Source organism: Hordeum vulgare, chromosome 5H (assembly GCF_904849725.1).
Source record: "Hordeum vulgare subsp. vulgare chromosome 5H, MorexV3_pseudomolecules_assembly, whole genome shotgun sequence".
Lineage (NCBI taxonomy): Eukaryota > Viridiplantae > Streptophyta > Magnoliopsida > Poales > Poaceae > Hordeum > Hordeum vulgare.
The window spans coordinates 22,228,924-22,301,012 of NC_058522.1; the positions used below are offsets into that span (position 1 = coordinate 22,228,924).

The 72,089-nt window shown below is 43.7% G+C and overlaps 2 protein-coding genes, 1 long non-coding RNA gene and 1 pseudogene across 4 annotated transcripts; 2 read left to right on the forward strand and 2 right to left on the reverse strand.

Moving 5' to 3' along the window:
• Positions 1 to 18,826: 18,826 nt before the first annotated feature.
• LOC123398089 lies at positions 18,827 to 19,276 on the forward strand. Its single transcript, XR_006610070.1, has 3 exons — positions 18,827 to 18,905; positions 18,983 to 19,090; positions 19,219 to 19,276. It is a non-coding gene; the product is annotated as an uncharacterized LOC123398089 (long non-coding RNA).
• Positions 19,277 to 26,383: 7,107 nt separating this feature from the next.
• On the reverse strand, positions 26,384 to 29,325 carry LOC123397825. Of its 2 annotated transcripts, XM_045092356.1 has the most exons (3): positions 27,935 to 29,325; positions 27,007 to 27,099; positions 26,384 to 26,585 (listed from the first exon to the last, which is right to left on the reverse strand). In XM_045092356.1, the coding sequence occupies exons 1-2, from the start codon at positions 29,250 to 29,252 to the stop codon at positions 27,062 to 27,064; spliced, it is 1,356 nt and encodes a 451-aa protein (XP_044948291.1). In that variant the 5' UTR covers positions 29,253 to 29,325; the 3' UTR covers positions 26,384 to 26,585; positions 27,007 to 27,061. The 2 variants fall into 2 exon arrangements, with proteins under 2 accessions (XP_044948291.1, XP_044948292.1); XM_045092357.1 differs by lacking the exon at positions 27,007 to 27,099 and having other exon boundaries at positions 27,935 to 29,317.
• Positions 29,326 to 34,190: 4,865 nt separating this feature from the next.
• Positions 34,191 to 34,775, forward strand: LOC123396359 (annotated as a pseudogene).
• A 6,032-nt stretch (positions 34,776 to 40,807) lies between these two features.
• Positions 40,808 to 49,507, reverse strand: LOC123453088 (vacuolar fusion protein CCZ1 homolog). Its single transcript, XM_045129849.1, has 11 exons — positions 49,361 to 49,507; positions 49,188 to 49,270; positions 47,713 to 47,902; positions 46,948 to 47,041; positions 46,094 to 46,277; positions 45,823 to 45,932; positions 44,293 to 44,388; positions 43,720 to 44,181; positions 43,424 to 43,579; positions 41,851 to 42,080; positions 40,808 to 41,217 (listed from the first exon to the last, which is right to left on the reverse strand). Exons 3-11 carry the CDS (start codon positions 47,889 to 47,891, stop codon positions 41,187 to 41,189), a joined length of 1,542 nt encoding a protein of 513 aa, XP_044985784.1. The 5' UTR covers positions 47,892 to 47,902; positions 49,188 to 49,270; positions 49,361 to 49,507; the 3' UTR covers positions 40,808 to 41,186.
• Between the last annotated feature and the right edge of the window lie 22,582 nt (positions 49,508 to 72,089).

Consider the following 72,089-nt stretch of genomic DNA (forward strand, 5'->3'; position numbering starts at 1 on the left):
TTCAACAATATAGCTATCCCATAGGATATTCTTTTCATGATCCACATGCATGCAAAGTTGACGCTCTTCAGAAATAGTGGGATTATCATCAACTAAAGTCATGACTTCTCCAAACCCACTTTCAATATTATTGCAAATATCATATTCATCATGTGGTTTGAACAAATTTTCAAGATCATAAGAAAAATCATCACCCCATTCATGATCATTGCAACAAGTAAAGGACATAGCAAAACTAGCATCCCCAAGCTTAGGGTTTTGCATATTTTTAGCATGATTGTCACTAATAGAATTTATAGTGAAACCATTGCAATCATACTTTTCATTCAAGGAGCCCTCGTGAATCACTTCATAAATTTCTTCCTCACAATTTTCAGATTCACGCATCTCAAGAAAAACTCCATAAAGATAGTCAAGTGCACTCAACTCACTAGCAATTGGATCAACATAATTGGATCTCTTAAAGAGATTAGCAAGTGGATGAGGATCCATATCACTAGATTTTCAGCAAGCGAAGATGCAAGCATATTGAAGGCACATATCACCCAAGAGAACAGAAAGCAAGCGAAAGAAAAGGGCAAACAAAAAGGCGAACGAAAGAGGCAAACCAAAAAGGCAAATGTGAAGTGGGGGACAGGAAAACGAGAGGCAACTGGCAAAAAAGTAAATGCAAGAGATGAGTTTGTCACACCTACTTGGATAGGTCTTGATCTCTCCTTCTCCGGCAACGGCGCCAGAAATACTTTTGCTACTGCAAGAAAAGATCTTCCAACGGCGCCAGAAACAAGCGTATTGACGGGTGACTATTCTTGTCTTGATACTCCTCAACAACGGCATCAGGAATCCTTCTGCTACGGCTACGCCTTTAGGGACTTCCTTGGCAAATATGCAAAGGATTCCCCGTGGCCTTGGAGCCTTGCGTTGGTGTTCCCTCGAAGCGGAAAGGGTGATGTAGCACAGCGGCGGCAAGTATTTCCCTCAGTTTTGAGAACCAAGGTATCAAACCAGAGAAAGGATTGCGTCAAGTCACAAGTACATGCACAAACACAAAAAGCTTGCACCCAACGCTATGAAGGGGTTGTCAATCCCTTATAGATTGTTTGTAAAGTGAGAACTGAAAGCAACAAAGAAAACAAAGCAAAGTAAAAGTGAAAGTGGAAACGATAGTTGTGAATAGACCCGGGGGACGTAGTGTTCACTAGTGGCTTCTCTCATGAAAGAAAGTAGACGGTGGGTGAACGAATTACTGTCGAGCAATTGATAGAACCGCGCAAAGTCGTGACGTTATCTAAGGCAATGATTATATCTATAGGCATCACGTGCAAAACAAGTAGACTGATACTTTCTGCATCTACTACTATTACTCCACACGTCGACTGCTATCCAGCATGCATCTAGTGTATTAAGTCCAAAAGAACAGAGTAACGCCTTAAGCAAGATGAAATGATGTAGATGGACAATCTCATATCTACGATAAAAGCCCATCTTGTTACCCTTGATGGCAACAACATGATGTGTGCCTTTCTGCCCCTTCTGTCACTGGGAAAGGTCACCACACGGTATGAACCCAAAACCAAGCACTTCTCCCATTGCAAGAATCGTAGATCTAGTTGGCCAAACAAAACCCAAGACTCGGAGAGACTTACAAGGATATCAAATCATGCATATAAGAAATCAGCAAAGACTCAAATATAGTTCATAGATAATCTGATCACAAATCCACAATTTATCGGATCTCGACAAACACACCGCCAAAGAGAATTACATCGGATAGATCTCCATGAAGATCATGGAGAACTTTGTATTGAAGATCCAAGAGAGAGAAGAAGCCATCTAGCTACTAACTACGGACCCATATGTCTGAAGTGGACTACTCACGAGTCATTGGAGAGGTGATGATGCTGATGTAGAAGCCCTCCAACTCCAAAGTCCCCTCCGGCAGGGCACTGGGAAGGGTCTCCAGATGAGATCTCGCAGAAACGGAAGCTTGCGGCGGCGGAAAAGTGTTTTCGTGGATGCCCTGATTTTTTCTGGATTTTTAGGGAATTTATAGGCCAAAGAGCTAGGGCAGGGGAGCGCCAGGGAGGCCACAAGCCTGGTTGTCGCGCCCCCCTTGGCCGCGGCAACAGGGCTTGTGGGCTCCCTATGGGCCCACTGCCTTGGCCCTCAAGCCTCCCGATCTTCTTCCGTTCTGGAAAAATTTATTTTGGGCATTTTATTCCATTTGGACTCCGTTCCAAAATCAGATCTGAAAAGAGTCAAAAACACAGAAAAAACAGGAACTGGCACTTGGCACTGGAATAATAAGTTAGTCCCAAAAAAGATATAAAAGGTAAACAAAACATCCAAAGTTGACAAGATAACAGTGTGAAACCATCAAAAATTATAGATACGTTTGAGACGTATCACACACTCAATACAAATCCTTTCACGAAGCCACCAAAACTGAAAAAAAGGAAATGCAACGGTGGGCGTGAAAGAAAAGAGGATATCAATTAGATATTTAACTTCTCTCATGTGTAAAAGATTCTAAGTAGAAGACAATCATGATGATATATATCCACAAAGAAGGATGTACACACGAAATGGTTACAAGAAGGAACAAACAAGATATCCAAAAGGAAGTCATAAATATATCAATAAGATCTTTGCTTGGAAGCATAGCACATGGCCTAATATTTTCTTATTGTACAATATGAACTTCCAATATACAAACATCAAACACAACCAAACTAGCAATAATACATCATCGTTCGGATGCTTTGAGAAAGGAAACAAGTACTACAAGAACGAATCAAGAGATTCATGCCATGATGCAACCTGGAAAAGAAAAGACAAGTTTGGGCCTTTGCAAGAAATGAATGCATGAAGTAGATACTTGTTACCGAGACAACATTGGATTGATGTAGTAGATAGTTGTTCGTTGATCATCCTAACTCTGCTCCATTAAGCACACGGTGTCAACACCTTCCTTTTAGGTGAGCCAAGCATCCAATGCATCTCCAATTGTTCCACAAACAACAAACAAACAAAATGGTGCCCAAACTCATTGGGACCAAAGAGTTAGAAAACCAAATATACATAGGACAAACTCCACATAAATATGTGCATATAGATATGAAATTGAATTTCATGCACGGTTTAGCCAATTTATGACAAGGTGGAGATTCCCCTATATATCGGGTCAAGGAAGGAAAGCATGCAAAAGAAGCTATATATAGTAAATATGCATGATCAACGCTCTCAAGAATCAACTCAACACAAAGTTGATAAGTCACCAAAAGACAAGGTATCAAGTGATAATAAGATCCCAAACGAAAAACTATCACTTGAAGGATATCAATTAAAAGATACCTCAAGGAATGAGATATCCATTGACACATGCCAAATAAAAGGAAACAAGATACCAATTGAAGGAAAACAAACACGAGGTATCTAGTTTCCAAAAGAGAGCTAGGTTCCAAACAAACCAAACCCTCGACAAATTTTCATGATGGCACAAAGCATCATAAAGATCAAGACTTGCCTCCCATCAACACACTTTATGGGGATCAAAAGATTTTATGATGGACGAATAAAGAGAGTTTTCTAAACAAAATAGGATAGCTCCTCCAAGGGATGTGCATTATATAGAATTTGCATTTAAATAAAAAATGCACAAGATGGGATCATCACTTTCTCTATATCTATAAAAACACTAGACATGTTAAAATAGATCCACAAGAGGCAAGGAAGACAAAACGAAACACAAAATCCAATGTAAAGACGATTAGCAATTTCTACCACATGATGGGAATACCAATTGTCAAGGACAAGAAGTATTTTGGAAATAATACTCATTGGTAGATCACAAATATATCCAACATCATCTTTTACCCCTAAAATGCAAGCAAATGACACTTGTAGAGATAACATGCCACCTAGGAACAAGATAATTTACAATATCAACACTAAGTGGCAATACCTCAAATGCACACATTTTCTAGGCTTGTAATATGCACATAGCATATTACTCCCCCATAATGTGATAACCCAACAATATTAACAAGTGGAAAATTAAAATCAACAAGAGATAATTAATGGACCATAGAGAATTTGAATTTCTCATGAGTAAGACCTACCACATAGAAACTAGATAATCTTGAAATATCGATACTAAGTGGTATTCCCCATGTATACACATTTATAGGATTGTGAGGTGTGCAAAGCACATCACTCGCCCACAATGGGATAATCCATTAATCTCTCATAAGAGCCAACAAAGATACAAACAAGATGCGAAAAGGCTCAATACAAGACTCAGATGTACATGATGTGCAAACCAACATACACATACTCGATTACTCAAGATAAGCAAGTTGGAAGCACAACATATTCAAACACATGCAAGGTACAAAACCACAACATGCAAAGGGGCAAGTAACTAACAATGTAAACAGTTTAAGTACAAGTTACCGTAAGGAGGCACATTGGATATAAGATAGAAACTCGATAATCCAAATGACTTGGCTTGAGATAATATGAATGATGAAGACCCCTTAATTCTTCATTATGTATCAAAATATCCAATGTCCTTCACAATCACCTATTGATCAAGTTTGAGCTTGTTGGTCCCCAACCACGTTGGGTCCTAAAAGGTTAGTCACAATAGGCTTGGCAACCCAAATGGTACTTTTCTTGACACCACTTTGAGTACCAACAAACTTGGCAAACACATTGCCAACCTTATCCTTCCCAAGAGAATAGATATCATCAATAATGATTGGGTTGGATAAATTACCTCTCGTGCAAGAAGAAGCGAAGTGACCCTTCTCATGACATAAGTAGCAACATCTACCCTTTAATTTCTTCCCTATTGATTTCTCAACATGAGGAGTCTTGGCTTGGGTCTTCTTGGGAATAGGCCTTTCTTCAATTGTAGTTCAGTATGTGATTGAACTTGTGGCTGCTTACCTTGTTGCTTGTGACTTTGGAACTTCTTCTTTAGTGGGCAAGATCTAACATGGTGCCCTTCAATTTTGCACTTGAAGCAAATAATCTTGGCCGAATTCTTGACTTGTTCTTGGCCCTTCTTATTTAATTTTTGGACTTCTTCTTGTTGTTGGAGTTGAATCCAAGTCCATCTTTGTCATACGAGGATTTTTGGCCACACAAGACATTGTTGAGTGTGGACATCCCTTCATGACTCTTTTCCAAGTTTTTCTTCAAAGAAGTGACTTGGGCCTTGAGCTCTTCGATTTCCTCTACATGGTTAGTATCAATACAAGTACTAGAGGAAGTATAAGCTTCATTGTTAGAGCAACAAGGCAAGGAAACTAATTCATCACAAGAGGTAGCAACATTATGAGTAGAAGAATTACGAGGACTAGCACATGGCAATATAGCATTTTGACTAGAAGTAGTGCCACTGTCCACATGAGGCTCACTTGATGTTACCTTGGTAGTAATATCCCCCCGAGCTAATTTTAGCGCATTATGGGATGCTAGAAGATCATCATGAGAGCTTGTGAGAATTACATGACTTTCTTCCAATTTCCCATAATTATGAAATAGCAACTCAAGTTGAGCCCTTAGCTCAACATTCTCCTTTAAAATGGATGCTTCACAAGAAGTAGGGTTAGTAGCATAAGCATCGTCATTAGCAATAAGAGGAGAAGGCACCTTGACAAGCTCTTTAACATATGAAGCTTCATGTTGAGCATGAGAATTGGTGAGTTCGATGAGCGAACTCTTAATAGCCCTTGAGCCATTTTTGAGGTGCTCATAGTCCTCAAGGAGTTTAGCACGTGCAACTTCAAGCTTATCTTTTTAGTTCTAAAATCATTAGCCACCTCGAGAGCTCTATCATGGGATTCCTTTAATCTAGAGAATTCTAGAACAAAGGTTTCCTCAAGAGATTCCTTGGTGGTTTGTTCATTTTCAAGAGCTTAAGATAGCTCTGCGATCTCATTAGCGTAATCACGCTCATGATCTTCCATTGTCTCAATGGTGGCCTCATGCTCCTCAAGATGAGCTTCCAACTCCTCAATGTATTTCTTGCCTTGAGTGGCAATAGACATGATTTCCAAGAAGTTGGAGCAAGCAAGTTTATTCTTATAAAGAGATTTAAAAATCATTTCACCCTTAATTTTTAAGGATGCAATATTATCACTCTCTTCATCATTATCCCCATCCCCATTATAATCAACATCATCATCATGAGATATATTGGGATTCAAAGTAGGAGATACCTTTGAAGCCTTAGCCATAAGGCAAAAGTGAGTAACAATAGATTATGATATAGGATCCCTTGAAGCATCATTAAAGGCCACATCTTGTTCCATGGAGTGATGAATTTCCTCTACATTGTTAGCACAACAACTCGAGGAAATAGATACATTTTTATCATGGCAACAAGATATAGGAAGCATATCATCATGAGATTTAGTCAAGCAGTTTTTACATGACATGCAAGGACTATCAACACAAGCATGTAAAACATTTGGAGTGCTAGAAGTGTTAACGCCCAAAGATGAAGCATTGCAATAATATACCGATGAAGGATCATCAACAATAAGCCCACTATCAACACTCCAATGATCTCCATTACTCGCCATATCATTACCTTGTGGCAATCCACATGTAGGTGAAGTAGATGAAGTTGAGAAGACCACACGACCGGAGGTGGAGGGAGAACAATCATTCCCACAAATCTTGGACATACCATATTTATCTTGAAGCTTTGTCCACAACTCATGAGCATCCTGGAATAGCATGAGTTGAAATATAACTACATTGCTCAAAGCATCAAAAAGCACATTAGAAGCTTGAGCATTGAGATAAGAGTTTTTCTCATTCTCTAAAGATATATTTTTATAATTTTTTGGAGGAGAAAAACCCATATCTACAATTCGCTCCAAGTTTGGGTCCATGAACCTAAAGTGATTAAGCATGTGAATTACCCAAACATCAAGATTTGTGCCATCGAAACTAAGAGTGTTAGAGAATCCTAAATCCCTAGTCGACATCCTTACTCTCTAGGTGGTTAAACCTAATAAAGAGAGACCTAGCTCTCATACCAATTGAAAGGACGTGGATGTCTCCTAGAGGGGGGGGTGAATAGGCGCTTTAAAATAATTACTGTTTAGGCTTGAACAAATGCGGAATAAAACTAACGTTTAATTTGTCAAGCACAAAACCTACAACAACTAGGCTCACCTATGTGCACCAACAACTTATGCTAATCAAGATAAACAACTAAGAGATAGCAAGATATATGACAATAAACAATATGGCTATCACAAAGTAAAGTGCATAAGTAAAGGGTTCGGGTAAGAGATAACCGAGGCACGTGGAGACAATGATGTATCCCGAAGTTCACACCCTTGCAGATGCTAATCTCCGTTGGAGCGGTGTGAAGGCACAATGCTCCCCAAGATGCCACTAAGGCCACCGTAATCTCCCCACGCCCTCGCACAACGCAAGATGCCATGATTCCACTAAGGGACCCTTGAGGGCGGTCACCGAACCCATACAAATGGCAAACCTTGGGGGCGGTCACCGGTACCCGTACAACCTAATTGGAGACCCCGACGCTTGCCCGGAGCTTTACACCACAATGATTGAGCTTCGAGACATCACCAAGCTTCTGTTGGGGAACGTCGCATGGGAAACAAAAATTTTCCTACGCGCACGAAGACCTATCATGGTGATGTCCATCTACGAGAGGGGATTTCCGATCTACATACCCTTGTAGATCCCACAGCATAAGCGTTAAGAAATGCGGTTGATGTAGTGGAACATCCTCACGTCCCTCGATCCGCCCCGCGAACCGTCCCACGAACCTTCTCGCGATCCGTCCCACGATCCGCTCCGATCTAGTGCCGAACGGACGACGCCTCCGCGTTCAGCACACGTACAGCTCGACGATGATCTCGGCCTTCTTGATCCAGCAAGAGAGACGGAGAGGTAGATGAGTTCTCCGGCAGCGTGACGGCGCTCCGGAGGTTGGTGGTGATCTAATCTCAGCAGGGCTCCGCCCGAGCTCCGTAGAAATGCGATCTAGAGGAAAAAACCGTGGAGGTATGTGGTCGGGCTGCCGTGGCAAAAGTTGTCTCAAATCAGCCCTAATAGCTCCATATATATAGGAGGAGGGGAGGGGAGGCTTGCCTTGAGGCTCAAGGAGACCCAAGGGCTGCGCCACCAAGGGAGGAGGAGTCCTCCTCCAATCCTAGTCCAACTAGGATTGGAAGGTGGAGTCCTTCTCTCCTTTCCCACCTCCTTTTTTTCTCTTTTCTCTTTGATTTTCTATCTATGGCGCATAGGGCCTTCTTGGGCTGTCCCACCAGCCCACCAAGAGCTGGTGCGCCACCCCAAGGCCCATGGGCTTCCCCGGGGTGGGCTGCCCCCCCCCAGGTGAACACCCGGAACCCATTCGTCATTCCCGGTAACTCCAAAAACCTTCCAGTAATCAAATGAGGTCATCCTATATATCAATCTTCGTTTCCGGACCATTCCGGAAACCCTCGTGACGTCCGTGATCTCATACGGGACTCCGAACAACATTCGGTAACCAACCATATCACTCAAATACGCATAAAACAACGTCGAACCTTAAGTGTGCAAACCCTGCGGGTTCGAGAACTATGTAGACATGACCCGAGTGAATCCTCGGTCAATATCCAATAGCGGGACCTGGATGCCCATATTGGATCCCACATATTCTACGAAGATCTTATCGGTTGAACCTCAGTGCCAGGGATTAATATAATCCCGTATGTCATTCCCTTTGTCCTTCGGTATGTTACTTGCCCGAGATTCGATCGTCAGTATCCGCATACCTATTTCAATCTCGTTTACCGGCAAGTCTCTTTACTCGTTCCGTAATACAAGATCCCGCAACTTACACTAAGTCACATTGCTTGCAAGGCTTGTGTGTGATGTTGTATTACCGAGTGGGCCCCGAGATACCTCCCCGTCACATGGAGTGACAAATCCCAGTCTCGATCCATACTAACTCAACGAACACCTTCGAAGATACCTGTAGAGCATATTTATAGTCACCCAGTTACGTTGCGACGTTTGATACACACAAAGCATTCCTCCGGTGTCAGTGAGTTATATGATCTCATGGTCATAGGAACAAATACTTGACACGCAGAAAATAGTAGCAACAAAATGACACGATCAACATGTTACGTCTATTAGTTTGGGTCTAGTCCATCACATGATTCTCCTAATGATGTGATCCCGTTATCAAGTGACAACATTTGCCTATGGTCAGGAAACCTTGACCACCTTTGATCAACGAGCTAGTCAACTAGAGGCTTACTAGGGACAGTGTTTTGTCTATGTATCCACACATGCACTGTGTTTCCAATCAATACAATTATAGCATGGATAATAAACGATTATCATGAACAAAGAAATATAATAATAACTAATTTATTATTGCCTCTAGGGCATATTTCCAACAGTCTCCCACTTGCACTAGAGTCAATAATCTAGTTCACATCACCATGTGATTCCAACGAATCCAACACCCATATAGTTATGGGGTCTGATCACGTCTTGCTCGTGAGAGAGGTTTTAGTCAACAGTTCTGAAACTTTCAGATCCGTGTGTTCTTTACAAATCTTTATGTCATCTTATAGATGCTGCTACTATGTGCTATTCGGAAATACTCCAAATATCTACTCTACTATATGAATCCGTTTCACTACTCATAGTTATTCGGATTAGTGTCAAAGCTTGCATCGACGTAACCCTTTACGACGAACTCTTTAACCACCTCCATAATCGAGAAAAATTCCTTAGTCTATTTAGTTACTAAGGATAACTTTGACCGCTGATCAGTGATTCAATCCTGGATCACTCTGTGTACCTCTTAACAGACTTGCTGCAAGGCACACATCAGGTGCGGTACTCAGCATGGCATACTTTAGAGTCTACGGCTAAGGCATAGAATATGACCTTCGTCTATTCTCTTTATTCTGCCATGGTCGGGTTTTGAGTCTTACTCAAATTCACACCTTACAACGCAACCAAGAACTCCTTCTTTGCTGATCTATTTTGAACTCCTTCAAAAACTTGTCAAGGCATGCATCTTGTTGAAACTTCCATTAAGCGCTTTTGATCTATCTTCATAGATCTTTGATGCTCAACGTTCAAGTAGCGCAATCCAGGTATTCCTTTGAAAACACCTTTCAAACAACCTTGTATGCTTTACAGAAATTCTACATTACTTCTGATCCACAATATGTCAACCACATATACTTATCAGAAATTCTATAGTGCTCCCACTCACTTCTTTGGAAATACAAGTTTCTCATAAACCTTGTACAAACCCAAAATCTTTGAAAATCTCATCAAAGTGTATATTCCAACTCCGAGATGCTTGCACCAGTCCATTGAAGGATCGCTGGGGCTTGCATACTTGCTAGTATCCTTATGGTCGACAAAACCTCCTAGTTGTATCACATACAATGTTTGCTCAAGGAAACCGTCGAGGAAACAATGTTTTAACATCCTATGTGCAATATTTCATAAATAATGCAGCAACTACTAACCTAATTCTAACAGACTATTAGCATCGCTACGAGTGAGAAATTCTCATCATAGTCAACTGTTTGATCTTGTCGGAAACATCTTTGCGACAAGTCGAGCTTTTCTTAATAGTGACTTATCACCATCATCGTCTGTCTTCCTTTTAAAGATCCATCTTTACTCAATAGTCTTATGACCATCAAGTAGTTCTTCCAAAGTCTACACTTTGTTTTCATACATGGATCCTCTCTCGGATTTCATGGCTTCCAGCCATTTGTCGGAATCCGGGCCCACCATTGCTTTCTCCATAACTCGTAGGTTCACTGTTGCTCAACAACATGACCTCCAAGACAGGGTTACTGTACCACTCTGCAGTAGTACGCGACCTTGTCAACCTACGAGGCTTGTAGTAACTTGATCCGATGCTCGATGATCACCATCATCAGCTTTCACTTCAATTGGTGTAGGCGCCACAGGAATAACTTCCTGCGCCCTACTACACACTAGTTGAAGTGGTGGTTCAATAACCTCATTAAGTTCTACCACCCTCCCACTCAATTCTTTCGACAGAAACCTTTCCTCGAGAAGGGATCCGTCTAGAAACAAACACTTTGCTTTCGGATCTGAGATAGGAGATGTACCCAACTGTTTTGGATATCCTATGAAGATGCATTTATCCGCTTTGGGTTTGAGCTTATTCGACTGAAACCTTTTCACACAAGTGTCGAAGCCCCAAACTTTCAAGAAACGACAGTTTAGATTTCTCTAAACCTCAGTCTATACTGTGTCATCTCAACGGAAATACGCGGTGCCCTATTTAAAGTGAATGCGGTTGTCTCTAATGCATAACCCATAAACGATAGTGGTAATTCGATAAGAGACATCATAGCATGCACCATACCAAATAGTGCGTGGCTATGACGTTCAGACACATCATCACACTATGATGTTCCAGGTGGCATGAACTGCGAAACAATTTCCACATTGGCTTAACTACGTACCAAAAGTCGTAACTCAGATATTCATTTCTATGATCACATCGTAGACAGTTTATCCTCTTTTTACGACGAACTTCACTCCTGAAACAGAATTGAACTTTTCAATATTTCAGACTTGTGATTCATTAAGTAAATACTATTGTATCTACTCAAATCGTTATTGAAGTAAGAACATAATGATATCCACTGCGTGCCTCAGCACCCATTGGACTGCATACACCAAAATGTATCACTTCCAACAAGTTACTATCTTGTTTCATCTCAATGAAAACAAGGCCTTGCTCATGTGGTATGATTTGCATGTCACTAGTGATTCAAAATCAAGTGAGTATAAAGATCCATCAGCATGGAGCCTCTTCATGCAATTTATACCAACATGACTCAAGCGGCAGTGCCACAAGTAAGTGGTACTATCATCATTACCTCATATCTTTTGGCACCAATATCATGAACATGTGTAACACTACGACCGAGATTCAATAAACCATTGAAGGTGATTATTCAAGCAAATAGAGTAACCATTATTCTCTTTAAATGAATAATCGTATTGCAATAAACACGATCCAATCATGTTCATGCTTAACGCAAGCACCAAATAACAATTATTTAGGTTTAACACCAATCCCGATGGTAGAGGGAGCGTGCGACGTTTGATCATATCAACCTTGGAAACACTTCCAACACGTATCGTCACCTCGCCTTTAGCTAGTCTCCGTTTATGCCGTAGCTTTCATTTCGTGTTACTAGTCACTTAGCAACCGAACCGGTATCCAATACCCTCGTGCTACTAGGAGTACTAGTAAAGTACACATCAACATCATGTATATCAAATATACTTCTTTCGACTTTTGCCAGCCTTCTTATCTACCAAGTATCTAGAGTTGCTCCGCCTCAGTGACCGTTCCCCTCATAACAGAAGCACTTAGTCCCGGGCTTGGTTTAATCTGGGGTCTCTTCATTAGTGCAGCAACTGCTTTGCCGTTTCACGAAGTATCCCTTCTAGCCCTTGCCTTTCTCGAAACTTAGTGGTTTCACTAACCATCAACTATTGATGCTCCTTCTTGATTTCTACTTTCGCGGTGTCAAACATCGCGAATCGCTCAAGGATCATTGTATCTATCCTTGATATGTTATAGTTCATCATGAAGCTCTCACAGCTTGGAGGCAGTGACTTTTGGAGAACCATCACTATCTTATCTGGAAGATCAACTCCCACTTGATTCAAGCGATTGTCGTACTCAGATAATCTGAGCACACGCTCAACGATTGAGCTTTTCTCCTTTACTTCGTGGACAAAGAATCTTGTCGGAGGTCTCATACCTCTTAACAAGGGCACAAGCATGAAATCACAATTTCATCTCTTTAGAACATCTCTTATGTTCCGTGACGTTTCAAAACGTCTTCGGCGCCTTGATTCTAAGCCATTAAGTATTTTGTACTGAACTATCGTGTAGTCATCAGAAACGTGTCGGATGTTCACAACATCTATAGACGACGCTCGAGGTGTAGCACACCGAGTGGTGCATTAAGGACATAAGCCTTCTGCGCAGCAACGAGGACAATCCTCGGTTTTACAGACTCAGTCTGCAAAGTTTGCTACTATCAACTTTCAACTAAATTTTTCTCTAGGAACATATAAAAACAGTAGAGCTATAGCGCAAGCTACATTGTAATTCGCAAAGACCATTAGACTATGTTCATGACAATTAGTTCTATTAATCATATTACTTAAGAACTCCCACTCAAAAAGTACATCTCTCTAGTCATTTGAGTGGTACATGATCCAAATCCACTATCTCAAGTCCGATCATCACGTGAGTCGAGAATAGTTTCAGTGGTAAGCATCTCTATGCTAATCATATCAACTATACGATTCATGCTCAACCTTTTGGTCTCATGTGTTCCGAGGCCATGTCTGCACATGCTAGGCTCGTCAAGCTTAACCCGAGTGTTCCGCGTGTGCAACTGTTTTGCACCCGTTGTATGTGAACGTTGAGTCTATCACACACCATCATCACGTGGTGTCTCGAAACGAAGAACTGTCGCAACGGTGCACAGTCGGGGAGAACACAATTTCATCTTGAAATTTTAGTGAGAGATCACCTCATAATGCTACCGTCGTTCTAAGCAAGATAAGGTGCATAAAGGATTAACATCACATGCAATTCATCAGTGACATGATATGGTCATCATCATGTGCTTCTTGATCTCCATCACCAAAGCACCGGCACGATCTTCTTGTCACCGGCGTCACACCATGATCTCCATCATCATGATCTCCATCAACGTGTCGCCATCGGGGTTGTCGTGCTCCTCATGCTATTACTACTAAAGCTACATCCTAGCAATATAGTAAACGCATCTGCAAGCACAAACGTTAGTTTAAAGACAACCCTATGGCTCCTGCCGGTTGCCGTACCATCGACGTGCAAGTCAATATTAGCTATTACAACATGATCATCTCATACATCCAATATATCACATCACATCGTTGGCCATATCACATCACAAGCATACCCTGCAAAAACAAGTTAGACGTCCTCTAATTGTTGTTGCATGTTTTACGTGGTGACCGTGGGTATCTAGTAGGATCGCATCTTACTTACGCAAACACCACAACGGAGATATATGAATTGCTATTTAACCTCATCCAAGGACCTCCTCGGTCAAATCTGATTCAACTAAAGTTGGAGAAACCGACACTCGCCGGTCATCTTTGAGCAACGGAGTTACTCGTAGCGATGAAACCAGTCTCTCGTAAGCGTACGAGTAATGTCGGTCCGAGCCGCTTCGATCCAACAATACCGCGGAATCAAGAAAAGACTAAGGAGGGCAGAAAAACACACATCACCGCCCACAAAAACTTCTGTGTTCTACTCGAGATTACATCTACGCATGAACCTAGCTCATGATGCCACTGTTGGGGAACGTCGCATGGGAAACAAAAAATTTCCTACGCGCACGAAGACCTATCATGGTGATGTCCATCTACGAGAGGGGATTTCCGATCTAAATACCCTTGTAGATCGCACAGCAAAAGCGTTAAGAAACGCGGTTGATGTAGTGGAACGTCCTCACGTCCCTCGATCCGCCCCGCGAACCGTCCCACGAACCGTCTCGCGATCCGTCCCATGATCCGCTCCGATCTAGTGCCGAACGGACGGCACCTCCGCGTTCAGCACACGTACAGCTCGACGATGATCTCGGCCTTCTTGATGCAGCAAGAGAGACGGAGAGGTAGATGAGTTCTCCGGCAGCCTGACGGCGCTCCGGAGGCTGGTGGTGATCTAATCTCAGTAGGGCTCTGCCCGAGCTCCGCAGAAACGCGATCTAGAGAAAAAAACCGTGGAGGTATGTGGTCGGGCTGCCGTGGCAAAAGTTGTCTCAAATCAGCCCCAATAGCTCCATATATATAGGAGGAGGGGAGGGGAGGATTGCCTTGACGCTCAAGGAGCCCCAAGGGCTGCGCCACCAAGGGAGGAGGAGTCCTCCTCCAATCCTAGTCCAACTAGGATTGGAAGGTGGAGTCCTTCTCTCCTTTCCCACCTCCTTTTTTTCTCTTTTATCTTTGATTTTCTATCCATGGCGCATAGGGCCTTCTTGGGCTGTCCCACTAGCCACCACCCACAAGGCCTATGGGCTTCCCCGGGGTGGCTGCCCCCCCCCCTGGTGAACACCCGGAACCCATTCGTCATTCCCAGTACATTCCCGGTAACTCCAAAAACCTTCCGATAATCAAATGAGGTCATCCTATATTTTAATCTTCCTTTCCGGACCATTTCGGAAACCCTCGTGACATACGTGATCTCATCCGGGACTCCGAACAACATTCGGTAACCAACCATATCACTCAAATACGCATAAAACAACGTCGAACCTTAAGTGTGCAGACCCTGCGGGTTCGAGAACTATGTAGACATGACCCGAGTGAATCCTCGGTCAATATCCAATAGCGGGACCTGGATGCCCATATTGGATCCCACATATTCTACGAAGATCTTATCGATTGAACCTCAGTGCCAGGGATTAATATAATCCCGTATGTCATTCCCTTTGTCCTTCGGTATGTTACTTGCCCGAGATTCGATCGTCAGTATCCGCATACCTATTTCAATCTCATTTACCGACAAGTCTCTTTACTCGTTCCGTAATACAAGATCCCGCAACTTACACTAAGTCACATTGCTTGCAAGGCTTGTGTGTGATGTTGTATTACCGAGTGGGCCCCGAGATACCTCCCCGTCACACGGAGTGACAAATCCCAGTCTCAATCCATACTAACTCAACGAACACCTTCGGAGATACCTGTAGAGCATATTTATAGTCACCCAGTTACGTTGCGACGTTTGATACACACAAAGCATTCCTCCGGTGTCAGTGAGTTATATGATCTCATGGTCATAGGAACAAATACTTGACACGCAGAAAATAGTAGCAACAAAATGACACGATCAACATGTTACGTCTATTAGTTTGGGTCTAGTCCATCACATGATTCTCCTAATGATGTGATCCCGTTATCAAGTGACAACACTTGCCTATGGTCAGGAAACCTTGACCATCTTTGATCAACGAGCTAGTCAACTAGAGGCTTACTAGGGACAGTGTTTTGTCTATGTATCCACACATGCACTGTGTTTCCAATCAATACAATTATAGCATGGATAATAAACGATTATCATGAATAAAGAAATATAATAATAACTAATTTATTATTGCCTCTAGGGCATATTTCCAACAGCTTCTAGGACACCAAAGCATCCACGAAGAACAATATCTAGGGTACTAAGTACCAAAGGTAATAAGCTTCTCAAACTTCACTTCCACGTATCACCGTGGAGAACTCAAACCAATGCAACTAATGCAACGGCAAGGGCACATGGAGTGCCCAAGTCCTTCTCTCCCAAATCCCACCAAAGCAACTAATGCTCGGGAGGAAAATGAGAGGAAGAACGAAGAAGAACACGAAGAACTCCAAGATCTAGGTCCAAGGGGTTCCCCTCACTTAGAGGAGAAAGTGATTGGTGGAAATGTGGATCTAGATCTCCTCTCTCTTTTTCCTCAAGAACTAGCAAGAATCATTGGAGGGATTGAGAGTTAGCAAGCTCGAAGAAGGTCAACAATGGGGGAAGAACACGAGCTAAAGATATGAGGTTCAATGGGGAAGAAGATCCCCTTTTATAGATGGGGAAAAAATCCAACCGTTATGCTTTGCAGCCCCCACAGAGCGGCAGTACCGCTCATGGGAGCGGTACTACTGCTCGGTAGATTCACCAACCATGATGAGGCCGAAAAGGATGCGAAAAATAGTCCGACGGAGCGGTACTACCGCTAGGGAGCGGTAGTAAAAAATTACTACCGCTCCGGGGGCAGTACTACCGCTACAGGAGCGGTAGTAAAAAATTACTACCACTCCGGGGGTGGTACTACCGCTACACGGGCGGTACTACCGCTACAGGAGCGGTACTACTGCTGGCACCAGGAGCGGTACTACCGCTGGATACTGAAACTGCTCTAACTTTCGCATACGAACTCCGAATTTAACGGAACCAAGTTTGTTGGAAAACTAACGACATGGTCTAACACAATCTTGATTGAAATATCAATAAGAAGCAAGTGAGAAAAGTACCATAATAAAATGGTGAGAACCCTTCTTCGAATAAGACCGGTAAAAACTCTCAGCATCGAAAACATCATAGAAGATGCATATGGACTCCGTTTTTGATGAACTCGAGCTTGTCATGAAGATGACCATAAGCTATAAAACTCACAAAGAGAAACACCAAACAATAACCAATAAGTGATGCAAGGATGCAAATGGTTTGAGCTCTTAACGAACGATACGATCAAGCTACTCACTTGAGAGCCCCCCTTGACAGTACGACAATCTATCCTAAAACAGAAAACCTATCAAGGGCAAACCTATACCTTGCACCTCGTCCTCTTGAGCTAGATGACGATGATCTTGGCTTCCTCAAGATGGACCACCTTTCTTGATTGCGTTGGCTTGATGAAGACTAGTTGATTGCTCCCCCATACACACTATGGGTGAGCCGCTCTTCAACATATCTTCACAAGTCCATTGCCACCATCCTCCACCACTTGAAGTCATCCTCCATGGGTTGTATGAGATCTACCTCTAGACGCAAGCCCATGGAAACACACCTAACCCCACATAGAACTCTTACGAAGACCATGGGTTAGTACACAAACACGTAATGGACAATGCTTACCATACCATGGGATCACTTGATCCCTCTCGGTACATCTTGTACGCTTTGTGTGTTGATCATCTTGATTTACTCTTTGTCTGAGATCTTGATCAACCTTGAGTCTCTATGACCATTCTTTCGATAATACCTTGAATACCTCCTTGGTCATCATATAAACTCCTTGAACCCAACATATGGACTTCAAGAAGTGCCTATGAAAAAATCCTATATATATAAATTAAAGCAACCATTAGTCCATAGGAATTGTCATCAATTACCAAAACCACATATGGAGAAATATGCTCTAACAAGATGGCTTCACGAGAATGATTTCCTAAAGAACCATTTTATGGACCACTTTGGTTATGAATTGCATAAATGCTAACGGAAAATACGTTAGTGGTCAAGGGCGATACTACTTGGGGTTTCGACATGCTGCACTGGCCGAAAGGCCGTGAGATTGCCGGCTATGGGAACCATCATGCGCAGTTAAGTGGGAAGATTGTCATCATCGTCGGAAGACGAAACATTGTTGTTAGTAGTGTCCGTTTGGTCGCAAATGGAAAAACCAGAAAGTGGTCGGTTGGTAATGGTGGGTTGTAGCCTCGGTGTCCTCTCATATTCAACAACTTTCCAAGAATTAATGTAGGATAAGTTGTGAAAGAACATTGTATACCTTATGTGCACACATGTGATGGGCATAGACATACCTCTTTTTCCTTTATCATAAAGATTCCCTCTTTCGTGTGACATCTCTATCTCATATATGTTATTCACTAAAACTGCATTCATATGCCAAGATAGAAAATTATATTAGAGGGTGTGATGGGCTATATTTGAAGTATTCCCTTGCTACTGGAAACTGGGGATAGGAAAACCAAGCTGGTACACGAGCTGGTGTGTCTCAGGTGTGTACATTTTCATGATCGCATTCATGTGTATGCTTTACGTATGCGTCTACATTATCACATCTTCGGAGGTTAAACTCTCACATTGGGTGTGAAGGTTGATATTACTCAAATTGTTTTCGTACAGTACTTTCCCATCAAAATTTGATCTTTTCAAGGCTAGTGATCTTAATATCTTATTAACAGGGAAACTGGAAAAACCATGCCAATTGCATAACTCTCATTGGGGAATGATGTGCCCTGCTGAAACACCCGAAGGACATGTAAGTTATTCACATTCTAAAATTCTCTTTGCCAAATGAGTTGGTCAATGGTTTCTTTTTTCTACACCTTTATTCAGGCTTGTGGCTTGGTTAAAAATCTTGCCTTGATGGTTTATATCACTGTTGGCTCTGCCGCAAATCCTATTTTGGAATTTTTGGAAGAATGGGGCACAGAAAATTTTGAGGTTTGTTTTATCCCCTTCTCAATGTGTGCGAATGCATTATCATTTTCTTATCTTACCCAAGATTTAAGTTTTGTGTCATTTACCAATTACAACAGTCACTGACTTCGATCTGGATTCATTTTTAACAGGAGATATCACCGGCAGTCATTCCTCAAGCTGCTAAAATATTTTTCAATGGTTGTTGGGTTGGAATTCATAGGAATCCTGGCCCATTGGTGAAGACACTTCGTCGTTTAAGAAGACAGGTTTGTGCTCTGCTTCTCCTGTTTCATGCTAAAAGCTGCTGGCCATGTAGCAGAATGTACATGAGTATTGGGAAACATATTTTATCTGCATATTTTGTATATTTAACAGACTGGAAGCACTCCATTATTAAAACTGATGTGATTTGTTGGCCTTTCATATGCAATCCTGAATTAGTTTCATATCTGGTACTTACTATGCAACCATCTTTGTTTCTTCTTTCTATTTGCATTTCTTTATGCCGAGGCCTTTCCTTCATCCTAGATTAATGCTCTGCTAGTAATTCCAATAAATTAAACTTTCAGGACCTTGAAACTTCGAGGCATATTCCAGGGGAAGCCTATTCTGAGACTTACACGCAGTGTGAGATTCACCCTTCACTGATATTTGACATAGAAATGATTGTTTCCAATATGATTATAGAAGGGTACCCCTATGCATGTGTCAATTTTCATTCCGTTTGTTTAATTCGGTCGTGGAGAAAGAGTGCAAATGGGGGCTGACAGGGAGGGAATGAAACAAAGATGTACGTGCTTATAGCTATAATTGGTGAAAAACTGAACATATGTCATACTTGGATGCATTTGACAAATAGAATAAGTGATGCACACATAGTGAGGTTATTGGGTCGCCAGCCAGGGGCAAGATATAGGAAGCTTGGTAGTTGTTAAGATGTAGTTTGAAATTTAGTTAGCCCTCTTCCATGCACCGAGCCTAATGACAGAGGCTTGCGGCAAGCCCACACCTGACACGACCAAGCCTATTCCCAGCAACGCCGATCCACAGTAGCCTCTTACCCGGCAACGCCGAGATGCCCCCTTGTGGTGCACCCATGGATTGGTATTTCTGCTTGTTACTTTAATTAGTAAATCAAGTGTGCAATGTTATCGACTTGTTGACAAGTGAGTTTTAGGTGCTTGACATGAACTCATCATTCCTTGCATGACACTCTTGTTCGAATATATTCAGTTTTATCGCCATGGAAGAAACACAAAGATTGTATTATTTTTCTAACTATAAAATGTTTCAGCCCAACACTACAAATAATTGCATGGTGTTTCATCCATAATGTACAAACTGGGGATGGCAGACCTAGCCCATTGGGTCAGGATGGGCCAGCAGTGTTATTATACACATACATTATATTATATAGATTTTTTGCCTTTTTTCAATGTGATATAATAGCTATTTTTAAAACTGGCCACCCATTGCCTCTGCCACTTGGATCTAGTGAAATCATTTGGGCAAAGTAGAAAGTACTTTTACAAACTAAAAGCTGCACTTATATGGCCAATTGGGAGAATAAAGATTCTGACAATGAATTATGGAAAAACAATGATGTCAAAACAACATTTTTTTGCTAGATCCATAACCATAGAAAAAAATCCGATTGATTGTATCATTACTTCAATGAACTAACTAGGAAGTAGTATTAATTTAGAAGCAGTTTCGTCATCCGCTCCGCCGCCCACTGACCCTCCCTTCTCATTCCCCTTCCCGCATTGAGATCGGATGGCGCTGAGCAAACGATCTTGCTGCACGTGCTACCGCTGGCTGAAGAGGGATTGTTGCCGCTGAACCATATAATCCATAGTTTGTTGGTTTGTTTCTTATAATATGCATGATCTTTCCGTTGAAGTTCACTATTTACATTTTAGAGGTGCCAGTTAAAGAAAATATGACAAGCAACTGTGATATCCGAGTGTCCTTCTTATGATTTGCATTTATTTTTTTTATCACTGGGGTGTGCAGATTTCTAAGGGTCAAGATACTGTTGGCCAAATCTGTTTCCCCTGAATTGGTCGGATTATGTGTTCCATTGTGCACACCCGAATATTCAGAGTAATAGGCATGAAACAATGTCTACACATACTCAATCAATCAGTACTCTGTCCTAGAATCGATGAAAACAATTCTGTGAGCACACGTTAGTAACCTTATATTGGCATGCACATCACAAATAAGATCTATATTCTTATATGACCACATGTTGATGGCACTAAAGGTTCTTCTGATATTGTGGGTTCAACTTGACCCTTTAATTCTATAGGCTTCGAACTAATTGTCTCTTAATAGGTTTCTAGCTCTCTGCATTTCTCTTCATGTTGCCAGAGAAACGTATTATCTTATTTGGAAAATAAATTTAGAAACACGTGGTTTCTATGTCATAATGGGCATGTCCTAATATATGTTTGCAGACCGATCCTTCCATTTTTTTGATGGGCATGGAAAACTGAGTATTCTTATTTAAATTATGCTAACTTTGTATGTACCACTTTCCGAAACTTAGGTTTCAATCCTCGTACACCGTCATGAGGTCTAGCACCATCTCCCCCCAACAATGCATCCTAAAGCTTCACCTTGGGTGGAATTGACCAGCTACTCCACTCGACGACCTTATGACATTTCTCTGTTTAACATGTTCGCGTTTCGCTATTTAATTTGCTCAATAAACTATCAGTTTGAACTCCTTTACACCCCTCAAAAAATACGTATTGTGTATCTTTTTTGTGCTGGACTTGAAATACAAATTTGTTCTTTACGACCCGAGCAATCATGTATATTTTTTCTGCTGAATATGATGTGTATGTGCGTGCAGAACGAGGGCCTGAAGCAGACAAAAAGGCTGGTGTACCAGATGGCGCTGATGGAGAGAGGGTTGAACCTGTCTGAGCTGGAGAGCGGGCTGAACCTATCTGATGGAGATTGGGTTGATGCAGTTCCCCGTCGCGACCGTAGAGGAGGTAGAGCCTGGACCTGAGCCCCACCGCGGCCGTAGACGAGGAGCCCGACGCGGTCGTAGAGGATGAGCCCCGCCGCGGCCGTAGAGGATGAGCCCCGCCGCGGCCGTAGAGGAGGCAGAGGCCGGCGAGTGGCGGAAGTACGCGGCCGTAGAAGAGGCAGAGGCCAGCGAGCGGCGGAAGTGTGATCGGGCTGGGGATGATGTTTTCTACGTCGCAGGAAGACCAAGGAACTGCAAATCCATGACTGTCGCCAGAACAGATCGTGCTCCGGCTGGGCGATGTTTTCTGATTGTCGCTGGAATAGATCATGCTCCGGCAGGGCGACGTTGGTTGGCACCCAGTCGTGGGTTTGACTGGGCCGGGTTTTCGGTTTTTTGTACTGATACGTTCGCTTTGGTTTTTGGAGGGTTGTAAAAAATCTGTGTGGGTGGACCGCTTTGTTTTTCAGAGGGATGTAAAAAATCTGCGTGGGTGGACGTGGAAGGGGGATCACTGCTGGTCGAACCATCACGACGGCAGATCCCCTTTAATAGTAGAGATACCTTATGATCGTCTACCCTATATATGATAAACAAATCTTGAACACTAAACCACGTTGTCACGCTAGTATGTTGAGTGAAATAAACATCATCATGATCCTATGCAAACTACTCCATGCTCCCCGTGCTCCCACACAAACCATGCATGTCAGTCGGGGGAGTCTGCAGCGTAGACAGGGCTGCGCCGCTGCTCCGACGTCAGCTTCTCCAGCCGGCGCCTCACCTCCTCTGCATGCGACCGCGACACCGCTGGCACTGGGATCCTCTCTGAATCCAAGTGCCAGCCGTGCGGCAACGTGCTATCGGGGTAGGGGAGGGAGACGCGGTGCTCCCAATGTCACCTTGCGTGGTGCACTGGCACGCTGATCCGCTGACGAGGCGGACGAAAAAACGCCAACGCACCGACAGGGACGGCGGGGGATTTTTTCCCTTGTCTTTCGCGGAGACGAGCCCCATGGTGGTGGTGGCTAGGGTTTGCCCCCGGCAGGGGAGCAGGGGTGGCTAGATGGGGATGAGGCGACTTTTGAAAGAGGATGAGCCCCCCCCACCAAAAAAAATCGGATTAAAAAAGGATGCCTCCGGGTCGCACGCGCGTGGGTCCGTGATGGGCGGTCGTTGTTAATAAATACGACGTCAGATTTAACCAGGAGCCGCGTGTGGACGAGCGCGGACATGAGAGGCGCGCACCGCATCCGAGCCGACGCATTTCAGCGTAATTTTGGAACGAAAATGGGTCAGCGTGGACACGAAGCGAACACATTTTGGGTTTCGGTCGATGCGTTGGGCTTTCACTTTTGTCCACGTCGATCCAAACGAACGCGGGCGGACGATTTGGTTCGCTGCGTTGGAGTTGCTCTAAGCCTACAGTTGTTGTCACTAAGGTTTAATCTTCTTTCCAATCTTGTTAAATTTTTGCATTACTTTTATAAAACTGAGTAACATAGGAGCATCATTTATGAGTTTGATAATTTTACATTTATTTGACGTAATTATTTTTGTTATTTTTTCTATTTTTGTTGTTGTTGTTGTTGTGAGATTGATTTGGTTTCTCCTTCTCAAAATAGACCTACGAATTCTCTTGATGTCGAGATTATTTCTGAAGTTAAAATTTCTGACCGGCCCGATGATTTGTTAAATTCGTCTGAGAGAATTTACAATCAAAAGAGCAATATTCCTAGTGGGACTAATTCTGCAAGAGAGGTGAAGATATATGGGCCAAAAAGGATAATAAATCCCAGCAGATACAATGCGTCTCCTATCTGTCATTAGAATACTCATCATGCATGGACACAGTCATCAATCTATCATAGATGTCACAATCAAAGATAGCCAAGCCTACGGAAAATAAATCACGGAGGCATCCATGTTTTGCTGCAAAAAGATGACCATATTGTCTTGCAACTAAGCACAGCATGCATCCTGTCCTGTGGTTGCATGTTTTAATTTAGTTCTCCTGAAACAACTGCCATACTTTTCCCTTTTAAGAGCATCTCCAACAGGCGCGCTATACAAGCGCCGCGTCGCAAAAAAGACAGTTTTAGCGCGCGCGCAACGCGGCGGGCAGCTCCAGCGGACGCGCAAAAACGACGCGCGCGTCATTTCCAGTTCAGCGCGCTGGCCTAAACGCAATCCCGCGCCCCTTATTTGCTGCGCTGGCTCCCGCGCGCGCGACTCTCGCGCGCTCGCTCCTGCTCTCTCGCGCGCTTGCTCCCCCCATCCGGCGGCGCCGCCGCCGCCAATCGCGCCCCCGGCGGCCGTTCAGCGCTTCCCCGGCCTATCCCCGCGCCCGCCGGCGACCACTCAGGCGCTTCCCCGGCCTGTCTCAGCTGCGGGCGCCGCCCGCGCCCCCCGGCGACCGTTCAGGCGTTTCCCCAGCCTCCCCGCGCCGCCGCGCTTCCGCCCCACCCCCTCCTAGTCCGGCCGGCCCTCGCGCGCCTCCGACGTCCGAGGAACAGCGCCCGAGAGCTCGCTGCCGCGCCGCGCCCGCAAGGTGTTCGACAAAACGCCTACAAGGTATGTATTGCTCCAAACTTATGAATTTGGTGCATGTTTTGAATGGTAGTTTTTATAGTATAGTATTGAACATTGTAGATGAGTTCGTCGTATGATTCTTCCGAAGAAGAATTTGATATGGAAGAGGAGGAGGATCTTGCAATGATCATAGCTATGCATATCAATAAAAAACCGAAGCACGGTGGTTCGGTTATGGGTCGGGAGAAAATTTGGAGAGATATGATTGATGCCCATAACAAATTGATGAAGAACTATTTCATGGAGAATCCCACATACCCGGAGTCGTATTTTAGTCGCCGGTTTAGGATGAGCACAGACTTGTTCAAGCGCATTGCAGAGAAACTAGCGAGCAATGACCGGTTTTTCCAGCAAAGGAGGAATGCCGCCGGAGAGCTCGGGCATAGCACCTTTCTGAAGGTGACAGCCGCTTTGCGTATGTTGGCATACGGTATCCCGGCTGATCTAGTTGATGATCACTTGGCTATGGGTGAGAGCCAAGCCATCATGTGTGTCAAGCGCTTTGCAGTGGGAATTGTGCAAGTGTTTGGCGAGGAGTATTTGAGATCTCCCACTGCTGAAGACGCCGCAAGGCTATTGGCAATGAACAAATCTCGCGGCATTCCTGACATGCTTGGCTCAATAGATTGCATGCATTGGAGTTGGAAGAATTGTCCAAAGGCATGGCATGGGCAATTCCACGGCCAAAAAAAGGGTTTCACTATAATCCTTGAAGCGGTGGCCGATCAGAAGACTTGGATTTGGCATGCATTCTTTGGAATGCCTGGATCTTTGAATGACATCAATGTTGTCAACCGGTCACCACTGATGAATAAGATTGCAAATGATGAGTTGCCACCGGTGCAGTTTGTAGCAAATGGCCGTACGTATAACTATGGTTATTATCTAGCGGATAGCATCTATCCAAAGTGGCAAACCTTCGTGAAGCCGTTGAAAAAGCCAGAAGGTAAGAAAATTTTTGATTTCCACAATGCTCAGGCGGCGGTTAGAAAAGATGTGCAGAGAGCATTTGGGATTTTGCAAGCCCAATTTGCTATTGTCAGAGGACCGGCTAGATTTTGGGATCAAAAAATGCTTTGGTACATCATGCACGCTTGTGTGATCATGCACAACATGATCATCGAGAATGAGCGTGGCAAAGATTTAGACTACTCACAGTATGAGCTCTTGGGACATCCCGTGCGAGTGCGACGGAGGGCTGAAAGGGTAGCCCGTTTTGTTGCCTCCTATCATGCCATTCGGCGTCCTGCAACGCACAATGATCTTCAGAAGGATCTGATTGAAGAGTGACGGGCATGGCATGGACGACAAAGAGCATGATTTGATTGTGTTTATTGCATTATTTGTATTGTATTGTTCATGAACTATTGGTTGTGTTTATTGCATTATTTGTTGTACTGAAGGATAAACTATTTGTTTGAATCGTAATGACTATTTATTGTTGATTTATTTTGTTTGTTTGATCGTTTTTGCTCCTATTTTTGGAAATGTATATGTGGTGTATATGTGGTTTGTGCGTGTTGCACGCGCTGCATTTTTGGGCACTGCTGGAGCGACGCGCGCGTGCTGCATTATAGCGCGGCTGTTGGAGTCAGCGCCTATCCCCACGCTAAACCAGCCGAAGCGCGCGCGGCAAACGCATTTTTTGAACGCGGCGCGAAGCGCGGCTGTTGGAGATGCTCTAAACGAGATAGTAATTCATCAGCGAACTACAATAAGCCCAAACTTCTCCAGACTTCCTCCAAAATGATACTTCGAATCTCCTAATCTGAGGGCTGAAACTACAGCTAGATTTCCCTCTAAACCAGATAATTCATAAATAAACAACTAGAATAGATCCAAACTTATCCAGATTTCCTCTAAAATGAGAGTTCGACAAACTACTGCCATATAGCTTCCTAATATAGCGCAACCCCTGCATCCATTACTTAGAGGAACCTGAAAAACACAGAAAAAAATTCAGGGACGTTTGACTACTCAACATGGAGAAGACTGACTCAATGTGGAAAATTGAAAACTGCGTAAACACAATTGCTATTATAGTTTATCTATCATTGCTATTATAATTTATCTATGATTCTATCTCACCTCGAAAAGCGAAATGGGAAGTCAGTTATCATCTTCACAACATGTTTACTTCATAACACAAAATTTCATCATTAACATTTGTTTGGAAATAACAAGCTTAATTCTGTTTCAGATTATATCAATTGTTGGTAATATATTTCATAAAAGGAAAAGAGCAATCATCAGTTCATCATTACGACAAGGAAAAATAAAACATCTTCAGTACTCACTATGCAAATGGATGACTAATAGTTGATGATCAACAAAGAAGCATTATAGAAGAGAATAGTACCCAGATGCATAAGCTGGCTGCCAAATTCATACCCATGCGCTACTTCTATATGAAACTAAACCAAATCATCTGTCGATTTCAAGACATCTTTGCCTGAAAAATTGTTTCCTCAGCCTAGGTAGTATAAACTTGAACGACAGATGCAATGCTAATCCAAAACAATCCATAACTGTATAAACTATGTTTGCTACTGGCTATGAAGAACATAGTGGTTGTGTGAATAGATACGATTTGGATCTTACTGAGGTACAACAACACCAAGTCGGTCTAAATAGATCAATAGTACCAATCCTAGTATTTGATTGCAATTCATGTTTGGTTCTTAATTACTGACAACATCAATTCGAGGTGCGTCACAAAATTCACCCATTTGTATATTTCCACATTATAAGTTTACAACGCATGAACAACTCACAATTTTCTGACCACGCACAAACCAATCAAGCAATGCACCAGCAAATGCAAAACTGAAACATAAGGAGATTGGCAGCAGTTAAAAGAAGCAGGTTTCCTCACTCAAGATCAAGGTAGTATAAACTTGAACAACAGACACAATGATAACCCAAAACAATTTATAACAGTATAAACTATGTGTTGCTACTTGCTATGAACACAATAGCTGTGCGAATAGATATGATTTGGACTTACTGAGGTACAACTACACCAACTCGGCCTAACTAGATCAATAGTACCAATCCTTGTATTTGATTGCAAATTACATCATGTTTGGATCTTACTGACAATGTCAATTCGATGTGCATCACAAAAGTCATCCATTTGTATGTTTCCGCATTACAAGTTTATAACCCATGAACAACTCACAATTTTCTGACCATGCACAAACCAATTAAGCAATGCATCAGCAAATGGAAAACTGAGAAGCAAGGAGATTGGTAGCAGTTAAAAGAAGCAGGTGACTACTACATACCTGCCGTGGGGATCCGGCTTGATCCAAGCCACGGTGGAAGCACGCATGGCATGAGAGAAATGTACTCGCCGCCAACCGGAGTGGCCGCCCCGATCACCTTCCCATTGTGGATGTCCACGACAAGGACGCCCTCGCCGACCTTGAGGTAAATGGCACTGGCGTTGAGCGGGTCAAGCACAGCGATCTGCGGCCCCGCCTGTCCCGAGTTCTCCTGCCACGGGTAGCCGCCGTCCGCCAACACCTGCCTGAGCGCCACCTGCTGCTCCAGCTTCCAGCCGCTGCCCTCCTCGTCGTCGAGCGCGTAAGAGCTGAGAAGGAACGGTTCACGAGGAGATACCTCGGCGTAGCGCAGCCTCCCCTCGCAAACCCCGATGCGCCGGCGATTGGCCACATCCAGAATCAACTGCGTCCGTTCGCCGACCTTGCTGGGATCCGTTTCGTCCACAGGAGCAGGCGCGGGCAGCACGCTGCCGCTCGGCAGCTCGACGAAGCGGATCTCCGGCCGGTCGGCGAACGGGTCGACGGAGACGGCACCCAAGGTGAGGTCGACCCACCACAGGCGGCCGCCGAAGGCAACCGTCTCCTGGTTCATCCGCATCGGGCGCAGGAGCGATGGATTGCCATGGATGGGCCGTACCACCTTCCACTTTCCTTCCTCGGAGAGAAACCGCACGACGGCGGCGCCGTTGTGGACGAACTCGGCGACGGCGAACCTGTCGGGCGGGCCGCACCCGAGCCCTCCGTCTGCCTGGGTGAGGAGGCCCATGTGGTGGACGGCGAAGGCCCTCCTGGAGCCGGCGATGTCCGGCAGGCGGAGCATCTGGCCGGTGAGGGGGTTGCAGACGAAGCGCTGGACTTCGGGGCTCCCGGCCAGGTCCCAGGGGGTGCAAGGGCCCTCCGCCCGGAGGTCGTGGTAGCTGAGCAGGAGGTGGACGTCGTCGCTGGCGGCGCCGACGCTGCCGAAGAGGAGCTGGACGAGGTTGCCGCCGAGGTATCGGAGGACGTCGCTGCTGCCTGCGGTTGGGCGTTCCGTGGGATCGATGAGGTGCGCTGGGGCGAAGATGTGGGAAATGCCCGGAGGATCCACGGGGCGGAAGCGCGCGCCCGGGGCCGAGGACGACCTGTCGACCTCCGATGTGTCGTGGATGATTGCCCATGGCGGGTGCGTGGCGGCGGCGGAGGAGGTGGAGAGGGAGCGGCGGAGGCGGGCGGAGAGGTCGGCGGTGGGGAGGGAGCGGCCTGGGACTGCGACGGCGGTGGAGAGGGAGCGGCGGAGGCGGCCGGAGAGGGAGCGGGGTAGGAGGCGGCGGAGCGACATGGCGTTGGGGTGGTGGCGTCGTCGCACTCGCACTCTCAGCGGAGCGTGGTGTGGTCCGTTGGACCGAATGACGGGCTGGTCGTAGTCTCCTGTAGACTCGTGGCAGTGCGCAGCTGTAGACCACGGGTCTGCAGCCTGACAAAGGCAAAGTCTTGCGTGCGCATGGACTGCTAGCAAGTTTGAACTTTTTGAACCCTCTTTACCAATTTCGAATTTGAAACAGGGTCATCACTCGTTCACACCTGGATAAGTACCCTACCGCCGGATAGGTAGTTACAGGGACTGAGAACAAGAGCAAGTTAAGTTGTAAGAGCAATTTTAACCGGTCGATTCAAACGGACGATGATTTTGTTCGCTTCTCGTTCATTTGAGTTGTCCACCAGCTCTGTGTCCGTTCGGTTTATGATTTGAATCGACAACGCGTCCAATGGGTCGATTCATATTTGTAAGCTGTGCAAATAATGTCGCTTCTCCGTCATGCTGAGCAGGTCCGGTCCTGTGATTTCAAAGGATCGAGACGGAGTAAAACATAGGGGCCCTTAATATAAACATCAAACTAATAATCAAATGGTTTACATATATGATGTGTTGGTAATAAGTGAATCTAAATGCAATATTCGTGGCAATTAATATATAATATTATCTTGAAATTTTCTTCTAACAACTCAAGATGAAAAATTGCTGGTAATGGTACCGATATCAACATCATCCAGTTATAGACGTGATTCTATCAATCAATGTACATGTTCCCCTCTTTCTTTTTGACTACCGGATGCAAACTTTTTTGATGATGTGATGATGCCGAAATTTAAAAAGCAATTAGTAGTAATTAAAACAAACATAAACCTAACATCAATTCATTTGGACAAAATCATTAATTCGATTTAGCAAAAATCACACAAGATAGTATTCCAAGAAAAAAAATCACAAGGCAAAGCTCAGACGTACCTTCTCTCATACTCTTGTGTGGAAGCGAGTGATGGAGCATCCACTTTTGCATGCGACGTGTGTTGCTCTTATTTCTTGATGAGTCGCCGACGTAGAAGAATCATGGAAAAAATAAAAAAGGTCATCGAGGCAGCACACAGGCTAGGTTAATTAGGAAGATAAAACCTCGACCATAAGTCATCTCTAGCCATTAATTAGATCAATTAAATTAGGCAATTAGCACGGAACAATAAACAATTAGTTATCTTTGCATGGCCCATGGCTGCTGGCCAAGTACCACAGGGCCCCTTGGGACTTTGGGCTCGGGGCGGCCCGCCGCACCACAGGCCCCTTGGGACTTTGGGCTCGGGGCGGCCCGCCACAGGGGGAAGAGAAGCACGCCTTGATGCTGAGGCATCATATTGTCTCAAGATCGTGGAGATGTTTCGAACGTTCATCCTTTGTGATCATATTATGCATGATCACACAAGCAGTCATCACTTTTCATAGCTTTTTGGTGCTTCAAATTCTAGCAGGATACCGAACTATGCCCATTAAGATTATAAAACACCAAAGACACACTCGACATCCTTCCTAGCACTCTTTTGCTCTCGGACAAATATTTTCCTCTCCTCTCTTGCTCCCAGTGCATGCAGTCTATGCTGCCAAGCATCCATGGGAAGCCCCGGCTGGCATTGGTCGCCAAGTGGGTTGTGTCTGCAGCAGTCGGCTCTCTACTCAGGGCCAAACACTACAACCACAGCCTTGCAGAATCTGTACAACGACTCTATGCACGTAGACTCACTCATACGGACGTACTCATCGATAAGATCACCGGATACTCCATAAGTAAACATCTCGATGGCTGCAGTGCATTTCCGATAAGATGAGAAGCCAATTTTTCCAATGGCATCATCTTTGCACTCGAAGTAGTCATCGTATCCGACCACCCCCTCTTGAATCTAGTTGAAAACATGCCTAGCCATACGGAAACGACGCCGAAATTTCTGATGTTTGAACAGCGGGGTGCTTTTGTCAAAGTAATCCTTCCATAGAATGAAGTGGCCGTTCTCTTGGTTGCGATTCAGCGCCGGAACATGCTCCAGAATCGAGCCTCGGAACAACGGCCGCTGCCTATTAAGGTCGTCATGGATCAAAACGGCAAGCAGCATCTCCTCATCGTCAGATGAGGAATCGTCGGAATCGCATAGAACATTATGGAAAAAGAACTCGTCGACGCACTCCATTTGTATCTTGAGGCAAACTATTGAACAGCTTGCGGGCGTGGACGACGAAGCTGACCGGTGACGGTGGATTGGGGTCGGGGAAGCTGCGGTGGCCCGGGCGGCGATGCGGCCGGCGGCGTGGGTAGGCACTGGGGAGGTACAGGAGGAGGCGCCGGAACTGGGCAGCGCCGGCGACGGGGCCAGGAGCGAGGCGGGGGCTAGGACCGAGTCGATGGCAAGCTGTCGGCACTGTCGGTAGGGGTGAAGAACGACCAATGTGCCACCGACTGGCGGGCCAGGGATTAATCCTTAAACCTCGGCCAAGTGGTTTCCGTAACAAGAAAAAGGCCCGGGAAAGTGTGTGTAGAGGAGATGTTATGCGAAGATCACTAAGCTAGCTAGTTCCATGCATGATGTGATGGCTTTAAGGGCATGTTTGGTAGCGTGTATGGAGGGTGCATGAGCCTAGAAGTTCCCTTCCTGGTCCATTTTTCGTTCTTTGGTAGAGTGTATGAGCTGAGGAGAGCATAGCTCAACTCATGCAAAAAAGGGGCCTTACCTATGCTGAGCCCAGCACCCTCACGGAGGTGAGCTGAGGAGAGCTATGATGAGCCCAGCACCCTCGCCCCACCGCGCCCTCGCCCCGCCGCTCCCCGGCTGCCTCGCCCTCGCCCTCCCGCGCCACTCCCGAGCCCCGTCGCGTCGAGCCTCTCCCAAGCCCCAACGCCCTCGCCCCCGCCGCGCCGCGCCTCTCCCAAGCCCCGACGACCTCGCCCTCGCCCCCGTTGCGTCACGCCCCTCCCAAGCCCCGCCGCTCCCCGATCGCCTCGCCTTCGCCCCGCCATGTCGCGCCCCCTCCGCCCCGGCGGCCTCGCCCTCGCCCCGGCGGCCGTCCTCTTCCTCCTCCCGAGCCCCGACGGCGGATTCGCCCGCGTCGCGCCCCTCCCGATCCCCGGCGGCGGCCTCGCACTGCACCTCTTCCCCATATCACACATATCCTACCAAACACAGTCTCATCCAAGCATGTCTCAACACATACATGACCACCAAACAACTGAAGATGTATGTATTCATCATGTCTATACCTAATGCATCAACAAGGAACAACTATGCTCGGGTGAGAACTGCTGCCAAACACACCCTAATTGTCAAGTGTGTGCATAATGTGCATCCGTCCTCGGGCCTACAGCTTCGGGTCGACCGCTAGCGTGGGATGGAGGCAGTGGCAAAGCTATGTTGAGACTGGGGAGGGGGGCACTACCTCCCAACCTTGGATCAACTCCCGAACAAAAAAATATTAGGAGCGTTTAAAATAGATTTTTATAGCATCCCCCTCACACGTCTCCAACGTATCTATATTTTTTTATTATTCCATGCTATAATATTATCATTCTAAAATACATTTTCGGTATTTATTTGTTGATTCATATTAGTTTTAAGCACTAACCTATTAACCCAGTGCCAAGTGTAAGTTGTCGTTTTCTGCATGTTTTTGGTTTTTCATGTTTACAGTATCAAACAAAGTCGAATTGCCACGAAACTTTTTGATGATTTTTTCTGGACCAAAAGAAGACCTGGAATCTTCGGGAGAAGACATGATAGGGCTTGATTCCTAGTATCCGCTATGTTCCGAGATTGGTGTTACTATGAATTTGTTATGGTTAATGCTTGTCAATAGGGTCCGAGTGCCATGATTTCAGATCTGAACCTATTATGTTTTCATGAATATATAAGAGTGATTTGAATCCTATCTTACAAGGTATAGTTACCTTGTAAACCGTGGTAGTGTAAATTTTACTTACGGGATACTGTAAAATGAGGTGCCATGAGGCACGCCATAGCAGATCCTTCAAAGTGTATTGCATAATTTAAAAATACTACGTAAACATAGTTCCCGCCACCATACTTTGTCAGAATCGCACAAACTAGAAACCTAATCTAAACCATCATCATCATCCTTCTTGACATGGAGATGATACTCAATGGTAGAGCTGGGATGGGCCTGCACGAAGACGTGCTTTTCCCTGGCTGCCTCCAGCCGTGTGGCAGCCCCTTCTTCTCTGGCGGCAATGGCCTCCTTCGCCACGAAGAACTCATGCTCCGCGGTCCGAAGGCGCTTGGTCATTGCCAAAGGAGCTTCTCAAGGCGGTTGAACTCCCTCCATGCCCGTGTCCCGTCACTGCAGGAGAGGCGCCACGCTCCTATGCCTGCACGCGGCGCCAGTCCTCCATCGGCGGGCGTATGGCGGAGCTCCTTGTTAGGATTTAACTAATCCTATTAATCCATGCTTAAGGAATAGATGGCAGTTTCCATATGGAAACCGACGTCGGTTCTTGGTGCCTTCTCAAAGAGACACCTTTTCACTTCGTTTTTTTTGTAACTCTATATATAGATGTACCCATCATCAATAAAGATTAACTTGATTCATTTGTTGCCTCTCGACTTTTCTCTATTTCAACACGTTATCAGCCACGCTAGTCTCTAAGCAAGACCAAGAAGGCCATGAACAAAGAACACCGTCGATGGCTTGCTGGAAAAGAAGAGAGAAGAAGATGAACTCTGTAGCGGAGCTCGCGTGGTGGACGCTCTCGGCCTTCCCACTGGCTACGGCACCGCAATCGCTCCCGGCCATGATTGGAAGCCATGAAGCAAGTCTTGCCCCGGCGAGGCCCTTCCCGTGCTCGAGCCCACTGCCAGCGACAGCAGCCGGCATCGCCTTGGCGCACGACGGGATGCGGCTCCCTGCAGGGCAACGCTCTCTGGCGCGCGGCGCCCAGCACCGGTGATGGTCCTCGGCCTCCTTCCCATATCGCCCGCCTAGGGCGTCGTCCTCGTCGACTCCCAACGCGAGGCGCACGTGCCACCCGCGCCACGCCCTGCGCAAGGCCTTGGTCGTGCCCGCGCCCAGTCGTGCCGGGCCGTGGCCGTACCCGCCCGCGCCTGGCCGCGGCAGCGCTTGCCTGAGCCCGCCCGCGTCTGGCCGCGACCGCCCTCGCCCGAGCCCGCCCCCGGCCGCCGCCCGGCGGTGCGACGACCGTGGCCTTCCGACCACTCCCTGCCGACCACCAGCGGCGCCACGCCTGTGGCCGCCCATCTGCGCTAGCCGCCGGATCCCCCGCGCAACGGCGCCCCAGGCGCAGCCCAGGCCGGCAAGCCAAGCCAATGCGTGGCGGTGCAGTACAGGAGAAATCCCCACACGAACTTGCTCGTGAGAAAGAGATACAAAATCTTATCTCTTTGCAAGTTTTGCACTCTAACCCTACCCTTGTGGTTTTACCTATTTCTGAATAGGCCAAAACTTGTTTTGCAGTTAATTCTAGCAGTGATTTTATTCCTGTTATAGACCGTTAAATCTGGTACATATATTACAGTACCATTTTTCTGTTGAGTACCGATGTATTTCAGATCTTAAGTTGGTGTGATATATTTCCACGTTTATCACGTGTTGAGATTAATTACGTCCATTTACAATTTGAGATTTTTAATCTCTTGCGAAGATAATTTCAGTACATCTACGGTACTGATTTGCGATTGAGAATTTTCTTCTCTCACAAAACAAACTCATTGCAATTGAGATTAATTTTCTCTCGCAATATATTAATTCACCCTGCTGAATTTTCTTGCGATTTGATATAAGATCATCTCATTTAATTTGAGGTCTATACTATTTAAATTTTCACCTGAGCATCAAATTTGCAACATCATTACTATTCATTGCAATAGTAGTGTATATCTGTAGAGTACTTTGTACTCCAGAATAAATTGTGGTGTAATAAATTTCCATGTCATTCTACATGTCGAGATTATTTACATGTGTTATTTGCAATTGAGATTTTTAATTTCTTGCAAATAGAATCAATTCATCTTCATCGAGCCTTTGGCTTGATACAAGCAAGAATTGATGTGGAAAATCCCAAGTGTTGTTTTTCAAATTGATGTTTTGGGATCACAAGGTAGTGTGTAGATCTACTGCTTCGCAGATTATCACCACTACTATTAAAGCCTCTATTTTGTCACTCTGACAATATGATTGCTTTATAAAGTGCTCTCCCACACTTTTTTTAAGTCATGACATAAGGTATTACGAGTGAGTATCTACTGATTTCATCAGATTATACTCCCTAGTGTTGTGAGATCTACTCCATTGTGGAGATTATCTTCAAGGTGTCATACTTAACAATTTGAGATTCACATTAATGGTTTCAACGCAACTTCTTGAAATGCCCATTAATTTTGCTAAGTTCATGACAATATCAACCATGATGATCTTTAATTTACTCAATGTAAATTAATTATCTCTGGTTTACCCATAGAGGTAACATATGGCTATAGAATTTGAGGCATTCGTCCTCAATGGCCACCACTGTCCTATCTGGGCCATGGACATCATGATCGCTCTTGTGCCCCGCGGGATAATGTGTGCAATCCAGGATTCACTTCTGGTCAGGATCACACCGCTAACAGAAAAATATTGTCTTATACATTATAAGGCATTAGATTCAGATCTTAGCATCTGGTTATTCTGTATCAGCAATTCCTGGGATACAATTAACTCAAGGGCAAAGGTTTGAAGCTCACTTCAACTTTCAACCCAACATCACCAGGTGTCATGGGACCCTATGAGGAAGAGAATATGAAGGTTGAAGATGCCTCAAACGACATGTTTGGAGACTATGAGTAGTCTCTCAATCTCTTGAGTGCTCATTATTTATTTGTGTCCATTTACGATGTTGTACCAACAACATAAGTATTGTTGTCATCATATATTGCATGTCACAATATATTGTATCATCACTTTGGGACAAATAAATTTATATGTATTATATATATCTGACACTGATTTTCATATTGAGAATCTTCATGTGTATATATAGATTTCTACGGGAGTTAATCCAATGAAAGATGATATGTGCCTTGTGGACATATGCACCATAAACTCTATACTTGGGGAAGTCCAATGTTTCCACTCTCGTTGAGAGAAAGGAGATATTTTAAAATCGCTAGACGCGATGAGGTATTTGTTGGCTCATCTCGAGTCATATTTACTATCCCTCTGGGTACTCGAGTAATGTGAGAATGCTTTATTTCTCCTGGTTTAACTCATACCCTACTAAACTATAGAGGTTTTCGTCAAAATAGTTTCCATAGCGAAACTTATGATGACAACAAAGAGGACTAACTTCTCTTTACCATATGCAACGGATATGGCAAGCACATTTTCTATGTATCATCTGGATCGTACTACACATACGACACAACCCGTAGCACATGTTGCACATGAGATAGTTTTATAGAGTGTCTTGTACATGACAAACTTAACATTCTCGCCTTGATCACCGAGACATTGGGTTGAAAGCGAAACTATCAACAATTCCAATAGTTTATGATTATTATGATGCTAAATTCTAACAGTATTTGGATTTTGTGTGCATTACATGTGACACACGCAAGCTAATTTTAAGGCTTGCGCACCTTCAAGTCTACGCTGAACCACTCAGACTCCTTGAATGCATCAAGTCAAGGTAAGTGGCTCTTCCCATCCATTGAATAGACCATTCAGGTATTCCATGGTTCTAAAAGCAATATCTATACGATTGTATCAAGTGTGATTTATCCACATGAAACCATTGGCTCATTATCCTCACATCGATTTCAAGCAAATCGAATGGATAACATTGCAAAATTCTCCTTGAGTGCCTTTTCTATGGCCCTTGGATTGAAGTTTAGCAATTTATCCTAATGGCTAGACTCAAAATGGTTTGGTAGAATCCTTTATCCAAAGAATTAAGCTCATTGCATTATTTTTACTTTGGAATTGCAACTTACCAACTTTATGTTGGAGTCATGCAGTTTACACGCTCATGACAGAACTGCATAATATTATTCCCGTGTATCTTTGATATGTGGAAGTCTACCAAGTATTTCCCATCTGCGGTAATTCGGTTGCATACCGATATCACCACCCGGCATACATCATTGGCCCCTCAACATATAGTTGGGATCTATGTGAGGAATAATTGTATTTCCGTCAATACCTCAAGCCCCTCACATGGGGCGTTATTCAAGGTCAGTATGTTGATTCAATGAGGAATATTTCCAGGCACTAGGGGGAGAATTCAAGTACCATAAAGAATGTCAGGAAATTAGTGGAATGTTCAACACATTTCTGCCTCAAATCCACGTACTCAAAGATCTGAACCATGCTTCAGAAGATTTGCAGCACATTGCAAATAACCTGCCAGATTCATTTACTGACTATAAAGGTGTCAGCCAATCCTACAATCCTGTAAAAGTACGCCTGAAAGAGTGGAGGTACCAACAAAAACCACTCCACTCCCGTTCGATGCAACAGGGGGAGTTGTATGGCAAAGGTACATTAGGATTCAGCTTCTTGCAAGCAAGGATATCAAGGCCTATGAATCAGTAAATGCAAGTCAACTTCCCGTTGACAGACACCTAATGGGTAGCATACACGGTGGATGGGAAACCTCCACCAACCCAGGTCATAGTGCACACAATGACCGAGACATCGGAATACCCGACTCAATCGCATTGGGAAATCGTGAGCAGTCACCATGGGTAACGATATTTCCATCAACTATATATTGATATATAGATTCTGGAGAAACATAAAACCAGAAGACTACAATTGTCGACATACATTTTTCAACTAGATTGCAAAACCTTTCACATGATTCGGATCCAAAGACCATGGCCATGGCATAGTGTGAACAACACTAGGACTGAACTCAAGCAAAGGATATAATCTAGGTAGAAATAATCTTTCTCAATAATAGAAAGGTGTTCATAAGCAATACCTACACTAGTTTTCTTCTCGAAACAGAATTGAAAACAACAAGGTGGTGAAACATAGAGCAAGTATTGTAGCACAAGGGTTCACGCAGATACCCAAGTATTCTCCAGAGGTGGAATCTCTTTCTGATAATTTATATCATTGGCAGTATAAAATCATCTATCTCTGCAGTTGATAGATGTAGTAATCACATATCCATGTGGATCACTAGATTCAGACATATATGATTGATTCTCAATTGAATCTCACTTCTGAATCGAAATGCAAAATGCAACATATATTGTGCAAAAATCAGTAAGTCATCATACGACTTATTCTTGTCGGTACATATGGTACAACCGATGTAGTGAGTTCCTTATGCACAAGGATTACTCTACAATTATGATTATCCATGTTTGTGTGTCTACAATGACGACACATGTAATCATCTAAATGACGGAGTTTAAAATGAAGGATTTGGGTAAACCAAAATACCGCTCGTTACTACACTTGAGCACCTTCATTCATACATTATGGTATACTATGTTGTCTATATCCAAAATATATTGGAGAAATTCATTGAGGACAAATCTTATCCATCCATAACTCTCATGGTAGTTCATTCTTTAGACATAGGGAAATATCTATTTAGACCAAGAGATGATGGAAATGAGATATTGGGACTCAACGTTCCATAATGCCATTGGATCCACCAAACACAATTGGTTGGGAAGAATATCTTTCAATATCTCCAAGGCATCAAACATCTTGTCCTGGGATTTCAGTTTCACAGAAATGTGAGCACCGATATTATTGGATACATTGATCAGATCCCCACTATGTCAGATCGTAGACAAGCTTAGTGTTCATACTAGGTGTGGTAGCTCTCTCATGAAGAGTCTTCGAAACAGACCTTATGGCTACATCCACCAACCATTATTTCAAAGATAATATTGCTTGTTATTGCCCGGATGCAAACAGGTTACGTAATAAGCAGTATCGCTATATTGCATTTCTTGCAAATCAAATCATGTGACTGATTTGTTCATGGAATCTCTACCAACTTTTACATTTCAGAAACATGTTCATGGAATTGGTATGTGACGACCGGCTTCGAAATTTGCAAGAATCAGGGGGAGTATCTTCCTAAATTGTTCATGTTCAATGCATCATATTATACTCTTTTTCCCTCCATGAGTTACTATATAGGTTCTCATGAAGGTTTTTAATGAGGTAATATCAATACAAGATCATATGTCATACTTTCAGTTTTCCCCATCGGGGTTTTTAGGAAAGTATATACGACATATTTATTGACCTCTTAATTCTATGAGTTTTCTCGTATTGAGTTCAAAGAGGCAATAACCATTATTTGTTACATCATTTTTCTCCTTATTTTTTCCACTGGGTTTTGAAGGAGTTTTAGCAACATATCAAACACATATATCCTCATTTTTCCTACAGGGTTTTTGGAGGAGCTTTTCAAGATGATGATGCTTACACTAACTAAGCATAGATTAGGGGGAGTATTAGGATTTAACTAATCCTACTAATCCATGCTTAAGGAATAGATGGCAGTTTCCATACGGAAACCGACGTCGGTTCCTGGTGCCTTCTCGAAGAGACACCTTTTCACTTCGTGTCTTTTGTAACTCTATATATAGATGTACCCATCATCAATAAAGATTAACTTGATTCATTTGTTGTCTTTCGACTTCTCTCTCGATCTTTATTTCAACACTCCTGCCTCGTCGTCGTGACGACCTCGGCTCCCTCGATCACCACACACGCATCCTTGCTAGACATCGACGCCGGCTTTTTGAGGATGTGCGGGCGGCAAAGCGGTGAAAGGGAGAAGTAATTCGAAGGATGTGAACCCTTAATCGACCGGGTTCAGGTATATATAACGGATTCGACCAAGTTTTACAGGCCGCTTGTAAAAAAAATACTGCTCGATTCACTTTTACAATATCTGATCGACATTTTTTTTCCAGATCAGAATTTAATGGAGCGGCAAGCTTTTAAGGGTCTGGTTGCCTCCAAACGGATACGCCTCGTACCTGCCCATCTTGCTTACTCGCGACAGATCTGTGGTCACCGGCGTTGCAACTCCATGGATGGTGATAACATGGCAACGATGGTCAGCAGGAACTTAAAAAAAATCTAAAAAACGTATATACCCACCTGCTGTGTACTCCCTTCGTTCCTAAATACAAGTCTTTTAAGAGATTTCACTAAAAGTTTACATACGAAACAAAATATGTGGATCTATATTTTAAAATATATCTATATGCATATGTATATAGTTTACCAATGAAACCTCTAGAAAGACTTATATTTAGGGATTTTGCGTTGAATCATTTACACCGAAATGGACATTTGGCTAATAGACCATGAGGATAACAAGACCCAAGGGGCTCAAAGAGAGAGTGGTCGTAAGTTAAGCCCAACCCCAAAAACAAGTTCTTTCTTTCTTTAGCATATACTCCCTTCATCCCAAAATAACCTTTTTAACTTTGCACTAACTCTAGTACAAAGTTATTAAGGTTGAGACACGTGTTTTAAGACGGATGGAGTAATATAAAGGTATACCCTTGAAAAGCAAGTTCTTTCAAGCTTCAGGTTAATTTCCAGGTTTTCTTTCTCTGGAGAAGGTTCAATTTTCAAGTTAAGCCATCTACAAGCCACAGAGAACCGGCCCGTAATACATACGAGTTAGTAGTCCTCCCTCAGGCATTTACATATAGAAATGAGTTGTTGTTTTCCAAAAAACATAAAATAGAAATGAGCATGTTCGTAAGTGGCCGCAGAACGTTAATGCTGGATCCTGCTCTGCATTATTTTTATTCCAAAGGGCTTGCAGCTGTACAACTGGTACGAATCCAGTTATCGCATGAGTAAGATCGACATCAATTACACACAGGTAAGGGAGTGATCCAGTCGAGAACCATGTGCAGTGCTGGACTGGATCTCATACTAGCAGTGCGTTCAGTCTGTAGAGAATGCCCCCTCGCAGTACCTGAGAGCAGTAGGAAAGCAAATGTTAACAAGACTAAATGCAGTTTAAGCTCCTCTTATCATGCTATGCCACATACACGGTAATAGGAAAACAATGCAAACTCAGGTGGAGTGCCATGGACTCGCAGTAGAGGACATAATCAGGTCAGGTAAGATATGTTCTGGCTTTTCTGCCCTAACTAATTCCAGTAGCACTATTCAAATACAAGTGTTCATGTTCTGGCTTTCTGCCCTAACTAAGATACTGTCTTCATGCTAAAAAACAAAACGAATTCCAGAGCACTATTCAAATACAAGTGTGAAGGCCTGCCAGTCTGCTCAAACAAAAGGTACCTATACAAAGGAAACAGCAGGTCTATCTTGGGGCATTAAAATATATAGGAGCATATTCTTTCATGATTTCATCAGGCACATAATCAACCAAATTTTCTTACTGTCAGTGCAAGTCTTGCGATATTTTACTACCCCTAGTACTTGGTCACAACTTTACTCCGAGTAGCTGCTCAAAAGGGCATGTACACTATTTCCTTATCCCAATCAGAGATGCGTAGCAACAAGTTACCTGTTGCTAAATTTCTCAACATGGTCACTGTAAATACGTATTGAAATTTGGCACCACATAGCAAACAGTTACCTGTTGCTGAATTTCTCAACAGCTGTAGATGCGTAGAGAAGTGTTTCGCCGCCCTTCTCTATAGCCATATAGAGTTCTTTTCCTCGAGAAATTTTAGCAATAATCCATGCATTATTTTTCGCTCTGATGCATACTTCATAATCCTTGTCATGGGTAGTGTCACTCCTCTTAGCTCTTGACTTCTCAAGATCTACTTCTCCTCTTAGCCTGTTGAGGGCAAGTAGAGAATCCTGCAAAAATTCATATAAAGGCAATTCAACAAATATGAATAAGACAAACCGTTATCGTGTTATTTGACGTAAAATTTGCAGTGGGGTTTTAATCCTACTGTTTATATAGTCAAAAAAATGATGACAGAAATCAATCTAAAAGACGAGACAACCTTGAAAAAATAAGCAAGTTAGCACCTACTAATATGCAGAAATGTATCTGAAACTAACTCTAATTACTCTAGGCCTAATAGATAGTACTCTGAATTCTGGTGCTTTATTGACCATGGGAGAAGTCCAATGTATAGGAGGAATAGCTTGGCTAACAAGCCGACTCAAAGAAATACTACAATCTTGACTCTGAAATGGATTCTAATCTGGACTCTCCACCTAATACGAATCTGAACCTAACAACTTTGTTCTGGACCAGAGTGTGGTACAGCCAGGGCTGGGGCCCTCCAACCATATGTGATTCCCCCACATAACATCTCTCCCTGCCTCCACAAACAGCTCGTACTCGAGCTGAAACAAGCAATGAACTCATCCAACGGCTCCCATGTTGCATCATCTTCAGAAGCCCCAACCCACTGCACAAGGAAGATGCACGTAGGGGATGGCCGCACAGCACCTAGCGTGGTGTCGGGTAGAAGCCGGATGCGATGGTTACAAGAGCACACTGGAGGCAACATGGTCGGAGCGGCGAAGAGGTCAGCAAACTTGTCGAGCATGTCACCCATGAGGCCAGACTCCTCGCTCATGATCATGCGGACAACAAGCAAGGCGGGTGGAGCCAGTGCAGTCCATGTGACATGGGAGCCAGCAAGGACAACAGTTACGTTGTGGCGATTGAAATCCCACAAAACTGATCCGAGGGAATAAAGCCAATCTGCCGCCGTCGACTTTGTCATCTTCCGCCATCGTAGATGACGGATACCAGATGGAACAAACTCTACTTACTCTAGGCCTAATAGATAGTAATACTCTGAATTCTGATGCTTTCACTGAATATGGGAGAAATACACTATATAGGAGGAATAGCTTGGCTGTCAAGCCGACTCGAAGGAAATACAATCTGGACTCCGAAATGTATTCTAATCTGGACTCTGCACCTAATAAATAACTTGTAGCAGTAAGGGAATCCTAGCAACCAATAAATAGCTTGTAGCAGTAAAGGAATCATAGCCACTTTGGGCTGGACCAAGGGTGGTGTGCCCAGGGCTGGGGCCCTCCGACCATATGTGGTTCCAATGTCCACAACTTTGCTTACCAGTGTAGAGAAATTAAAATGTTTTTCCCGGACGAATGAATGATCAACAAAATAATGAACTGGTATTCAGCTATTTACTCAATGCCAATGAACAAACCTTTGACAGGGTGATGACTTTCCCAGGTGGGGAGGCTCTTGATACTTTTCTGTTTGGATCAGAGAGTATGTAGCGGTATCCACCAACATGATAGGCATTTTCTCCTCCCCATCCTCGTGATAATTTTTGTTCAACACTGACAATGTTCTGTGATGCCTGCAATTTTATATGTAAAAATATTCATCATAAACAGTACCAAGAAGGGCATGCCAATATTTTGTACACAAGCAACTATTTAGGTCAACCCTGAATCAGGAAACTAAAAAGAAGTAGAAAATTATGCAAAGAACACACACATTTTCAAGAAGATGCCTCTTCACATGAGCAATGCCCTCTTCTCCATTTATCAGTGAGGAAGCTGGAATCACTAGCAAGATAGTAAGGTTCTTGTGCTGATAAACGCATAAATACATGCGCTCCTCTGCCTGATGAAACCACAATATTGGATTCAACGGTACAGCACCACGAATTTCTGTAGTTGCAAAGTCAGCAGCAACAAAACCATCTTTTCCCTTGGACAATTTCTCACGCTGAAGAGGCCTGAAATTATGGTGCATCTGATTTTGTCCACCAGGAGAAGTGTCACGAGATCGACTATGATACCTCTCTGCTGCAGCTGCTCCATTTGCCGAACTTAAAGTGGTGTCAGCATTAACATAACCCCCTTTCCGCAAATAGGACCATGAATTCCCGTTGGAAGATAAAGCACTAGGAGTCAACCGCAGGATAGCATAAGTGTATAGGTTTAATGTATCATCCTAAAACAGTAACAAAGAACTTAGAATCTTTAACAACAGGCAAACCACATGCCATGAATCAGAGAAGGAAAATAAAAATCCAACAGAAGTAGTGATTGCAGGGGATCATACCAGGGGAAGTGTCGTAGACACCAAGAGGTCCTCAAATAATACAATTGATTGGCAGATTACGTTTCGAAGACATGACCCAAGAACTGTGGTGAGCGACTGAAATACTAAAACATCAATGGTTGAAACAGATGGACAGACTATTACAGTCAAAATGATTCTAGATAATACAGCAACACAAAACATGTATACATTACTTTTGCAGGTTAATTTAAAAGTGTAATATGGTATTTGGATTGGTTCCAAAGAAAAATAAAAACTAAGGAAGGTTGCATACTTATCAAGAACTACTTCCACTGTCCTCCACGCCTAAAATGGAACAAACCATTTTTCACAGATCTAAAAAAATACAATATGAGATATTTTAGCTAATTGCATAGAGCATAATCTATGAAGTATTCCCTATGTTTTTGTGAAGCTAAACACTGTGTGTGCTTTCAGCAAAATCTCTTGGTTGTTTATGCTCAAGCTTCTCAGGCATATTGGCCTCGCGTGACTTGCCCTACCTTCTTTGGTCTACTTCGAACTCCTGTGTTCTCATAAACGACGTGCCAGGAGAGTAAGTCCAACATCACCGGGGCATTCGCCAAGGCGACCGTTTGTCGCCGATGGTATGCGTCATAGCCATGGGGACTATCCATCGTTTGGTCGACGCCACTGCCTACCTGGGCATACACCTCTGTCAATTTGGAAGCTATATTGGACAGATTTTCAGCCCATTCTAAACAAGCTGGACAATAAGCTCGCACGTTGACGTGTGAGCATGATGCCGAAGGGTGGCCGCCTAATTCTGACTATGGTTCTTCTTGGTGCCGCACCCATTCACGTTGCTGGCCACCGAGCTACTGAAGCAAGTGCATGAGGCCATTGTGGAATTCCTGTAATCTTTTTTCTGGGGTGGCCAATGGGATTCCTATGGTGGCAACAGCTTGGTGGCATGGCGTGATGTCTGTTGACCCGTCAAACTAGGCAGGTTCGGCATCTAGGACATCAAGAAGATGGGTTGCGCATTGAGGGCCAGCTGCCCTTGGTTGTGGCGGTCGATCCCACCATGGGCAAATTTTCCTCTAAAGATAAATCGCAACCTCGCGAGCCTGGTTTATGCAGCTACTAATGTCATTCTTGGCAAGGCCAGGCATGCTAAATTCTGGATCGATAGGTAATTCCGTTGAGTTAATCCAAGTTATGACTAGTGAACACTAACCAGTAACCTGTTCCTTGCCACCGAACCAGATACCCATCGATGTCAGAAATAGGTGCTTAGTAGAATCGGCCTCATACCCTGACTTTTCTGGGCTTGCAAATCAGACTAAAAAGAAGATATGGGCAGCAAATTGCATGCACAAGCATGCCCCTTTTTTCCATACAAAAAAAAGGCAAAATTGGAGGGCTTAGCATCATGCAAACTGATTTCAACTTACAAAGTACCGAGGGAGTAGGACACAAAAATCAGATCTACTGAAAAATACAGTTGAGATGGTACTGCTTTAACCAAAAGACGAACACATTAGATTTCATAACTATAAAGCCTACCTGAACTTCAAGTGCCACTTCTCGTGAGACTGTTAGCATTTGGACTGTTCCCCGCTCCGTTAGGCTATCACGGTAGGTTGGCAATTGTAGCTTTTTGCCAACACTAAAATCTGTTCCAGGACATATAGTAGTTTAGCTAATAAATTTACAAATACCTTCATAGTTTCTTTGGATCAGGGTTCAACTATATTCATCCTATCGCACATTCGATACCACATATAAAATTCAAAGCAGTTATACTGACCATACCATAATGGAAAAACAAACCTACCGCTCAAATAATCTGTGACAAATGTGTGGAGGTGACCACGGGCAAATTCAGCACTTGGTTGTCTGTCAAGTAAAGTTCGAATGGGTCCATGAAACATTGCGAAAAGCGAATGAGATTCTTTCAGTATTCCTTGCAATGCACCAAAGCGCAAAGTTGATTCATTGTCCTTAATTTTCTGCACTACCTAAAAATATTAAATCGCATGTTAACAATTTGAGCAGTACAGAGAGAAAAATAATCATCCAAGTTATTGACGTGCAGAGGATGTAAGTCCAAATTTGCAAGGAAAAGTGTGTACTGTATTCATCAACGAAAATCAACTGTCCACCATAAATGTTGGCATTAGACTTTGGAACATGCAAAATGCTTAACTATGTTTAGTCTACATTTGCCGGGCTCCTTTGATTTAAAGGATTATAGAAATTTTGGAGGATTATACTCCCTAGAATATTTCTATGTGGATTGATTGTTAGGATTTAATTCTATAGGAATCTTTAAGGATTACCTTGTACATTTCATGGGCAAGGAATCCTTTGTTTTTCCCTGTCGTGCAACCAAACAAACTTGTGTGCAAACGCCATCATGTATGATTCAAATGAGCATGACACTACAATTCTGTGTTTTTGGAATCCTGTGAGTGAAAGAGGCCCTGATTGCTGTACAATTAATATTAACTTTTGCATCGTATTGGTAGATAGAAGGGACAATTTCATTGAGATGCATAGATATTGATAAGGAAGCAGTTTGCTCGAACAAACGTAGAACTAGCAACTACATGTAAAGCCATACTTCATCACAACCAAAGATTACAGGACCCAAATAGCAACTAGTATAGTGTAGTGAACAGTCATTACCAGAACCATCCAAATATCTGGCTCAGCTTGGTAAAAAACGTGGGAGTGTTTGTCAGATTCTATCACCTCACAGTCATCTTCTGGAGAAAATATTCTGCACATAACGCACAAAAGTAACGCAGAAAGATGAAATGGCTGAACATAGCAAAACAAAGCAAGAAATGAAGTAGCACAATAAAGGATTATAATTGGTTGCAGAACTTTTGGGGATGTAAACCAACCAAACAAAAAAGGTTGCTGCCTACAAAGTGCCATAATCCTCAGGTCTTCTATGACTCCAAGTTAGTCTCTATTAATAGATATTTATGATTTTCCAGAGATCTAGATGAAGTTATCAACGAAAGGGGTAACTGTAAAGAAGTTACTAGCTTAAAAAGTAAGAAGTATTACAAAATTATAAAAATACTTAGACCCTCTCACAATAAAAGGTGCACAACTATCATATGCAAGTTCTTGCTTGAAAATTCTAAGCAGGAGGCCATGCTAACAGATTCACAAATTGTAAATTTTCATTTCATAGGTACTGATCTGCCACAGCAAGTAACTTATTAAAAAATTGAGCGCAATTATGGTTTGGAAGCAGCATGGTATTACTTATTAGTTATTACCGCACCAGATTAGTATGAAGTGTAAACAAACAACACGGTCAAGAGCAATCTTCAACGTTGGCAAAACAAGACTTAATTGTAGTGATAACTGGTAAGGACAACTAAATGTACATCTTCAGTTAGTGCAAGAAATCATGCAGGGACATGAAACGCAAACCTTGTGAAAGTGATGATTCCTTCACAGAGGCCAATGACGGAGAGCTGGAGCAGGATGGGGCAGTCAGCCGGGTGGAAGAAGAGGATCTTGTCGAGCTCCTGCCCCTCCTGCTGCCCTCTCCTCAGGTCGAAGATACACAGCTGCGCCCCATCGATATCAGCAGCTGAAGACAACCCCATCTTGACAGAAACTACAGAAGAACCGCCAGAGCAATAGTCAGTTCCAGTGGCAGATCTAGGATTTTAAAACAGAGTAGTCCATCTACAATAATTTGACAAATGACATGCCAACGTATTAAATAATTTATCTATAGCACAATAGTAATATATCAATATGGTCTTACAAACATAGTAAAATTCTCAATAGAGCCTGAATTTTGCATAAAACTATGAACTGTATGCCTCTTTGTTTTAACAGGCTTAACTGAGAGATCCAGCATAGCCTACTTCTGACATTTTTCCACGAAAGAGAAGCAACCCATCGCGTCCTCTTCATTCTTTGACAATTAAAAAAAATACATTCTATCAATCATAATTTTGAGCAACAAATTATGTGTATGTGTTATGTAAATGACAGATAGACTATCATAATCCATCAATATGAACACTGTAACACATCAAACCCTAATATCCTAAATCCTAACAAGGCATTGGGGAATTGGGTACCAGGGACTGATGGGGACTAAGGGCCAGTTCTTTTCGGCTCATGATTCTCCAGAATCTGATTCTAGGAAACTGCCCACATAATCAGCCGTCCAGTTCTTTTCTGAGATTGTTGTATGGGTTGTGTGCTGAAATGGATGTAATGCCCCTAGGCTGGAACTGTGTACTAACACTAGGCTGTTTCGAACAGTTTCAATTCGAATATGATCACGAAAGTGATTTGCTAATTCCATTAAGTTGTACTGAATTGCCACCACTCATCCGAAGCAGCAATGGTCTTCATAAAAGGATCTCTTCCTATGCCAGATGCTCTTTGATTGAAGCATTGTCTTCCATATGCTATAATCAGGCAATCTATACCAAAATTCTTATTAAGAAGCCATCAAATCTACACCACTACAAAATTCATACTAAGCAATCTACCATACAAATTGCTGCCAAACCATACAACTACGTTCCATAAATCAGTACAGGTTTGTGTTTAAAAAAAATCAACATACGTTTGTACCATGGAAATCAGCATACAGATTATATCATACGAGTACAAATTATTGCCATACACATTTGCCGAACAGAGGGAAAAAAAGAGATACTGAAAAACGTGGGCAGAGAGGGGCGGAGAAGCCAGGAATTTGCTCCTGGGTATTGTTGTAAAATAAATTTGTTTTTGCCAAAGTGGCATGGACCGGTGGACATTGGACAAACAATTACAATTCACAAGCAATCAGTGGCTTCTACTCCTTCTAGAATTCAGTAGCAGTGGCAATTCACATGGGGGAAAATCAGATTTGTTTAAGAACAGAGGGAAATGACCTTGGTGGCTGCTGCTTGTAGATGGATGGGGGTTGGCTGGATGCAGTACTGGATGGATGCAGACTTGACGGAGGTGGAGCCCGACGGCGACTCTACGACGGAGGCCGGACTACCGGAGGTGGAGCCGTCAACGCGCCCGCAAGGGGTGGCCGGATGTGGATTTGCGGAGCCCGCAAGGAGAGGCCGTCGCCCGCCGGACCTGGAATGGTTCGCCGGCGGACGGGACGGGGCGGGGTCGCCGGCTGGCGGCGCGAACCCTAGCTCCGCCGGATCGGGCGGGTGGACTTTGGTAGAGAACGAGAGAGGATGGAAGCTTTCGTCGGTCGTTTTGGGATTGAGATCCAGAACGTCAACGTAACGCCGAGATGCCCCCTCTATGGACCGTCTGATCGAGAATCAACGGGCAGATCGGCATGAACAGTCCCAGCTGCCGTACATCTTGCAGTGTTATCATGTTGCTGCAATATTCGATCTGGGGCATCCGTTCTCGATCCAACGGGCATGTTACAGCGATCGCGTGTCACTGGATCTTGGTCCTTCGTTTTGGTTCTCTCGCTTTGGACTCGCCCGAGTGGTATTTCGACCGTAAATACCATGTCAAATAGGGGTAATGCTCCAAAACAAAATGTTTCGTTTTGAGGGGTTGCCTAGAATGGTCATAATCGTCGGTTTTGGACGATTCTCATATACACTAGGATTCTCGAATTCTAGACGATTTTTGAAACACAAACGAATTTTTCATGATTTTGATTCCTCAAACCCTTATTCTTTAGAATTAGTCAAAAGAGCTGACCCTAAAGACAACGAATAATGTAACTCATTTTGTCGTGTGTTGTAGGTTGTAGTTGTATGTCGTCTCACGGGACCAGACGACAAGAGTTGATGCCAATTGAGTAGTAAGTGAGGACTAGGTGAGTGGGACGCAGTGGTTAGGCAACTTCTGCTCTCCTACGTAGACATCCGGCAACGACACAACGTTGGCGAGGCGACACGATGTCGAGGGGAATTGAGGGAATAAGGACGGGAGCAGTTGCGAGCTTGCATGTGTGGCCGTCCCCTAGCGCTATTGGTTGTGCTTGTGGGTAGGCAACATTTACTAGGCCCTCTAATTTATTTCTTCCCCCTATCATCTCTAGATATTGTATGCCATACATGGCAACCGAAAATCCCAAGGTGGGTCACGGCCCACCCTGTCCATCCTATAGATTCGTCCATCCACTCCAAGCGAACCCCATGGTGAAGACCTAGAGGTAGATTTCACGCAACCAGAGATAACTTGACATGGAATTGTTAGGAACTTTGGGGAGAGGGGGGAGAGATTAAGAGAACACGCACTCCCTATAACAGTGGCAACGGCAACGGCGGTAGCGATGGGGTGGCATAATAAGGTGGATGGGAGAGGAGAAGGAATGGTGGGAGCTTGTGAGTGGAGGAATGGTTTGGGGTCGACGTGCGATAGGGGACGGGAATGGGGTTGCAACAGGGAGCTTCATGACATTTGTTTTCGTGCGGTGGGTGTGTTCAGTTGGAGGAACAAAGTGGAACGTAATGGGTCGGACCCGTTCCTGAATGTCGTTCTCATGTTTGGTTGAAAAACGGAATGGAACGAAGTGGTTCCAGGAATGGCATATTCCCTCTTTATGTCGTTCCATGCGGTTCCTCTAAATCGAGCGGGCCACGTGGAACTGCTTGATACGTCCCAAACGTATCTATAATTTTTTATGGTTTCACGTTGTTATCTTGTCTTCTTTGGTTGTTTTATGTACCTTTTATATCTTTTTTGGGACTAACTTATTAATTCAGTGCCAAGTGTCAGTTCCTGTTTTTTCCGTGTTTTTGACTCTTTTCAGATCTGATTTTGGAACGGAGTCCAAACGGAAGAAAAACCCCGAAATGATTTTTTTTCCCGAACGGAAGAAGTCCAGGGGGCTTTTGGGCCAAGCCAGGTGGGCTCCAGGGAGCCCACAAGCCCCCACTCCGCCACCAGGGGGAGGCGGCGGTGGGCAGGCTTGTGGCCTCCCTGGCCGCCCCCTGACCTAGTTTTTGGCCTATAAATTCCCAAATATTCCGCAAAAAATCAGGGGAGCCTCGAAAATACTTTTCCGCCGCCGCAAGCTTCCGTTTCCGCGAGATCTCATGTGGAGACCCTTCCCGGCGCCTTACCGGAGGGGACTTTGGAGTTCGAGGGCTTCTTCATCATCATCATCGCCCCTCCAATGACTCGTGAGTAGTTCACTTCAGACCTACGGGTCCGTAGTTAGTAACTAGATGGCTTCTTGTCTCTCTTGGATCTTCAATACAAAGTTCTCCATGATCTTCATGGAGATCTATCCGATGTAATCTTCTTTTGGCGATGTGTTTGTCGAGATCCGATGAATTGTGGATTTGTGATCAGATTATCTATGATATATATTTGAGTCTTTGTTGATTTCTTATATGCATGATTTGATATCCTAGTAAGTCTCTCCGAGTCTTGGGTTTTGTTTGTCCAACTAGATCTATGATTCTTGCAATGGGAGAAGTGCTTGGTTTTGGGTTCTGCCATGTGGTGACCTTTCCCAGTGACAGTAGGGGCACCAAGGCACACATCAAGTAGTTGCCATCAAGGGTAAAAAGATGGGGTTTTTTATCATTGGTTTGAGATAATCCCTCTACATCATGTCATCTTGCTTAAGGCGTTACTCTGTTCTTATGGACTTAATACACTAGATGCATGCTGGATAGCGGTCGACGTGTGGAGTAATAGTAGTAGATGCAGAAAGTATCGGTCTACTTGTTTTGGACGTGATGCCTATTGATACGTCCCAAACGTATCTATAATTTTTGATGGTTTCACGTTGTTATCTTGTCTTCTTTGTATGTTTTATGTACCTTTTTATATCTTTTTGGGACTAACTTATTAATTCAATGCCAAGTGCTAGTTCCTGTTTTTTTCTGTGTTTTTGACTCTATTCAGATCTGATTTTGGAACGGAGTCCAAATGGAAGAAAAACCCCGAAATGATTTTTTTCCCGAACGGAAGAAGTCCACGGGGCTTTTGGGCCAAGCCAGGTGGGCTCCAGGGAGCCCACAAGCCCCCACTCCGCCACCAGGGGAGGCGGCGGTGGGCAGGCTTGTGGCCTCCCTGGCCGCCCCCTGACCTAGGTTTTTTGGCCTATAAATTCCCAAATATTTTGCAAAAAATCAGGGGAGCCTCGAAAAAACTTTTCCGCCGCCGCAAGCTTCCATTTTCGCGAGATCTCATCTCGAGACCCTTCCCGGCGCCTTGCCGGAGGGGACTTTGGAGTTGGAGGGCTTCTTCATCATCATCGCCCCTCCAATGACTCGTGAGTAGTTCACTTTAGACCTACGGGTCCGTAGTTAGTAGCTAGATGACTTCTTCTCTCTCTTGGATCTTCAATACAAAGTTCTCCATGATCTTCATGGAGATCTATCCGATGTAATCTTCTTTTGGCGGTGTGTTTGTCGAGATCCGATGAATTGTGGATTTGCGATCAGATTATCTATGATATATATTTGAGTCTTTGTTGATTTCTTATATGCATGATTTGATATCCTAGTAAGTCTCTCCGAGTCTTGGGTTTTGTTTGTACAACTAGATCTATGATTCTTGCAATGGGAGAAGTGCTTGGTTTTGGGTTCTGCCATGTGGTGACCTTTCCAAGTGACAGTAGGGGCACCAAGGCACACATCAAGTAGTTGCCATCAAGGGTAAAAAGATGGGGTTTTTTATCATTGGTTTGAGATAATCCCTCTACATCATGTCATCTTGTTTAAGGCGTTACTCTGTTCTTATGGACTTAATACACTAGATGCATGCTGGATAGCGGTCGACGTGTGGAGTAATAGTAGTAGATGCAGAAAGTATCGGTCTACTTGTTTTGGACGTGATGCCTATTGATACGTCCCAAACGTATCTATAATTTTTGATGGTTTCACGTTGTTATCTTGTCTTCTTTGTATGTTTTATGTACCTTTTTATATCTTTTTGGGACTAACTTATTAATTCAATGCCAAGTGCGAGTTCCTGTTTTTTTCTGTGTTTTTGACTCTTTTCAGATCTGATTTTGGAACGGAGTCCAAATGGAAGAAAAACCCCGAAATGATTTTTTCCCCGAACGGAAGAAGTCCACGGGGCTTTTGGGCCAAGCCAGGTGGGCTCCAGGGAGCCCACAAGCCCCCACTCCGCCACCAGGGGAGGCGGCGGTGGGCAGGCTTGTGGCCTCCCTGGCCGCCCCCTGACCTAGGTTTTTTGGCCTATAAATTCCCAAATATTTTGCAAAAAATCAGGGGAGCCTCGAAAATACTTCTCCGCCGCTGCAAGCTTCCATTTTCACGAGATCTCATCTCGAGACCCTTCCCGGCGCCTTGCCGGAGGGGACTTTGGAGTTGGAGGGATTCTTCATCATCATCGCCCCTCCAATGACTCGTGAGTAGTTCACTTTAGACCTACGGGTCCGTAGTTAGTAGCTAGATGACTTCTTCTCTCTCTTGGATCTTCAATACAAAGTTCTCCATGATCTTCATGGAGATCTATCCGATGTAATCTTCTTTTGGCGATGTGTTTGTCGAGATCCAATGAATTGTGGATTTGTGATCAGATTATCTATGATATATATTTGAGTCTTTGTTGATTTCTTATATGCATGATTTGATATCCTAGTAAGTCTCTCCGAGTCTTGGGTTTTGTTTGTCCAACTAGATCTATGATTCTTGCAATGGGAGAAGTGCTTGGTTTTGGGTTCTGCCATGTGGTGACCTTTCCCAGTGACAGTAGGGGCACCAAGGCACACATCAAGTAGTTGCCATCAAGGGTAAAAAGATGGGGTTTTTTATCATTGGTTTGAGATAATCCCTCTACATCATGTCATCTTGCTTAAGGCGTTACTCTGTTCTTATGGACTTAATACACTAGATGCATGCTGGATAGCGGTTGTGGAGTAATAGTAGTAGATGCAGAAAGTATCGGTCTACTTGTTTTGGACGTGATGCCTATTGATACGTCCCAAACGTATCTATAATTTTTGATGGTTTCACGTTGTTATCTTGTCTTCTTTGTATGTTTTATGTACCTTTTTATATCTTTTTGGGACTAACTTATTAATTCAATGCCAAGTGCCAGTTCCTGTTTTTTCTGTGTTTTTGACTCTTTTCAGATCTGATTTTGGAACGGAGTCCAAACGGAAGAAAAACCCCGAAATGATTTTTTTCCCGAACGGAAGAAGTCCACGGGGCTTTTGGGCCAAGCCAGGTGGGCTCCAGGTAGCCCACAAGCCCCCACTCCGCCACCAGGGGAGGCGGCGGTGGGTAGGCTTGTGGCCTCCCTGGCCGCCCCCTGACCTAGGTTTTTTGGCCTATAAATTCCCAAATATTTTGCAAGAAATCAGGGGAGCCTCGAAAATACTTTTCCGCCGCCGCAAACTTCCATTTTCGCGAGATCTCATCTCGAGACCCTTCCCGGCGCCTTGCCGGAGGGGACTTTGGAGTTGGAGGGCTTCTTCATCATCATCGCCCCTCCAATGACTCGTGAGTAGTTCACTTTAGACCTACGGGTCCGTAGTTAGTAGCTAGATGACTTCTTATCTCTCTTGGATCTTCAATACAAAGTTCTCCATGATCTTCATGGAGATCTATCCGATGTAATCTTCTTTTGGCGGTGTGTTTGTCGAGATCCAATGAATTGTGGATTTGTGATCAGATTATCTATGATATATATTTGAGTCTTTGTTGATTTATTATCTGCATGATTTGATATCCTTGTAAGTCTCTTCGAGTCTTGGGTTTTGTTTGGCCAACTAGATCTATGATTCTTGCAATGGGAGAAGTGCTTGGTTTTGGGTTCTGCCATGTGGTGACCTTTCCCAGCGACAGTAGGGGCAGCAAGGCACACATCAAGTAGTTGCCATCAAGGGTAAAAAGATGGGATTTTTATCATTGGTTTGAGATTATCCATCTACATCATGTCATCTTGCTTAAGGTGTTACTCTGTTCTTATGGACTTAATACACTAGATGCATGTTGGATAGCGGTCGACGTGTGGAGTAATAGTAGTAGATGAAGAAAGTATCGGTCTATTTGTTTTGGATGTGATGCCTATTGATACGTCTCAAACATATCTATAATTTTTTATGGTTTCACGCTGTTATCTTGCCTTCTTTGTATGTTTATGTACCTTTTTATATCTTTTTGGGACTAACTTATTAATTCAGTGCCAAGTGCTAGTTCCTGTTTTTTCCGTGTTTTTGACTCTTTTCAGATCTGATTTTGGAACGGAGTCCAAACGGAAGAAAAACCCCCAAATGATTTTTTTCCCAAACGAAAGAAGTCGAGGGGGCTTTTGGGCCAAGCCAGGTGGGCTCCAGGGAGCCCACAAGCCCCCACCCTGCCACCAGGGGAGGCAGCGGTGGGCAGGCTTGTGGCCTCCCTGGCCGCCCCGTGACCTAGATCTTTGGCCTATAAATTCCCAAATATTCCACAAAAAATCAGGGGATTCCTGGTGCCGTCGACACAACTATTTCTGGCGCCGTTGCAAGGGATACACATCAGCCATCAGAAGTATTTCTGGCGCCGTTGCTGGGGAGGAGAAATCAAGATCTATCCAAGTAGGTCTCACAAACTCTTCTCTTGCATTTAGTTTTGTTGCCAGTTGCCTCTCGTTTTCCTCTCCCCCACTTCACATTTGCCGTTTTCATTTGCCTTTCTCCTATGCCTTTTTCGTTCGCCCTTTTCTCTCGCTTGCTTTCTGTTCGCTTGTGTGCCATGTGCCTTCAATATGCTTGCATCTTCGCTTGCTGAAAATCTAGTGATATGGATCTTCATCCACTTGCTAGTCTCTTTAAGAGACCCACTCGTGTGGAACAAATTGCTAGTGAGTTGAGGGCAATTGACTATTTCTTTGGAGTTTTGCGTAAGATGCGTGAATCTGAAAATTGTGAGGAAGAAATTCATGAAGTGATTCACGAGGGCTCCTTGGATGAAAAGCATGATTGCAATGGTTTCACTATAAATTCTATTAGTGATAATCATGCTAAAATTATGCAAAACCCTAAGCTTGGGGATGCTAGTTTTGCTTTGACCACTACTTGTTGCAATAATCATGATTGGGGTGATGATCTTTCTAATGATCTTGAAAATTTGTTCAAACCTCTTGATGAATATGATATTTGCAACAATACTGAAAGTGGGATTGGAGAAGTCATGACTCTATTTGATGATAATCCCACTATTTTTGAAGAACGTCAACTTTGCATGCATGTTGACCATGAAAAGAATATCCTATGGGATAGCTATATTGTTGAATTTGAATATGATCCCACATGTAATTGCTATGAGAGAGGAAAATATTTTGGTAGAAACTTTCATGTTACCAAATCACCTCTCGTGATGTTGAGATTGCTCTTGTCTCTTTCTTCTTCCTTGCATATGGCAGCGATTGGTTGTCTTGACAATATGTTTTCCTATAAAATGCCTATGCATAGGAAGTATGTTAGAATTAGATCTGATTTTCACATGCTTTAGGATGCTCTCGTTGTGCTTCAATTCTTGTCTTTTGTGAGAGCATCATTGAATGCCTAGCTAAGGGCGTTAAACAAAAGCGCTTGTTGGGAGGCAACCCAACGAATCTATCCTTTTTCTTTATGTTTTATGTTTTCCACACTTTCATAATTCTGTTATGGTTGTGTTTTTTGTGTTTATTTTTGCGTTTGTGCCAAGCAAAACCGTTATGATTAGTCTTGGGGATGATCGTTTGGTCATGCTGGAAAAGACAAAAACTTTCTACTCACGAAAAGAATTTTCATTTTTTTCTGTAAGAGATTTTGAGTTGATTCTTTTTGCTGCTAATTTCTACACAAATTATTCAGACTTTCGTAATTTTTCAGAATTTTTGAAGTACCAAAGGTATACGAAACATACAGATTGCTACAGACTGGTCTGCTGTTAACAAATTCTGTTTTTGTTGTGTTGGTTGCTTATTTTGATGAAACTATGGATAGTATCAGGGGGTATTAACCATGGAAGATTGTAAGTACACTAACCCAACATCAGCATAAGTAGAATTTAAGTTTGCTACAATACCTAAGGAAGTGGTGGTTTGCTTTCTTGTACTAATGATATCATGAGTTTCTGTTTAAGTTTCGTGTTGTGAAGTTTTCAAGTTTTGGGTGAAGTTCTTATGGACAAAAAGATAAAGAGTGGCAAGAGCTCAAGATTGGGGATGCCCAAGGCACCCCAAGAGATTCAAGGATTCCGTAAAAGCCTAAGCTTGGGGATGCCCCGGGAAGGCATCCCCTCTCTCGTCTTCAATCCATCGGTAACGTTACTTGGGGCTATATTTTTATTCATCACATGTTATGTGTTTTTGCTTGGAGCGTCTTGTATCGTAGGAGTCTTTTATTTTTGTTGTGTCACAATCATCCTTGCTGCACACCTAGAGAAAGAGACATGCACACACTGTGATTTTGTCGAGCTTCACTTATATCTTTCGGTAGACAATTCAGCTCACATGTGCTTCACTTATATCTTTTGAGCTAGATACTTTTGCTCTATGTGTTTCACTTATATCTTTTAGAGCGCAGCGGTGCGTGGCTTGGTAGTTGATCTATGTGTTGAAAGTAGTTTCAAAAGGGGTAGTTATCCAAAGGGATACGAAAACTTCCACCTTCATGTGCATTGAATAGTTGGAGAAGTTTGATTCATCTCAATTAGTTTTGAGTTGTGGTTATGGTAATATTGAAGTCATGCTAGTAAGGTGTTGTGGATCTAGAAATACTTGTGTTGAAGTTAGTGATTCCCGTAGCATGCACGTATGGTGAACCGCTATGTGATGAAGTCTGAGCATGATTAGTATATTGATTGTCATCCTTTGTGTGGCGGTCGGGATCGCGCGATGGTTTATACCTACCAACCCTTCCCCTAGGAGTATGTGTTGAATGCTTTGTTTCGATTACTAATAAAACTTTTGCAACAAGTATATGAGTTCTTCATGACTAATGTTGAGTTCATGGTTTAGATGCACTTTCACCTTCCACCATCACTATCTTCTTAGTGCCGCGCAACTTTCGCCGGTGCACAAAACCCACCATTAGCCTCCCTCAAAACAGCCACCATACCTACCTATTATGGCTTTTGCAAAGTCATTCCGAGATATATTGCCATGCAACTACCACCATGACATGTGCCACCACGTCTACATTGCCTTTGCATGATCATAAGATAGCTAGCATGATGTTTCCATTGATGTCTATGCCATGCTAGATCATTGCCACGGTACACTACCGAAGGCATTCCATATAGAGTCATAATTGCTCTAAGTCTTGAGTTGAAAGTGTGATGATCATCATTATTGGATCATTGTCCCATGTGAGGAAATAAAAGAGGCCAAAGAAGCCCATAAAAAAGAGGCCAAAGAGCCCACCAAAATATAAAAAAAGAGAAAAAGAGAGAAGGGACAATGCTACCACTTTTTCCACACTTGTGCATATTGAGCACCATGATCTTCATGATTGAGAGTCTCTCGTTTTGTCACCATCATATAGCTAGTGGGAAATTCTCATTATATAACTTGGCTTGTATATTCCAATGATAGGCTTCCTCAAAATTGCCTTAGGTCTTCGTGAGCAAGCAAGTTGGATGCACACCCACTAGTTTTCTTTGAGAGCTTTCACATACTTGTAGCTCTAGTGCATCATTTGTATGATAATCCCTACTCATTCACATTGATATCTATTGATGAGCATCTCCACAGCTCATTGATATGCCTAGTTATTGTGACTATCTTCTCCTTTTTGTCTTGCAACCTCCACCACATTCCACACCATCTATAGTGCTATAACCATGGCTCACGCTCATGTATTGCGTGAGGGTTGAAAATGTTTGAGAAATTAAAGGTGTGAAACAATTACTTGGCCAATACCGGGGTTGTGCATGATTTCAATTCGTTGTGCAATGATGACAGAGCATAGCCAGACTATATGCTTTTGTAGGGATAACTTTCTTTTGGCCTTGTTATTTTGAAAGTTCATGATTACTTTGCTAGTTTGCTTGAATTATTATTGTCTCCACGTCAATAGAAAACTATTGTTTTGAATCTAAAGGATCTGAACATTCACGTCATATAAGAGGAATTACAAAGGATACCTATGCTTGGTAGCATGAAAGCATCAAACATTCATTCTTATCACTTCCCTACTCGAGGACGAGAAGGAGTTAAGCTTGGTTATGCTTGATACGTCTCAAACGTATCTATAATTTTTGATGGTTTCACGCTGTTATCTTGCCTTCTTTGTATGTTTTATGTACCTTTTTATATCTTTTTGGGACTAACTTATTAATTCAGTGCCAAGTGCCAATTCCTGTTTTTTTTCGTGTTTTTGACTCTTTTCAAATATGATTTTGGAACGGAGTCCAAACGGAAGGAAAACCCCGAAATGAATTTTTCCCGAATGAAAGAAGTCGAGTGGGCTTTTGGGCCAAGCCAGGTGGGCTCCAGGGAGCCCACAAGCCCCCACGCCGCCACCAAGGGGGAGGCGGCGGTGGGCAGGCTTGTGGCCTCCCTGGCTGCCCCCTGACCTAGATCTTTGACCTATAAATTCCCAAATATTCCGCAAAAAATCAGGGGAGCCTCGAAAATACTTTTTCGTCTCCGCAAGCTTCCGTTTCCGTGAGATCTCATCTGGAGACCCTTCCTGGCACCCTGCCGGAGGGGACTTTGGAGTTGGAGGGCTTCTTCATCATCATCATCGCCCCTCCAATGACTCGTGAGTAGTTCACTTCAGACCTACGGGTCCGTAGTTAGTAGCTAGATGGCTTCTTCTCTCTCTTGGATCTTCAATACAAAGTTCTCCATGATCTTCATGGAGATCTATCCGATGTAATCTTCTTTTGGTGTTGTGTTTGTCGAGATCCGATGAATTGTGGATTTGTGATCAGATTATCTATGATATATATTTGAGTCTTTGCTGATTTCTTATATGCATGATTTGATATCCTTGTAAGTCTCTCCGAGTCTTGGGTTTTGTTTGGCCAACTAGATCTATGATTCTTACAATGGGAGAAGTGCTTGGTTTTGGGTTCTGCCATGTGGTGACCTTTGCCAGCGACAGTAGGGGCAGCAAGGCACACATCAAGCAGTTGCCATCAAGGGTAAAAAGATGGGGTTTTATCATTGGTTTGAGATTACCCCTCTACATCATGTCATCCTCCTTAAGGGTTACTCTATTCTTATGAACTTAATACACTAGATGCATGCTAGATAGCGGTCGACGTGTGGAGTAATAGTAGTAGATGCAGAAAGTATCGGTCTACTTGTTTCGGACGTGATGCCTATAGAAATAATCATTGCATAGATATCGTCACGACTCTGCACAGTTCTATCAATTGCTCGACAGTAATTCGTTCGCCCACCATCTACTTGCTTTCATGAGAGAATCCACTAGTAAACACTACGGCCCCCGGGTCTATTCACATCCATCGTTTACAACTCCGCTTTTACTTTGCTTTGCTACTTTGTTGCTTTCAGTTCTCACTTGGAAAATGATCTATAAGGGATTGACAACCCGTTCATAGCGTTGGGTGCAAGCTTTTTGTGTTTCTGCAGGATCTTGAGATACTCTTCCGCCGGATTGATACCTTGGTTCTCAAACTGAGGGAAGTACTTACCGTCGCTGTGCTACATCTCCCTTTCCGCTTTGAGGGAACACCAACACAAGGCTCCAAGGCCGCGGGGGAAATCCTTTGCATACTTGCCTAGGAAGTCCCTTAAGGCGTAGCCGCAGCTGAAGGATTCCTGGTGCTGTCGACACAACTATTTCTGGCGCCATTGCAAGGGATACACAGCAGCCATCACCTATAGAAATAATCATTGCATAGATATCGTCACGACTTTGCGCGGTTCTATCAATTGCTCGACAGTAATTTGTTCACCCACCGTCTACTTACTTTCATGAGAGAAGCCACCAGTAAACACTACAGCCCCCGCATCTATTCACATCCATCGGTTACACCTCCGCTTTTACTTTGCTTTGTTACTTTGTTGCTTTAAGTTATCACTTGGCAAACAATCTATAAGGGATTGACAACCCCTTCATAGCGTTGGGAGCAAGCTTTTGTGTTTGTGCAGGATCTTGTGATACTCCTCCACCGGATTGATACCTTGGTTCTCAAACTGAGGGAAATACTTACCACCGCTGTGCTACATCACCCTTTCCGCTTCAAGGGAACACCGCAAGGCTCCAAGGCCACGGGGGAAATCCTTTGCATACTTGCCTAGGAAGTCCCTTAAGGCGTAGCCGCAGCTGAAGGATTGCTGGTGCCGTCGACACAACTATTTCTGGCGTCGTTGCAAGGGATACACAGCAAACATCAGAAGTATTTCTGGCGCAGTTGCCGGGGAGGAGAGATCAAGATCTATCCAAGTAGGTCTCACAAACTCATCTCTTGCATTTACTTTTGTTGCGAGTTGCCTCTCGTTTTCCTCTCCCCACTTCACATTTGCCGTTTTCGTTTGCCTTTCTCTTTTGCCGTTTTCTTTTGCCCGTTTCACTCTCTCTTCGTGCTCGTTCGTGTGTGAGATAGTCCATCGATGGCTAGACCCACCCCTCCAAGCGACACCCCTGAAAATGGAGTTCTCAATTTCAGGCAGAATCAGGAAAAAAGTTTGAAGGACGCTTGGTACAGGATTTGCAATGCTCAAAGTAGATCTACTTGTAAGCAATCCACTACCGTCCTCCTTCGCAGTTTCTATGTTGGAATTTCTCCTTGGAATAGGTATATCCTTGATACCATTGTAGGCGGGAACTTTTTGGGGAGCCATACTGTTGACTCCTATAGAGCTATCACTAATTTGGTAGGCTCAACCCCGCTCATGGTTAATGGAACTATCTTGACCTTGGAACACGTGATGCAAAGGCTTGACGCTATTGAAAACAAAATTGCCACAGTTGAACTTATTGAGGGTTTGGATAAAAAGATCCACAATCAAATTACTCAGTACAGATCCAAAGTGGGAAACTTTTTGAAAAATTTAAAGGAGAAGGAACTTATAGTTAATGATTCTTCTAGAATTAGCAAATTAGAAGATGTCATAACCAACTTGGGTTCCACTTTTGCCGCTGTGCAAAATACTCCAAATCTTACTCTCAAAAAGACCGTCAAGCCTGTTTTTGTTCCCAAAGCTAGTGGTGAGTCATCTAATAAATATGAAAATCCTAAGATGATAAATGATCACGCTACCTATGGTTTGAGCACCAAAGATGACTATACGTGATTTCATCACCTTTCGCCTAGCTAATGGCGTTAAACAAAAGCGCTTGTTGGGAGGCAACCCAACGAATCTATCCTTTTTATTTCTGTTTTGTGTTTTCCACACTTTCATAATTCTGTTATGATTGTGTTTTTTGTGTTTCTTTTTGCGTTTGTGCCAAGCAAAACCGTTATGATTAGTCTTGGGGATGATCGTTTGGTCATGTTGGAAAAAAAATAAACTTTCTGATCACGAAAAGAATTTTCATTTTTTTTCTGTAAGAGCTTTTGAGTTGATTATTTTTGCTGCTGATTGCTATGCAAATTCTTCAGACTGTCGTAATTTTTCAGAATTTTTGAAGTAACAGAGGTATACGAAATATACAGATTGCTATAGACTAGTATGCTGTTAACAGATTCTGTTTTTTGTTGTGTTGGTTGCTTATTTTGATGAAACTATGGATAGTATCGGGGGGTATTAGCCATGGAAGATTGAAAGTGCAGTAACCCAACATCAGCACAAGTAGAATTTAAGTTTGCTACAGTGCCTAAGGAAGTGGTGGTTTGCTTTCTTGTACAAATGTTATCACGAGTTTCTGTTTAAGTTTCGTGTTGCGAAGTTTTCAAATTTTGGGTGAAGTTCTTATGGACAAAGAGATAAAGAGTCGCAAGAGCTCAAGCTTGGGGATGCCCAAGGCACCCCAAGATATTCAAGGATGATGTAAAAGCCTAAGCTTGGGGATGCCCCGGGAAGGCATCCCCTCTCTCGTCTTCAATGCATCGGTAACGTTACTTGGGGCTATATTTTTATTCACCCCCATGTTATGTGTTTTTGCTTGGAGCGTCTTGTATCGTAGGAGTCTTTTATTTTTGTTGTGTCACAATCATCCTTGCTGCGCACCTAGAGAGAGAGACATGCACACACCGTGATTTTGTCGAGCTTCACTTATATCTTTTGGTAGACAATTCAGCTCACATGTGCTTCACTTATATCTTTTGAGCTAGATACTTTTGCTCTATGTGCTTCACATATATCTTTTGGAGCACAGCGGTGTGTGGCTTGGTAGTTGATCTATGCTTTGAAAGTAGTCTCAAAAGGGGTAGTTATCCAAAGGGATACGAAAACTTCCACCTTCATGTGCATTGAATAGTTAGAGAAGTTCGATTCATCTCAATTAGTTTTGAGTTGTGGTTATGGTAATATTGAAGTCATGCTAGTAAGGTGTTGTGGATCTAGAAATACGGTGTTGAAGTTAGTGATTCCTGTAGCATGCACGTATGGTGAACCGCTATGTGATGAAATCTGACCATGATTATTATATTGATTGTCATCCTTTGCGTGGCGGTCGGGATCGCGCGATGGTTTATACCTACCAACCCTTCCCGTAGGAGTATGCGTTGATTGCTTTGTTTCGATTACTAATAAAACTCTTGCAACAAGTATATGAGTTCTTCATGACTAATGTTGAGTCCATGGTTTAAATGCACTTTCACCTTCCACCATCACTATCTTCTTAGTGTCGTGCAACTTTCGTCGGTGCACAAAACCCACCATTAGCCTCCCTCAAAACAGCCACCATACCTACCTATTATGGCTTTTTCAAAGTCATTCCGAGATATATTTACATGCAACTACCACCATGACATGTGCCACCACGTCTACATTGCCATTGCATGATCGTAAGATAGCTAGCATGATGTTTCCATTGATGTTATGCCATGCTAGATCATTGCCACGGTACACTACCGAAGGCATTCCATATAGAGTCATAGTTGCTCTAAGTTTTGAGTTGAAAGTGTGATGATCATCATTAATGGAGCATTGTCCCATGTGAGGAAATAAAAGAGGCCAAAGAAGCCCACAAAAAAAAGAGGCCAAAGAGCCCACCAAATAAAAAAATGAGAGAAAAAGAGACAAGGGACAATGCTACCACTTTTTCCACACTTGTGCATATTAAGCACCATGATCTTCATGATTGAGAGTCTCTCGTTTTGTCATCACCATATAGCTAGTGGGAAAATCTTCATTATATAACTTGGCTTGTATATTCCAATGATAGGCTTCCTCAAAATTGCCTTAGATCTTCGTGAGCAAGCAAGTTGGATGCACACCCACTAGTTTTCTTTAAGAGCTTTCACATACTCGTAGCTCTAGCACATCATTTGTATGGAAATCCCTACTCATTCAGATTGATATCTATTGATGAGCATCTCGAGAGCTCATTGATATGCCTAGTTAATGTGACTATCTTCTCCTTTTTTGTCTTGCAACCTCCACTACATTCCACACCATCTATAGTGTTATAACCATGGCTCACGCTCATGTATTGCGTGAGCGTTGAAAAGGTTTGAGAAAGTAAAGGTGTGAAACAATTACTTGGCCAATACCGGGGTTGTGCATGATTTAAATTCGTTGTGCAATGATGATAGAGCATAGCGAGACTATATGCTTTTGTAGGGATAACTTTCTTTTGGCCTTGTTATTTTGAAAGTTCATGATTACTTTGCTAGTTTGCTTGAATTATTATTGTTTCCACGTCAATAGAAAACTATTATTTTGAATAGCAAACTATTATCTGAACATTCACGTCACATAAGAGGAATTACAAAGGACACCTATGCTAGGTAGCATGAAAGCATCAAAAAGTCATTCTTATCACTTCCCTACTCGAGGACGAGCAGGAGTTAAGCTTGGGGATGCTTAATACGCCTCAAACGTATCTATAATTTTTTATGGTTTCGCGTTGTTATCTTGTCTTCTTTGGTTGTTTCATGTACCTTTTATATCTTTTTTTGGGACTAACTTATTAATTCAGTGCCAAGTGCGAGTTCCTGTTTTTCCCGTGTTTTTGACTCTTTTCAGATCTGATTTTGGAACGGAGTCCAAACGGAAGAAAAACCCCAAAATGATTTTTTCCCGAACGGAAGAAGACCAGGGGATTTTGGGCCAAGCAAGGTGGGCTCCATGGAGCCCACAAGCCTCCACTCCGCCACTAGGGGAGGCGGCGATGGGCAGGCTTGTGGCCTCCCTGGACGCCCCCTGACCTAGGTATTTGGCCTATAAATTCCCAAATATTCCGCAAAAAAACAAGGGAGCCTCGGAAATACTTTTCCGCCGCCGCAAGCTTCCGTTTCCGCGAGATCTCATCTGGAGACCCTTCCCGGCGCCGTGCCAGAGGGGACTTTGGAGTTGGAGGGCTTCTTCATCATCATCATCGCCCCTCCAATGACTCGTGAGTAGTTCACTTCAGACCTACGGGTCCGTAGTTAGTAGCTAGATGGCTTCTTCTCTCTCTTGGATCTTCAATACAAAGTTCTCCATGATCTTCATGGAGATCTATCCGATGTAATCTTCTTTTGGTGTTGTGTTTGTCGAGATCCGATGAATTGTGGATTTGTGATCAGATTATCTATGATATATATTTGAGTCTTTGCTGATTTCTTATATGCATGATTTGATATCCTTGTAAGTCTCTCCGAGTCTTGGGTTTTGTTTGTCCAACTAGATCTACGATTCTTGCAATGGGAGAAGTGCTTGGTTTTGGGTTCTGCCATGTGGTGACCTTTCCCAGTGACAGTAGGGGCAGCAAGGCACACATCAAGTAGTTGCCATCAAGGGTAAAAAGATGGGGTTTTATCATTGGTTTGATATTATCCCTCTACATAATGTCATCTTGCTTAAGGCGTTACTCTGTTCTTATGGACTTAATACACTAGATGCATGCTGGATAGTGGTCAACGTGTGGAGTAATAGTAGTAGATGCAGAAAGTATCGGTCTACTTGTTTTGGACGTGATGCCTATAGAAATAATCATTGCATAGATATCGTCATGACTTTGCGCGGTTCTATCAATTGCTCGACAGTAATTTGTTCACCCACCGTCTACTTGCTTTCATGAGAGAAGCCACTAGTAAACACTACGTCCCCCGGGACTATTCACATCCATCGTTTACACCTCCGCTTTTACTTTGCTTTGTTACTTTGTTGCTTTCAGTTCTCACTTGGCAAACAATCTATAAGGGATTGACAACCCCTTCATAGCGTTGGGAGCAAGCTTTTGTGTTTGTGCAGGATCTTGTGATACTCCTCCACCGGATTGATACCTTGGTTCTCAAACTGAGGGAAATACTTACCACCGCTGTGCTACATCACCCTTTCCGCTTCGAGGGAACACCAACGCAAGGCTCCAAGGCCACGGGGGAAATCCTTTGCATACTTGCCTAGGAAGTCCCTTAAGGCGTAGCCGCAGCTGAAGGATTCCTGGTGCCGTCGACACAACTATTGTTGGCGCCGTTGCAAGGGATACACAACAAACATGACTGCTCTCGCACGAAGCCTCTTGCTTCTTCTCTCGCACAAACTGGCGCTCCTCCCTGGATCTGGGCCGCGGGCCGCTCCTCTCCTTCCTCTGTGCCGTCGTCCGCTCCTCTCCTTCCTTTGCGCCATCGACCACTCATCTCCTTCCTCTACATCTTCGACCGCTCGTCTCCTTCCTCTATGCCGCCGATCGCTCGCTTCTCCCTCTTCTGTAGTGACAGCCGAAGCTAGCAAAGGGGCGACGGATGCAGGGCACACGGGCGGGAAGAGGAGCTCTGATGTCTAGCGCTCGACTAGCCGTTGGGGATCTGTTCCATTCCATTCCACCAACCAAACATTAAGACGTAATCATTTCATTCCACCTCATTATTCATACCGAACATAGAGATGGAACCATTCCATTCCAGTGGAACGGACCCATGACATTCCATTACACTTCATTCCCGAACTGAACACACTCTATCATTCTCGAATTCTAGATGATTCTTGGGACAGAAAGGGGTTCTTTTGTGTTTTTGATTCCTCATCCCCTTTATTCTTTAGAATTGAGTCAAAAGAACTGACCCTAAAGACAAAGAATAATGTAACTCAATTTGTCGTTGTGTTGTAGGTTGTAGTTGTATGTCGGCTCGCGGGACCAGACGACAAGAGTTGATGCCAATTGAATAGAAAGTGAGGACTAGGTGAGTTGGACGCGGTGGTTCGGCGACTTCTGCTCTCCTACCTAGACATCCGACAACAATAGAACGATGGCGAGGCGACACGATGTCGAGGGGAATTGAGGGAACAAGGACGAGATGTAGTTGCGAGCTTGCATGTGTGGTTCTCCCTAACGCTATCGGTTGTGCTTGTGGATATGCAACATTTACTGGGCCGTGTAATTTATTTTTTCCTCCTATCATCTCCAGATCTTGTATGCCATACATGCCAGCTGAAAATCCCAAGGTGGGTCGCGACCCACCCTGTCCATCCTATAGATTCGTCCATCCACTCCAAGCGAACCCCATGGTGAAGACCTAGAGGTAGATTTCATGCAACCAGAGATAACTTGACATGGAATTGTTAGGAACTTCGGGGAGAGGGGGAGGGAGATTAAGCGAACATGCACTCCCTATGACAGCGGCAGCGGCAACGGCGGTGGCGATGGGGTGGCATGATAAGGTGGATGGGAGAGGCGAAGGAATGGTGGGAGCTTGGTAGTGGAGGAGTGGTTTGGGGTCGACATGCGATGGGGGACGGGAATGGGGTTGCAGTAGGGGGCTTCACGACATTTGTTTTCGAGGGCCAATGTATGTGTATTGATAAAACTGTGTCTACCACAGAACTTGTTATGACTCACTAAGATTTTAATGGTTTTAAAAGCTATCAAAATATGAAATAAATAGTGGAGCATCACTCTAATGGTAATAAGATAATCCAACAAAGGGATTGTGAAAATATGCATTTTTCTGTACTCAGAGAAAAAACAACAATTTCAGCTTGTTGTGACATAAATATATACTAGACTTTTTCTCTCTCCGGGACATATACAATCATATTATTACAATCACTATGTTGGATTATGTTTTATTATAAGTGTGTTGTTTGAGTATTTTTTTCAAAGAAAGGATTTTTTTCACGTAAGAAAACCTTAACTAGTTTCGTGGTAAGCTATGATAAAAAACCTACTCCTATATATAGAGGGAGGGAGAGAGAGACTTTATATATAAAGGGTCCTGAAATTATCGATTAGTCGTAATAAAGGAGTACACATGTTTTCTTACCTTAATTTTCAACCAAAAAGTGTCGGGTGATGATGAGCGGACTGTATGCATATTTTTTAAAGTATATTTTAGTGCCAAAATCCCTCGTAACATATCCATCTAGCCAACACTTATTCATGTCCCCGATGCATAGTTGTCGGTTTTTATTTATTTTATCAAGTTCGTTGCATAATTTTTATATTTATTTAGTTTTTACTATTTTTCCTTTGTTTTATGGACTTTTGTAGATGTACTGACACGTGAACTTGGGACATCAAAAGAACTAAGTTGGGGAATCAAGCCAGAGAAGTTTGAGGCACCAGATGTAGGATCTAGGGAGTGTTTGATGTTTTGACATTTATTAGAGTAATGAAACTGAAGATCCAAGACCACTTACGCATTGGGCTTGTCGCTAGAAATACAATGGGCTAAAAAAATGTCAAAATCGGAGTTCATATGAAGAAATGACAACTGTAATACGAAATAGCTCCTCAAGTCCAAAGCACAAGATGACCTTCCATACGTGCACTTGTACGAGCTCGGAGCCCTGGACGGTCAAGGCTTGTATTGGACGTGGATTTCACTCCCCTCGAGCCCTTGGATGAAAGGTAGGAGGCTACATCAACAAAGGGCATGTGAGGATGTAACGCCCCACATATCAATACCAGTCTTTTCTACGCACTTCCCGGTCGGTTACCCATACTAAAACTACTCCAAGCCGACCACGCTTAACCTCGAGTTCTGTTCGAATGGGCTTCCGAAAAAAAAGAATTCCTTATTGATATGAGTAGTATATCATCCCTAATAAGCCAGACTATTGATACGTCTCAAACGTATCTATAATTTTTGATGGTTTCACGCCATTATCTTGTCTTCTTTGGTTGTTTTATGTACCTTTTATATCTTTTTTGGGACTAACTTATTGATTGAGTGCCAAGTGCCAGTTCCTGTTTTTTCCGTGTTTTTGACTCTTTTCAGATCTGATTTTGGAACGGAGTCCAAACGGAAGAAAAACCCCGAAATGATTTTTTCCCGAACGGAAGAAGACTAGGGGCTTTTGGGCCAAGCCAGGTGGGCTCCAGGGAGCCCACAAGCCCCCACTCCGCCACTAGGGGGAGGCGGCGGTGGGCATGCTTGTGGCCTCCCTGGCCGCCCCCTGACCTAGGTCTTTGGCCTATAAATTCCCAAATATTCCGCAAAAAATCAGGGGAGCCTCGAAAATACTTTTCCGCCGCCGCAAGCTTCCGTTTCCACGAGATCTCATCTGGAGACCCTTCCCAGCACCCTGCCGGAGGGGACTTTGGAGTTGGAGGGCTTCTTCATCATCATCATCGCCCCTCCAATGGCTCGTGAGTAGTTCACTTCAGACCTACGGGTCCGTAGTTAGTAGCTAGATGGCTTCTTCTCTCTCTTGGATCTTCAATACAAAGTTCTCCATGATCTCCATGGAGATCTATCCGATATAATCTTTTTTGGCGGTGTGTTTGTCGAGATCCGATGAATTGTGGATTTGTGATCAGATTATCTATGATATATATTTGAGTCTTTGCTGATTTCTTATATGCATGATTTGATATCCTTGTAAGTCTCTCCGAGTCTTGGGTTTTGTTTGGCTAACTAGATCTATGATTCTTGCAATGGGAGAAGTGCTTGGTTTTGGGTTCTGCCATGTGGTGACCTTTCCCAGTGACATTAGGGGCAGCAAGTCACACATCAAGTAGTTGCCATCAAGGGTAAAAAGTGTTGGGGAACGTCGCATGGGAAACCAAAAATTTCCTACGCGCACGAAGACCTATCATGGTGATGTCTATCTACGAGAGGGGATTTCCGACCTACGTACCCTTGTAGATCGCACAGCAGAAGCGTTAAGAAACGTGGTTGATGTAGTGGAACGTCCTCACGTCCCTCGATCCGCCCCGTGAACCATCCTACGAACCGCCCCGCGATCTGTCCCACGATCTAGTGCCGAACGGATGGCACCTCCGCGTTCAGCACACGTACAGCTCAACGATGATCTTGGCCTTCTTGATCCAGCAAGAGAGACGGAGAGGTAGATGAGTTCTCCGGCAGCGTGACAGCGCTCCGGAGGTTGGTGGTGATCTAAACTCAGCAGGGCTCCGCCCGAGCTCCGCAGAAACGCGATCTAGAGGTAAAACCGTGGAGGTATGTGGTCGGGCTGCCTTGAAAAAGTTGTCTCAAATCAGCCCTAATAGCTCCATATATATAGGAGGAGGGAGGGGAGGCTTGCCTTGAGGCTCAAGGAGCCCCAAGGGCTGCGTACCAAGGGGAGGAGTCCTCCTCCTCCAATCTAGTCCAACTAGGATTGGAAGGTGGAGTCCTTCTCTTCCTTCCCACCTCTTTTTTTTCTTTTCTCTCTGATTTTCTATCTATGGCGCATGGAGCCTTCTTGGGTTGTCCTACCAGGCCACCAAGGGCTGGTGCGCCACCCCCAAGGCCTATGGGCTTCCCCGGGGTGGGCTGCCCCCCCGGTGAACATCCAGAACCCATTTGTCATTCCTGGTAACTCCGAAAACCTTTCGGTAATCAAATGAGGTCATCCTATATATCAATCTTCGTTTCTGGACCATTCCGGAAACCCTCATGACGTCCATGATCTCATCCAGGACTCCGAACAACATTCGGTTACCAACCATATAACTCAAATATGCATAAAACAACGTCGAACCTTAAGTGTGCAGACCCTGCGGGTTCGAGAACTATGTAGACATGACCCGAGTGACTCCTCGGTCAATATCCAATAGCGGGACCTAGATGCCCATATTGGATCCTACATATTCTACGAAGATCTTATCGTTTGAACCTCAGTGCCAAGGATTCATATAATCCCGTATGTCATTCCCTTTGTCATTCGGTATGTTACTTGCCCGAGATTCGATCGTCAGTATCCGCATACCTATTTCAATCTCGTTTACCGGCAAGTCTCTTTACTTGTTCTGTAATACAAGATCCCGTGGCTTACACTAAGTCACATTGCTTGCAAGGCTTGTGTGTGATGTTGTATTACGGAGTGGGCCCCGAGATACCTCTCCGTCACACGGAGTGACAAATCCCTGTCTTGATCCATACTAACTCAACGGACACCTTCGGAGATACCTGTAGAGCATCTTTATAGTCACCCAGTTACGTTGCGAGGTTTGATACACACAAAGCATTCCTCCGGTGTCAGTGAGTTATATGATCTCATGGTCATAGGAACAAATACTTGACACGCAGAAAACAGTAGCAACAAAATGACACGATCAACATGCTACGTCTATTACTTTGGGTCTAGTCCATCACATGATTCTCCTAATGATGTGATCCCGTTATCAAGTGACAACACTTGCCTATGGTCACGAAACCTTGACCATCTTTGATGAACGAGCTAGTCAACTAGAGGCTTACTAGGGACAGTGTTTTGTCTATGTATCCACACAAGTATTGTGTTTCCAATCAATACAATTATAGCATGGATAATAAACGATTATCATGAACAAAGAAATATAATAATAACTAATTTATTGTTGCCTCTAGGGCATATTTCCAACAGTCTCCCACTTGCACTAGAGTCAATAATCTAGTTCACATCACCATGTGATTCTA

Coding starts and splice junctions, on each gene's coding strand:
- LOC123397825 (XM_045092356.1), bottom strand. CDS start 29,252: ATGTCGCTCCGCCGCCTCCTACCCCGCTCCCTCTCCGGCCGCCTCCGC. Junction 27,100..27,934: donor AAGCCGGATCCCCACGGCAG/GTATGTAGTAGT, acceptor ACAATTTTTCAG/GCAAAGATGTCTTGAAATCG.
- LOC123453088 (XM_045129849.1), bottom strand. CDS start 47,891: ATGGGGTTGTCTTCAGCTGCTGATATCGATGGGGCGCAGCTGTGTATC. Junction 44,389..45,822: donor AAGTGGCACTTGAAGTTCAG/GTAGGCTTTATA, acceptor TTAGTATTTCAG/TCGCTCACCACAGTTCTTGG. Junction 43,580..43,719: donor AGAGGCATCTTCTTGAAAAT/GTGTGTGTTCTT, acceptor ATAAAATTGCAG/GCATCACAGAACATTGTCAG.